Source organism: Carassius gibelio, chromosome B12 (genome assembly GCF_023724105.1).
Source record: "Carassius gibelio isolate Cgi1373 ecotype wild population from Czech Republic chromosome B12, carGib1.2-hapl.c, whole genome shotgun sequence".
NCBI lineage: Eukaryota > Metazoa > Chordata > Actinopteri > Cypriniformes > Cyprinidae > Carassius > Carassius gibelio.
In genome coordinates this window covers 21890825-21962913 of record NC_068407.1, presented here as the reverse complement: position 1 = coordinate 21962913, position 72089 = coordinate 21890825, and the positions used below count along the sequence as shown (strand labels likewise).

Genomic DNA, 72089 nt, shown 5'->3' with positions numbered 1-72089 from the left:
GACTTCAGATACAACGTTCCGTCGGATGATGATGCCACCTTTAATCACGAAGCCAAGGCATTACATTTGCCTTACCGCGCACTTTTAAACCTCACTGAAACGATACAGACATAAGTTCCATGATTAAAAAATAAAAAATAAAAAAATCTCTTGTAAATCTCTGGATAAAAGTGTCTGCTAAATGCTTAATTTAATTTAAAATTTTAATCTCCATGAAAGTTTTCTGGTAGGACCAAATCATTTAGGGACCTATTTCACCATTCACCAGCGTGATCACTCAAAATTCATCTAAAACGCATCTGCCCTCGTGTTTTGACGCAGGATAGCAAGTGTGAGTAAAAATTACTGTTGCCTTTTAAGGACGGTAGAAAAAAATCAAAAAAAAAACTGGCAAGTAAATATCTTTAGAAACCACTTGGAAGCGAATAGCACATAACTGCTATTAACCCATTTGCTTGCAAGCATCGCCTACAGCCCCAGTTTATTATCGTTTCACTTTCACAGCATGTTAAACATCATTATCTTACTTGATCTGGATAAACCATGCATCAGTTGAAAGTCTAAAGACTTTGGCTTTGATATTTGTCCAATATTTCGATAAAACATCATTTCAGTGACAGTTATTTAGTAATTATGTCCGGAAAACAATTCCTATTCCTGAACGGTAAATGTCAAAAGTGTTAGCTCGTGGACAAATGTTGATCATGGATCTAGTCAGAAAGAATCATGCAGAAACATCTTTATTTTGGGTTTGTAATTTCTGTCTCCATGCCAAAAATGGGGGGTGACTGGTAAGGGGTTAACGTTACTGCTATAATCATGTCTTTCGGTACAACGTCTTACAAGACTAAACATGCTTCATCATTTCCAAAAGCCTCTGTTTCCACAGTCCTTACTACAACGTGAAAACAGCGTTCCAAACGTATCCGCTCGGGAGACCGTCTAAAGAGCCCAGAGGCCAAATGAGAGGAAAGATGCTTTTCCAACAGGAACATAATAATGTGGACAAGGCTTGAGGAATTGTCAAATCAGGCAACCAATTGCTAAGCTGGTAACACAGTAGGCTACCCATTCATTTTCAGCTTGCCCCATCAAATGTTACTAATCCTTTTTACTCTTCCCGCAGCCAACATCTACAGCAGCCGAAGCAAGTAGCCTTTCCTGTACCTCCTCACTGCCGCAGCAGTGTCTGCTCCCGCTGGAGCCTTTCCTGTACCCCCCCACTGCCGCAGCAGCTTCTGTTCACACGAAAAAAAAAAAAAAACACACATCACCTCCGCTTGAAGGTATGCCACGCATCCTAGGTTGCGGTGATAGCATCATGTATCGACAATAGCCAAGAAGATATTGGGCCCATTCTCCAATCAACGTTTTTTATTATAATTATTAGGCAGCCTACCATAATTCGGCTATCAAACCGCTCTGTTATCCCATCTCAGCACTGCACTTCACGCTCGCCCGTGCTCTCAAAGGATGATGTGAGCCTGTAGGTGGCAAAGAAGTCTCCATCCACAAATAGACATATATCGTTTGCAGATATAAGGTATTCCATCGTACTTTAACAGGTAATCCGATACGTGCCATATTTTAAAGGAGCTTTCACTAACGGAGTTTAATGCCACAGTTACGTTAGAACGCATCTCATTCTGGTTTCAGGGGCGGCGCGTCGGTTCCATCATGAGGCATGTGGTCCGGAGCGCGTACAACCAAGGCATCATTTCAACTGAACTCACTACAAATATATGAACTTACCGGTTTTTGAATACCTTATATTTAAGGCATTCATTTACGTCCATATTAGGGTTAAATCATTGGACTTAAAATGGAATCTACTATCCTAAAAAAAAATTATAATAATAAATTACAGGACAAACGATATGACAGTAGTGCCGACTACATAAATTAGAAGTTTTAAATATAGTATTTTATAATTAACGCCAGTTTATCAGTACGTCCGAAAGTACATTTTTCGATTATTGGTGATTCCATAGGCTCTTTTCTTGCACCTGCATGGTTAAAATGGCAAATAGTAAGCCCAGACAAGTATAAAGAATTTTTCTCTTACTCCACCCATGCACGATTACATAATCGATATGTACCATCAATCTCACGTGCTGACAATATGATGATTCGACAACGACCACATGGCCGATACATGGCACCAATTTGGGCTACACTGGCACAGGAAATCCAATTTATTTTTGCACGCTTAATTTCTAATACAATGACTGCACCAAGATTTTTCGGACTCATTATCGAAAGCAGCTCATTGGATTTGCTAAACAATTATTCATGTAAGTCTCACAGCGTCTACCCTCGTAGACAAACAAATCATCCTTAGTATCGAACTCCCTGTCAGGCGCTGCAAGAGTGCTCCCGGTTGAGCCAACCTTTGACTTCTCCGTTCAACTATCAGCAAAGCTTACTCGTATGACATCGCGGGTATTAAATTCCTGTCAGATGCTTTCCCGTTTAAGCAATCTTGGACTTTGCATCCGACCACCAGCGAAGCTCACCCGATGAAAAAGCCTGATTAACCCCCCCCCCCCCCCAAAAAAAATCAGTCAGCTACACTTACCTATCGAACACCAACGAGTACATCGCAGCTAAAACATATTTTCCCTCCGATGGCAAGATGTATCCATCCAATACCGCAAGTTCCGCTTTTGCCGAACACCAACGGGTGCTTCACAGATAAAACAATCTCAATTTTCCCTCCGATGGCTGGAGAGACTACCCATCTCAATGCCCTGAGAGGAAGAGATCAATGCACTGAGAGGAAGAGATAATGCCCTGAGAGGAAGATATAATGCTTTGAGAGGAAGAGATCAATGCTCTGAGAGGAAGAGATTAATGCCCTGAGAGGAAGAGATCAATGCTCTGAGAGGAAGAGATTAATGCCCTGAGAAGAAGAGATTAATGCCCTAAGAGGGAGACAGTCTGGGGTAAGTCATGGTCAAATCTGGGCTGGGGAAGATCAAATGAAAGAAGGGAAAATAAAGGAAAAAGAAAAGCAAAATTAACAAAAACAAATAGAAGGGAAAAATCCAAATTTAGACAGAAAGATATCTAAAGTATAAAATCTAGGGATGGGTAGATCGACACCTAGTGTCGACACATGTTTAGAGTTTTTGACACTAGTGTTCCGGAGCATTGCTTGAAATGAGGCTGTCACGTGACCTTTGAATACAGAGCTTCATTACCTCACTGACACGTCACTGTAGGCTCAGATACAAAGCGCATCAATTGCACTGTCCCATACTCGCGATCCTTTTAGTGCAATGTTATGTGGCGTATTGTTGTTAATTATAGAACTACTATTAAAAACAATGTCATGTGAATGTCAGTTGACTGAATGAAAATTAAAACAGCTTGCGGGCTCAACCACTGTTCCCAAAAAGGATAAAAGTCCATCCTTAAAAGAACACTCCGACTTTTTGGGACTTTAGCTGATTCACAGTATCCCCCAAAGTTAGATAAGTCCATACATTCTTTTTTTATTTATGTGCGTTCTGTAAGTGTTATTTGACGCACCCACCGCTAGCCTAGCTTAGCACAAAGACTGGATGTAAATGGATATTGGTAGCATAGTAATCCCAATAAGAGTCAAAATAATGCAAACATTTTCCTATTTACATGTTGGGATCTGTATAGTCACAGCGTGTACACATAACAAGGCTATATGAGACAGAGACTAATTTAATCGTATAAATACTGGGAACTATATTCTCACTAGGCGTAGGAGCACAGCTAACGTTACTTGGGCGGAGTGGCTACTTGGGCGGAGTGAAGTTCTCAAAGTTCTCTATGGTGCAATAAAAATGACGTGAATCTAATTTATTGACGTATTGCTGCACACATATGCCACCTAGCTTTAAAACATATTCTTATTAAATAGACAATTAAACTTTACAATGACATCCCAATGAACAAAACATCTAAATGATACATTTTTTATCGACCACCAGATGTAGGGGTAGAGCACTGTGTCAGAAGCTTCGTTCGGCACATCTCTGATAAAATCTAAAAAGTTCAAGAGTAGAAACAAGACTGATGATTAACTAAATATGACATTACAATAATAAAAAAAAAAAGTCAAAGTGAAAGTGACGTGACATTCAGCCAAGTATGGTGACCCATACTCAGAATTTGTGCTCTGCATTTATCCCATCCGAAGTGCACACACACAGAGCAGTGAACACACACACACTGTGAACACACACCCGGAGCAGTGGGCAGCCATTTATAATGCGGCGCCCGGGGTTGCTCAAGGGCACCTAAGTCGTGGTATTGAAGGTGGAGAGAGAACTGTACATGCACTCCCCCCACCCACAATTCCTGCCGGCCTGAGACTCGAACTCATAACCTTTCGATTGGGAGTCCGACTCTCTAACCAAATCAGATAATCAAGAGCAAAAACTACAGCAAGGATACACGGTAACAGGGCAAGACTGGAATATAGAGCAGCAAGTCAGTAACTGTCTCTATGAGGGCTTTTACAAGACAAACCAGCAACCACACGAGGAAACAGCACAATATATAGGGAGGAAAGTGCACAAGGACCAGGTGAGTACAATTACATAAACAAGGACAAGATAAGGCCTAAACAAGAGAGCTTGAACAAGGGAAACAAGGAAGTGGGACCACAGGAACATGACAGGCATAAACAAAGACAAAGCAATGTGTGAAGACACAAGACAAACAAAGAAACATTAAACAAAGACAACCCAGACAAAGCTGACAGGGCAGAGCCTTGACGAGAAATTGTTCAGTTGTCATGCATTGGTCTAATTAGGAATTTAGGATTTTTTTTCTCAGAAATTTCAATGAGGTCTGAAAAACAAACAACTGATGTCTCAGAACTGATAACCACAAATCTTCTAAACTCTCCCATTCACATTATCACTTTTATTTTGTTGGATGATTTGTAAAACCTTCAAAACATAGGCTTTATTAGTCTGCAGATATTCCTCTGTTTTTAAACTAGAGTGAAAATCCATATACCTATCTTTAAAATAATGTGCATCACATCGACCTAAAAGAAGACTACAATACATCTGCTATATCTCTACTTTCTGTCAAAGACTCAGCCAAATTAATTTCTGATATATATATACATATCTATATAGCAAATCTCTACTGCTTGTTTGTTTTTATCATCATAAAATGACAACTTTATTATCTGTTAAACACTGTAAAATATCATAAGTTGAGAAAAATGTAAAGTTTAAGGCAACCAGCTGCACAAGATTTTTGAATTTTCTCAACATTTTGTTGCATAAACTGAATACAACAAGTTGAGAAAACTGTCTCAGGTTACGTATGTAATAGTGCTGTCAAAATTAGCGCGTTAACGCATATGGATAAGAAAATTGGTCTTATCCAGAAATATGGATAAGACCAAGGAAGGACTTTTAGACGGAAAGTTTCACTATAAAACTCTGCCGGATTACTCTTCAGTCGGCCACAAGAAACATTACTCTTCATTTAGTCTGCCACAAGAAACAGCAACATTAAAATCATGAACTCAAATGTCATTGTTTAAAAAAAAAAAAAAACAATGACTGTAACAGTAAATCAGACCTTTCTGTAACGCTAACGTTAATAAGCTTAAACGAAAATAACGAAATAATTGTGTAGCGGAGTATTTTTTGAACACAGTGCCGCGAACTGTCAATCACTCCTGTGCGCGTGCATCACTGTCCTCCTCAGCTGCAGCAACTTGTGCTCTCTCTCTTCATCAAGCTTTAAAACAAAAAGGGGACAAAAAGATCATATTGTCTTTGTGCATAGGCTATAGATTAATTAGATAAATGAATATCTAAATTTGTGCCTTGCCGTCTACGGTATTTTTTTAGAACTTAGAAAAAAGATGCTGCAGCCAATGAGCAGCCAGCGGGGGCTGCAGGACGACTCAACCTCCGCAGACAGTTTTTAATGTTTATCAGACAATAAATACTCAAGATTTTGCTTTAGTATAACTCACAACGAGTTTCACACACCTTCTCCGGCCACGTTGAGTTGTTGACACTTAACAGTGGGAAAAGCGACACATGCGCTATTCACTTGTGTAACTTAAGGGTGAATGGGTAATGTGATTCTGCTCTGGGTGGGATGAATTAGGAAGCTTGCATTGTGAAGGGCGCTCTGAAAATCGGCAGTGCAGGTAAAAGATTAAAACCTCTATTAAAACAGATGTCCAAATGAGCGTACCGGTACGCTACAAGCATGTTCTGGGCGCACGGAGAGGTGGCGGTTCGCTCAAGAGCTATATTTGGAAGTGGCGGTACTGAGTACCAGTGCGTACCGGCCCACTTAAAGCACTGGCAATGACTATACTTTGGATTTTTTTTGCAGTCCACTTAGAATTCAACATGGAAATCATTTTTGTTTTTTATTGGCATTGATTGTTTTGAAATTCAAATGGTACTTACATGCCTGTGTTTTTATTTCTGTAATAAATATGGCTTTCAAGCCAACAGTTAATTTGGAGGATATTGATGGTTTATTGCAGGTATGTTGTTTACATGAGAAAATCTGTGTTACAAGTCAAATAAAAATTCCAATAAACAATCATATTTTGAATTTAAATAGTTTATTTGTCTTGAGTTTACATTAATTATTTACATTTTACATTTACATATCCAAAAAGTTTCAGTCTTTTAATTGCGATTAATCGCGATTAATTTTAAAAAACTGTGCGATTAATTAGTTAATTTTTTTTAATCGATTGACAGCACTAGTATGTAACCATAGTTCCCTGAGTAGGGAACAAGACACTGCGTCCTCTAGGGGCCGCTTTGGGGAACACCTCATCGTTACCCATGTCTGAAGCATACATTGAAAAAACTCCAACTTGTTGACCGGTGACAGCCTCTGACGTCACTACTGGCGCGACTATAAATAAGCACCGGGAGAGGACGTCACTATCTTCTTCGTTTGAAGCTTGCGTCCGAAGCATGAGAGGGAGCTAGAGGACGCAGTGTCTCGTTCCCTATTCAGGGAACTCTGGTTACATACGTAACCTGAGACAGTTCCCTTTCGAGGGAACTTCGAACTGCGTCCTCTAGGGGCCGCTTTGGGGAACAGTATACCCATGCCGGCATGCTGAAGGGAATGCAGGCCAGAATCATGGCAAGCACTAAGTACCAACTCTACCATTTCCATGGGTGTTGCCTCTGGGACGTTTAGACGGATGTCTGTGACAGTACCCTTTATGGCCAAAGGTCTAAGCTACATACCCAACTTAATTGTTAGGGCCTCTGCCCAGGGTAGAGCTGAAGGCTTGGAATCAGGAAAGATTCCTTTAAAGGGATACGGCTAAGAACCTAGCATTTGTACCAAGTCTTGCCTGTCACACAGGGGCTACCGCTAGCTTACGCATAAGCTTGCTGAAAGAGCTGTCTCGCCAGTTCTCTAGTAGCCCTGTTTAGATAGATAGGAATCCGAGGATACATAGGTGGAGTGGCGCCCAAGATGAACGGGGCTTTTACCAACTCAAGAAAGGGCACGAAGCACCCTCGGGGTGACCTGGCCGAACATCCATGAAATTCCCTGCAGTGCTGTGCCAGTTCTGATGATCAAGGATGCTCCCTCAGAAACCTGTGATCTCAGCCACCTAATACCGGAACATGAAGCCGGATGGCTGCTGCTGGCTAGTGTTTAGTAAACACTGTAACTGAGCACTGCAAAGGAAACTCACAGAGTTTATTAGTAGAAACGTAACCACCAGCAATTAAATATACATAAGTATATACAGAGAGGGTAACATTTACTCACCCACCCTCCCGTGCTGGAGCCCAGCTCAAGGGGTGCCTCCTTTTAGTCTGGACCATCAGTCAGGTGGTTGCTATGAACATAGAACCAGCCAAAAACAATATAGGTCCAGCATAGGAGACTGTTATGCGAGAGGTTTCCACCTAACCTCGATCAGCTGGTGGTTACAGGGGAATTAGGAAGGGGACGATAAAAGCAGAAGTTAACCCTCTGAAGTCGATTAACGCATATACACGTTATGAGGCTATTTTCTCCTGATAACCTCTTAGACTCCAGAGGGTTAAAAATCCCCAAAGGAAACAAGTAGATACCTCGGTATCACTCTGATTCGGACGATTCTGGGCCCGTCTTTGATCCTCAGATCGAGACAGGCAAGGACCCCTATATGTTGTTCATTTAACCCATCCAAAGGTGCACACACACAGAGCAGTGAACACACACACACACTGTGAACACACACCCGGAGCAGTGGGCAGCCATTTATGCTGCGGCGCCCGGGGAGCAGTTGGGGGTTTGATGCCTTGCTCAAGGGCACCTAAGTCGTGGAATTGAGGGTGGAAAGAGCACTGTACATGCACTCCCCCCACCTACAATTCCTGCCGGCCCAACACTCGAACTCACAACCCTTCGATTTCGAGTCCGACTCTCTAACCATTAGGCCACGACTTCCCATGCCTCAACGCGGACAGGTCCTGAACTGTGGGAAGCAGATGGCTGCCTTTTTTCCCCCTTTTTTTCAGAAGAGAGACGAATGAGAGCGGAGCTTTTTCCATTGAATAAACGCTCACGCAGATTGCCTCCTAAAAGACATCACGTGCGTGCTCTTCATCCAAACAAAGATTGCGTGTGTTTAATTCTGTGTCAAATAACGCCCTTACCAGTTCCTTCAGATGCACGCTCCAAACAAAACGGTCAGTGAAGATGAAGAAGATAGTCACGTGCTCTCCCGGTTCTGATTTATAGTTGTTCCGGTAGTGACGTTGGAGGCTGTCGTCGGCCAACAAGTTGGTGTTTTTTCAATGTATGCTTCAGACACGGGTCACGAGGAGGTGTTCCCAAAGCGGCCCCTAGAGGATGCAGTTCGAAGTTCCCTCGAAAGGGAACTCAAAATTATCCTGAAAGCTGGTTACCTTAATCTTTCAAGTTTTCTCAACTTTTGATTTTTTACAGTGATTATGACTCTAATGCATGAAGATATTAAATTATTGTAAATATTACATCATGGTATTCTGTAAAGCTGCTGTGAAACAAAGTAAATTATGTAAAGTGCTATATGAATAAATCTGACTTGACTTTTCTCGAACTGATTACCGTAAAGGCAGTACAGTATATAAAACAGCACCTTAAGCAGTAGGTAGCCAAATATAGGCTGGAAATTCATTAACAAAACATTTTTGATCAGATAACTGACTTAGGGTTCTGTGTTTCAGAGATCTCTGAGCGGACGGAGAGCCTTGTCTGTGATGTCACAGGTTTCTACCCTCCTCACATCTCTGTCAGATGACTGCGTCTGAAAGCCAATGAGATTGAAGAGCGAGAGGACAGCGAAGGGGAAATCACAGACGGAGCCGAGCTCTGAGGCTCTTTGCAAACTCTGCCCAGGACAGAACACACCAAAACAACAGGTTTCTTTTATTTTTTAAGAAGTCTCTTCTACTCACCAAGCCTGCATTAATTTGATCAAAATACAGTAAAAAACTGTGAAAATATTATTACAGCTGTTTTCTGTGTGAATCTCTGTTGAACTGTAATTTATTTCTGTGATGTGCAGCTGTATTTTCAGCATCATTCCTCCAGTCTTCAGTGTCACATGATCTTCAGAAATCATGAAAATATGATGATTTACTGCTCAAGAAACATGTCTTATTGTTATAATTAATAATAATAATAATAATAATAATAATAATAATAATAACAATTCCTTACATTTATATAGAGCTTTTCTAGGCACCCAAAGCGCTTTACATAGTCAGGGGGTATCTCCTCATCCACCACCAGTGTGCAGCATCCACCTGGAGGAAGCTCCAGAACGCCCACCACACACACACACACACACACACACACACACACACACACACACACACACACACACACACACACACACACACACACACACACACAGCTTACTGGTGGAGAGGAGACAGAGTGATGAAGCCAATCAGCAGATATGGGGATTGTTAGGAGGCCAAGAAGGTCAGAGGTCAACGGGTGAATTTAGGGATTTGTAATGATCACAGAGAGTCATATCAGTGTTGAGAACAGCTTTTGCTGCTTTAAATTTGTACAAATATATTAGGACTCTTTGTTGTATAGAAATATGGAATACAAAAGAGCTACATTTATAATATTAGCTAATAATATAGAACATTATAATATTGAAATAGCATTTATTTGAAATAGACAAAACATTTAAAAGAAACATTATAGAAAATTTACATTATACATTATTTACTGTCATTTTTGATCAATTTAATAAATCCTTAATCCTTGCTGAATAAAACTATTCCTTCTTTCAAAAATCCTCCTGACCCCAAACATTAGTACAGTAGTCTATACATATTTCATTACTAGAACAAGCACAATCCATAATTTAACAAATAAACATAAATTCATAGATACATTTGATTTATATCCGGTCAGCATTTTTATTATGACTTGCAAAATTAGCAAGCCAACCCATATCTAGAGACTTGTGGATTTGTGGTCTTCTGATGCAATCTTTCTTGTTGTGTCTCTCAGTCGCTCCCTCCATCCCTCCTTCTCTGTCGGTTCGCTGGAGCAGAGATGGAGTGGGAATATTCTCTGTTCTGAGGAAAACCCTCTCCGGGCTGCTGGTGCCACAACCGTCTCCATGCTTTTGTCAAGAGAGACAGAGAGGGAAGACCGTGAGGACAAAGCCTAGCTCAAGAGCATCTGTGTTCTACAGGAGAGAGCAGGACACGTGTGCAGTACATTTGTCATACGAGACGAGAAGACTGAATAAAAGACAACATCTAATAATGAGAACGACCCTTGGGCTTAATCAGGCCGCTAGTGTGGACTGTAATGGAGAATGTGAAAAGATGAACAAATGCGTGTGTGGAATGAGATCAGTAGGAGACGAACAGCAGATTGAGTGTATGGAGGTAGAAGAGGATCCGTCCTTCATAAACACTGTGAGACTGAGGAAGGAGAAGAGAAAGCGTCTGAGAAATTACCCATCCTCACCTGGACAGGTAAATAATGTGCAGTTAATTATATGTGCATGTGTAAAATTTGTATTTCACTACATAATAATAATAATAATCAAAATCCAATTTCGCATAAATACACTGAAATTTTTTTTTATGTAGAAACAAACTGATAGTAAATTTCACTAATAAAACAGCAAGTAAATCATTGAATTAAACATGAAATTCAGAAACGGAAAGACTCAAATAGTGTTTCCTTGCAAAACATTTCCTTGTGCAATGTGTACAGCCTGTTTCCTTAAAATACAATACTGTTGACTAATATGTTGATAATTATACACTCACTTAGATAAGTGGCCTAGATTAGAAGATGAAGTGTAGCTACTTCTCACTTTTGTGTTTTGCAGAGGATGGCTCACACTTCTTTAGAAATCTAAATCTTCTCTGGACGCCCACAACAGACTTCATACTTTTTATTTATTTATATATATTTTTTTTTTACTAATCATATGATGCATGAAACATAATGTCAACGATGTTAATTAAATAAACTCTTGAAAGCAGTCGTGTGTGTGTTGGAGTCTGTGGTAAAGTCAGACAGCTGGAGCCACAGAGGAACTAAACTCAGATGCATGTCAAACCACAACACTTGTGCGCGTTCAGACGAGCAAATTAAGACTTTTAACTGAGCCATCACTTCAGATGCTCTAGTTTTCTACCATAAACAAACGGTCTCATAACTGGCTAATCTCATAATCTGCTACGTTTGAACATGTCGAAATATCTTGAGGGAGGTTGGAAGCACAGCACAAAACCATGGCTGAGTTTTAAAACCAAGTGAGATTTCTTTTCAGACAGCAGGTTCTCGCGCACAAATATAAAAAAAGCTGTTTTCTCTCATAATGTCCAAAAATGCTGCACGCATAGAAGTGGTGCAGGCGCATAAATAACGACGTGTTTTCAGACTTCACTCGGTTAGACACACAGCCTGTGTAGTTAACAGAAGTGTACTTGGAGATGATGTGGTTGGACATGACAGGCTCGATGACTCTCATGGTTTCCTCACGAGTCTGCGCTGGTGTTAATGCTGCTTCACACAGCGTGTCTTCCTCATTAACACACGAGCACTCAGTGTAAACTCAGCGTAGAGGAAGCAGACGTGCTTGTAATGCTCTGAATGCCGAAGAAACCCGTCTCCACCGAGCTTCAGTCTGTCAGCAGTTCATCACTTTTAATTTAATCGGCTATGGATCCGCCTGAAAACTCGGTGAACCACGTTAATCGCACTATTTGGACCGTTTGGGTGAGTAAATACTGCTCTTTTACAAATTCACTGATGAAGTTGTGATACTAATTAGTCTGTATGTTTAATGCCAGTCATATTGCGTAGCTTGTCTGGTCCCTGGACCACAAATCCATTAATAAAGGTCCATTTAAATCATTTCTCCATTGATATATGGTTTGTTAGGAGGACAATATTTGTCTGAGATACAAAAAAATCTTAATATTGAGAAAATAATATTTAAAGTTGTTCAAATGAAGTTCTTAGCAATGCATATTACTAATCAAAAATGAAGTTATGATATATTTATGGTAGGAAATTTACAAAATATCTTCATGGAACATTATCTTTACTTAATATCCTAATTATTTTTGCCATTAAAGAAAATGTGTTATTTTGACCCATACATTGTGTTGTTGTCTATTTCTGCTTCTGTGCTGCAGGCTCAGATATGAACTCTGTGTCTTGAAAAGGCAGACTCATGTGCTCAATGTTTTGCTCGTACAGGGTTATCTGTCTGGGACTGTTGCCAGATATCTCAGACCGGAAGTCACAGCTGAAGGAAACCAAAGTGTTCATGCCAGAACAGATGAAATTAACTTGAAAAGTGCAGTAAACAAGACTGACCGAGACAGAAAGACAAATAATAGTGACAATGAAAATGACAGAGCGGAGGTCAAGTGTTCCCCTTCTAAAGTCAGACTGGCTGCTTCTGTACAGTGGGAAAACACTGGTGTGGGCAAGAAGGACAGTAAGGATAAAGTCTGTGTTTATACCACAAAAAAACAAACTTACCATTGTGCAGCATGGTCCATCGGGACGGATACAGACAGCGAAGGACACACCGCTGAGAAAGTTTCATCCAATGAGGTTCTGGCTGAAGAAAAACATGCAAACTGTGAAAGTGAGGAGAGAAACACCCCACGAGAGCTGGAGATCACTGGAAAAACTGGACGAAACAATGGTGACAATAAAGAAGCATGTGATGAGAATCGTAAGGTTGAGAAGTGTGCAGAGAAGAGAGAAGATGCAGATAACAACGACGTCATGATTCAGTCTGAGCAAGATGGAGAACAAGACAAACAGATCGGTATGATGGACCATGGAGAGACAGAAGAAAGAGGTTTTAAACATACTGATGAAACAGAGAAAAAAATAATAGTCCAGAAGAATCAGGGGGAAACTGAGAGTGATGGAGATCAGAGGATTGAATCACAAGTGCAGGATTTACCGGAACATTTGACGGATGAAGCAAACGGCATTTCAAAGCCGGAGAAGCTGAAAAAAATTGACAAATATTTTGACGAAATCGATGAATTCTCTAAAAATGGGCTTGAGGAGATGATTCTTGGAACTGAGCAGGATGAAGACACCACAGACATGACTAAAAATGAGCTAACAGAGTCCACAAAAACCCTGCAGAGAGAATCTGATGATGAAACAGAACTGAAAATGACCACAGTAATGGATGAAATCATCGATGCATTAGAAGAAACCCTGCTGTCGGATTCAGAAAATACTCCAGAATCAGGAACTGGCTCATCTGAAGGCATGCTTTCAGGTCTGACTGTTTGTGAGTACCTTGGAGAATCACTAGAGGTTGATTGGGGATGTTTTGAGGAGATCCACACTAAGCTACACCATCCTCAATCTCCTGCAGAAGAGCAAGCAGAAGATGCTGAACATGACACTGAAACTCAAACACACAAACCCGAGCTCTCGCTCAAAGAACATGTTGAATTCAGAGCTGGAACAAAGATCCGTTCAGGAGACGAGGAAGCAGAAGCTGTCATCAGAAATGTTACTTTGCAGCCACACAAGCTTCTTGAGTTCACAGAAGGACAATGCAAATTGTCTCAAGGAACAATGAATACTTTCAGTGAAACGCAGAGAGATTCAAGAACGTCTGAAACCACTGGATCTGCAGAGCACATTTCAGATGTCAAACCAGTATCAACGAGGCCTTTGAGCCCAGCAGAGCTTCTGGAGGAACTGCTAGATCTGCAGGGCGAATCAGAGACAGATGTGGCCAAGACCACTTTAGAGTATTTAGAAGAAATTACAAATCAAGTCTTGAAGCAAATGATAGAAACAGAGTGTAACTTTGAAGCAGAACCTTTGGTAGGACTTTCTTCAGAAGAAACTGGTGATGCAGATCATCAAGCACCTGCACGGTGTGTGTCAGAAGATGCTCCTGTCCTGGAAGAAGAACAGACGTTATTAGCTGAGACAGTGGACAGTAGGGTGGAAATCACAAGCAGTGAAGAACATATTAGTTCACCGGCGTGTGAAAGCACTGAAGCTGATGGACGTCATGAGCGGATGCAGAAGTCCATCGCTGGAGAAACAGTGTTGAGACGACATGAGGACTTGATGGAAGTTAACAGACCTGGGATGAAAAGAGGATTTGATCGAATGAACAAAGACCTTCCAGAGGAGAAGATGGAAAGAAAATCTGATCTAATCCTGCAGGTAATATAGAATATTATTATTAGTAAAATCTCGTCCTACCGTCGAGCTGAACCTAAACCTTAAAGCGCTGTTTATCCTTAGGTTTTTGAGGACTCCTCTTTAGACTTCAGCGCTCAGAAGTCTAGGATTGCTGTGAAGAATCCACTCGTCCGGCCTCCTAAAGACCCCAGAAAGCTTCTCTTCAGAGCCTCGGTCGAACCTTCAGATCTCCGCCAGACGACCCCGCTCTCAGCTCCAAACAAACGCATGATTGGACTTAAACTCCCAGGTATTGACCAGAGTAAGACCTTCATCAAGAGTATGTTCAAATGTGATTAGTACTTTAAATCAGTCCATTATTGGTGTATTTTTGCTGGATTGTTTTCAGGGCTGGACTCATGGCTGTCAGAAGCAGAGAGAACACCACAGACACAGGTGCACAAGCACAGCATTACACGCCAGAAACTATACTATACTATACTATACTATACTATACTATATTACAACAAACGAATAAAAACAGGCAAGATTTCTGCACTCCACAAAATCATGCCATGGATTGGGATGAACTATATATATATATATATATATATATATATATATATATATATATATATATATATATATATATATATATATATATATTCGATTTAAATAATATTTTCAAAATGCATTTGTTCAAATTGCTTAGAATCAACAAAAATCTGTTAATTGCAAAAATACATTTATTAGGTTAATGAATATTGTTGGATGTGGAACAAGCAATATTCAATTTACAGTTCATTTGAGTTAATATGAAGCAGATTGAAAGATTTTGTATTTATTGATGATATACATATAAACCTGCTCTCTGTGTATTTTGTAACACATTCAGCTTATTAGTATGACAGAAACCTTGCCTGCTTCATTCATGGGTCAATTATACAATTCAACAAATATGCATCACAATAAGTTAAATGGCTGGAAATTTTATTTTCAGTTCAAATACATCAATCCTGATTATTTATATATATATATATATATATATATATATATATATATATATATATTATTTTTTTTATTTATTTATTTTTTTTTTTTTTTTTGAGTGTATCAAAATATATGTCAGTTATTTTATCTGTAGATGTTTTGTAAGAGAACTGTGTTTTTCACAGCAAAAGTCAGTTGCAGTAAGGGAGGACTCAGCTAAACCCAAATGGACACCGCCTAGGCATCCTGGGTATGACCTTTAATTCAATATGAATTATTCATTTTATTTTATGTTGTTTCAAAACATATTTTATGTTGTTTTGTGCAGCATGGGGAGCCCCTTCATGATGGCAGAACTCAAAAACAAACTCAAGAAGCCAATCCAGGAATAATATTTCATTACATCATGATTTTCAGATGCCTTTTTTTTGTCTTAATCAAGCACTATGCAGCCTGAAAAATTACTTCTTCTACTGCAACACAGCAATTCGTTTTACTTCCACTATTTTGTTTGCTTGGGACAAAATGAAAATCTAAGCTGCAAACACACATTTCTCATGCGACACTTTAACTGAGCTTATCAGCATTTATACTGTGTCTGTATTTACTTATATGCAAAGAAAAAATATGAGGAAAATTATTACAAACTAAATATTATTAAACATTTTTTGCACTTTTTTGCAGAACTTAAACTTTCTGTGACTGTAGTTCAGCAGTCATAGCCAATATGTATCACTAGGGAGCAGCAGAGAGTCCCTGCTGTTGTTTTGTTTCTGAAGGGCATGAGTCACTGGCTGTCATTTATATCATATTTAATAGTAATTTATTGCAATTTGTTATTTTTATATTGTACATTTTTTTTTGTCATCACTTGCTGTGTGTATACTTATTTGAAAAATATTGTATGTAAACAATCATGGCAATAAATACTTGGGATAGAATGTATGACTAGAGGGCTTATCAGAGTAACCTGCTGTCACATGATCATTCACCGCTAGAGTGCAGTAGTCTACTCGCTGTTATTTTATCACTCCGCCGCTGGAGGGCAGCGTGTAATGGCTGTAATGCGCCGCTAGGGGCGGTGGAGAGGGGCTGTCTTCCAGTGAGTGAGGCGCTTGACACCGGCAGAGGCTGTGGAAGAAAAGCCCTAAAAACGGACTGACGTTATACTCTTTAGATTGCTCTGTTTCCTACAGGACTGTCTGGAGTAATTAAAGCTACGTTTCTCTCGTGTATTTCTTTAGCTGTGCTTTCAGATGGAAGTGTCCTGTTTTTGAGCAGATGCGCTCGTTCCTAAAGGCCTTGCTGTTAATGCTAACATTAGCGCTGCTGGGGCTGGAAATACACCAGCACTTTTATAAGATTTATAAGTGTGTTTGTTAGTGTTGTTTGTCTGGAATTTCTTAGGAAACTTGTGTCAGTCTAAGTTTATTCACTGTTAGTTTGGGAACTTAAGCGAAATGAGCAAAATAATGTAAGTTAGACCCTTGTAAAATGATTAATATGATAGCGTTTTGGACCAGGGAGACTATTAAAAAGGATGAATTTAGCTGTTTTTGTGATAAGAGCTGTCGTAATGCTCAGCTAATGTCGACACAAGATTGAACTGTCATCCGAACTTAAAAATATGTCTAGGGTTCGTTTAAAACTTTTGAACTTTTATTAAATTTGCATTTTGACTAAAATCAGGAGTTATTGAACTTCTTTAAAGGCCAGCACCTCATCACTGGTTTTTGGGCTCTCCTGTTAATATTGTGTTCATAGCATGACGTTGTTAATCATAAAATATTCAGATTTAACTTGTTTCAGAAAGCTTTTGTCTCATTAAAACCTCATTAAAACAACTGTCTAAAATAAACAAACTTCCTGCGTCATGACGTCATGTGACGTCATTTGCGTTGACTGAAGGATTAGTCCAGTTAGGGTTCGGGAACGGTACACCGATGTCACGGGTTCAGTACTTACCTCGGTTCGGGGTCATGGTTTGATTTAGGTACAGCAGGGTAAAAGCAAAAATATAAATTACTATGCTGTTTCTTTTCATTTATTTTGAACAGACACTAGTACATATAAAATTATATGTGCGTGTGTGTGTGTAATCTACAGTAGGCCTGCATATGTACATAAAATAAATAAATTCTTGAACTATATTTGATTTAGTTTACAGATAATCAAGGGGGAAAAACAGTGTGACACAATGTAAACTACATATGCTGAGCTCCAGTTCATTTTGTGTCGGCATTATTTGTTCACAGAGAGGAAACGCAAATGGCAGAAAGTGACATCCTTTTTGTATTCTTTATTTTATAAAGCACAATATTTTATTTTCATTATGAGTGTACACAAATAAAACCAGACCCTTATACAGGGATGCATTATTAAGATGGTAAGTGTTTTTATACGGTCTATGGTTTAAAGTTGCTTCTGCTGGTATAAGGAAACAGTTGAAGTACGCACACACACACACACACACACGACTGTGGGAAGTCGTGGCCTACTGGTTGGAGAGTTTAGGGCTGTGGGTTCGAGTCTTGGGTCGGCAATACCATGACTGAGGTGCCCTTGAATTAAATACTTCTGGAAAGTGGGCAGCAACTGTTGGGTCAGTTTAGCCTCCGTTATCTTTGCATATTAAACTGGAATAAGAGAAGTAGACCATATAGTATAGTAAATGTTGACTGTTTGAAAATGTGTCTTCCCTCTTCTTTGCCTCACACAGGTCTTCCCTCCGTGTCTCGTGTGTGTGTGTGGACAGCAGCTCCATCATGGGGGACACGAGTGATCTGGACAGACAGTTCGATCAGCTGAGGAGGTGTGAGCTCATCAAGGAGAACAAGGTCAAAGCCCTGTGATTTATTAATGTAGTAAACTGAAGCAGAGACTGAACGAGCGTGACACACAGCTCTGATCAGGACACAGTCGCTCGATCGTGAGTGTGAGGGGTAAAGCAGATTCATTTCTGTGCGGTCGACACCGCTCTATTAAAACACAACATATTAAAGCATCTTTAATGTTTCCATATGATTTCTACAACACAAAACCGTGAATCGAGGGGTATTACAGAACACTGTGTGAATGTTATAATAAATGTTGTTATTATAACCTTTAATTTACAGAACAGCAGTAAAATGACTTATTTTATTTTATTACTTGTTTTATTTTAGCTGTTTTCAGCCAAATAATTTGAGTAAAAAAAATCTTCCAGTTAACAATTATTTTAGTGAATTAAAATGAATGAAAAGCTGTTATTGTCATTGTATTTTCTGTATACAACTCAAGTATTAGGTTATTTCTTTATGGTCTTAGGGGTAATTGATTAGAGTTGTGTTTTGTGTTACTCAAGAGCTGCAGACTGAGACTAATATAGTAACAAAGATGAGAATAGATAACGAATAATAGTCCACGATCATTTAACTCTCGTCTGGAAACATTGTGTCAGTCCTGAGAGTGAATCTGATTCAAACCAGCTCAGTGAATCACTCAAGTGTTTTTCTGTCTGTGTCTGATTCAAACCATTGTAACTGAAGATGGTGTTGTTCTAAACACTGATATGAAGAAGACGCAGCCCTGATGTCTCTTGTGTCTGTCTCAGGTGTGGTAATGTGGCAGCAATCCTGGAGCTGGACCAGCACCTGCAGAAAGAGTTCATCATATTCAAAGCTGCTCCACAAGACACCAGAGGCATTCCCTCCAAAAAAAACAATCGCTGACTACTTCCTGTGAGCCAGTCTGGAACAGGAAGTGCTGCCCTATGTGTTCTTCTGTTTTCCTCACAATATTTTTAAAGCAATTTTTATGTTATTTTTAGTTCTATAAGAAGTATCACACTTTTTTCTGCTTTAGTTTTAATTGGTAATAACCCAGTTTGTGAGGTGGAGGGTGGTTCTGTGTTACTGTATTGAGTTGAGCTGCGGTCGTCTCTGCAGGGATGAGGAGGACACCAAGAGAGTGGTGCACAGTGCCAAAGACCAGGGGTGGTAAAAGTACTCAGAAGTTATACTCCAGTAAAAGTAGACAATCTAAATAAAAAATGACTCCAGTAAAAGTAGAAAAGTCCTCCATTCGAACATCACTTGAGTAAAAGTATCCGATTTAAAATATACTTAAGTACCGGAAGTAAAAAGTAAATATTCAAATTAACTGTAAATATCAATAATTAAGCAGATCAGTTGTTTTGGGAGTGATATACAGTGTTTTAATTGAACAAATGATCAGATTAGATACTTAAGAATTTGTTAGATTTACAATCAAAAGAGACAATGAAGAACCTTGTGGCAGTATAGGGATTGAACTTTCAATAGACATGTTCCATAACATCATAGCTGCATCAAACAGAAGATGTGCAAGATACAAGGTAAGACTGTTTCAGAATATCAAAGAGGAAGAACCACCTCTTTAAAGAGTTAGTTCTCCCAAAAAAGAAAATTCTGTCGTTCGCATTTTAGGGGCTAAATATTAAGTTATTGGTATTGTCCCTTCGACCTGCGGACATGAAAAACAACCACAGACTTGGCAACACTGGTTGGCATATACTACACACAGCCATTATTCACTGGCAATATACACGATTTTGTGTTAGTTGACGGTGGACTACGGCTCTGTGTAGTAACTTCTGCTCCACCTGAACCAGTGTTGCCAAGACCGTGGTTGTTTTTCATGTCTGCTGATCGAAGAAAACCCAATCCCAATAGCTTGATATTTAGCGCCTAAAATGTGAATTTTACCAAGGCAACCCTCCCAAAAAACGTATATTTTAACCCCGGGAAGCATTTTTTTATCCTGGAAACGCGTTTGTGCTAGTTTTGGACTAGTTTTGAGAAGCAACTGGTCAGGATTTGTTGTGAAAACCTGGCAACCCTGATCTGAAGGCACTTGCTGGAGATATACTTTTAATTACAGGAGCATCTTTACTGATGAGATGAACATGAAAATCGCATTAGATTTTTTGCACAGCCCTACTGAAATTTAATTCACCCGTGGCAGGCAAAGAAGACATTTCAGCCAATAAGAATCTCCCTTGACTTCAGTGAATTCAAACATATCCTTGAGATATGGCCATGGGTGATCCCTTTCGGCAATCTCAGGATCAATGCGGGCAGCAAGAGCTGCACTATCACCTATTTTAGCGGTCATCTTCCACCTCAAACTAACTGCTGCGTGAGCGTATGTTGGCAAAGGACTTGCGAAGTCGCGCGTTCCTTTTTTCAAGAGAAAACCAAATTTTTCATTGGTTTGTAAAATCATTGTAATAAACACTTGAAGCGGGCATGGGGAAATGTATCGGAGTAAAAAGTTAACTTTGTCTTTAATGAAGTATTGGAGTAAGAGTGAAAGTAGATGCAAATAAAACATACTCAAGTAAAGTACAGATCCCCGAAAAAAATACTTAAGTAAAGTAGTAAAGTATTTTTACTTCGTTACTTACCACCACTGCCAAAGACGAGGTCAGCGCTGAACACACTCCGTCAGATCTCCAGAACACTCCAGAACACACATAGCCACGACTCCAGAACACACACCAGAACACGCTCTTCCACATCTCCAGAACACTCCAGAACACACACCTCCACGACTCCAGAACACACACCAGAACACGCTCCTCCACATCTCCTGAACACTCCAGAACACACACCAGAACATGCTCATCCACATCTCCGGAACACTCCAGAACACACACAAGAACACGCTCTTCCACTTCTCCAGAACACTTCAGAATACACACCAGAACACACTCCTCCCCATCTTCAGAACACACACCAGAACACGCTCCTCGACATCTCCAGAACACTCCAGAACACACACCAGAACACGCTCTTCCACATCTCCAGAACACGCTCCTCGACATCTCCAGAACACTCCAGAACACACACCAGAACACGCTCCTCGACATCTCCAGAACACTCCAGAACACACACCTCCACGACTCCAGAACACACACCAGAACACGCTCTTCCACATCTCCGGAACACTCCAGAATACACACCAGAACACGCTCTTCCACATCTCCGGAACACTCCAGAACACACACCAGAACACGCTCCTCCTCATCTCCAGAACACTCCAGAACACACACCAGAACACGCTCTTCCACATCTCCAGAACACTCCAGAACACACACCAGAACATGCTCATCCACATCTCCGGAACACTCCAGAACACACACCAGAACATGCTCATCCACATCTCCGGAACACTCCAGAACACACACCAGAACATGCTCATCCACATCTCCGGAACACTCCAGAACACACACCAGAACATGCTCATCCACATCTCCGGAACACTCCAGAACACACACCAGAACATGCTCATCCACATCTCCGGAACACTCCAGAACACACACCAGAACATGCTCATCCACATCTCCGGAACACTCCAGAACACACACCAGAACATGCTCATCCACATCTCAGGAACAATCCAGAACACACACCAGAACATGCTCATCCACATCTCCGGAACACTCCAGAACACACACCAGAACACGCTCCTCCACATCTCCGGAACACTCCAGAACACACACCAGAACACGCTCCTCCACATCTCCAGAACACACACCAGAACACGCTCCTCCACATCTCCTGAACACTCCAGAACACACACCAGAACATGCTCATCCACATCTCCGGAACACTCCAGAACACACACCAGAACATGCTCATCCACATCTCCGGAACACTCCAGAACACACACCAGAACACGCTCCTCCTCATCTCCAGAACACTCCAGAACACACACCAGAACACGCTCCTCCACATCTCCTGAACACTCCAGAACACACACCAGAACACGCTCCTCCACATCTCCGGAACACTCCAGAACACACACCAGAACATGCTCATCCACATCTCCGGAACAATCCAGAACACACACCAGAACACGCTCCTCCACATCTCCTGAACACTCCAGAACACACACCAGAACATGCTCATCCACATCTCCGGAACACTCCAGAACACACACCAGAACATGCTCATCCACATCTCCGGAACACTCCAGAACACACACCAGAACACGCTCCTCCTCATCTCCAGAACACTCCAGAACACACACCAGAACACGCTCTTCCACATCTCCAGAACACTCCAGAACACACACCAGAACACGCTCCTCCTCATCTCCGGAACACTCCAGAACACACACCAGAACATGCTCATCCACATCTCCGGAACACTCCAGAACACACACCAGAACATGCTCATCCACATCTCCGGAACACTCCAGAACACACACCAGAACACGCTCCTCCACATCTCCAGAACACACACCAGAACACGCTCCTCCACATCTCCTGAACACTCCAGAACACACACCAGAACATGCTCATCCACATCTCCGGAACACTCCAGAACACACACCAGAACATGCTCATCCACATCTCCGGAACACTCCAGAACACACACCAGAACACGCTCCTCCTCATCTCCAGAACACTCCAGAACACACACCAGAACACGCTCCTCCACATCTCCTGAACACTCCAGAACACACACCAGAACACGCTCCTCCACATCTCCGGAACACTCCAGAACACACACCAGAACATGCTCATCCACATCTCCGGAACAATCCAGAACACACACCAGAACACGCTCCTCCACATCTCCTGAACACTCCAGAACACACACCAGAACATGCTCATCCACATCTCCGGAACACTCCAGAACACACACCAGAACATGCTCATCCACATCTCCGGAACACTCCAGAACACACACCAGAACACGCTCCTCCTCATCTCCAGAACACTCCAGAACACACACCAGAACACGCTCTTCCACATCTCCAGAACACTCCAGAACACACACCAGAACACGCTCCTCCTCATCTCCGGAACACTCCAGAACACACACCAGAACATGCTCATCCACATCTCCGGAACACTCCAGAACACACACCAGAACATGCTCATCCACATCTCCGGAACACTCCAGAACACACACCAGAACACGCTCCTCCTCATCTCCAGAACACACACCAGAACATGCTCATCCACATCTCCGGAACACTCCAGAACACACACCAGAACACGCTCCTCCTCATCTCCAGAACACTCCAGAACACACACCAGAACACGCTCTTCCACATCTCCGGAACACTCCAGAACACACACCAGAACATGCTCATCCACATCCCCGGAACACTCCAGAACACACACCAGAACATGCTCATCCACATCTCCGGAACACTCCAGAACACACACCAGAACATGCTCATCCACATCTCCGGAACAATCCAGAACACACACCAGAACATGCTCATCCACATCTCCGGAACACTCCAGAACACACACCAGAACATGCTCATCCACATCTCCGGAACACTCCAGAACACACACCAGAACATGCTCATCCACATCTCCGGAACACTCCAGAACACACACCAGAACATGCTCATCCACATCTCCGGAACAATCCAGAACACACACCAGAACATGCTCATCCACATCTCCGGAACACTCCAGAACACACACCAGAACACGCTCCTCCACATCTCCGGAACACTCCAGAACACACACCAGAACATGCTCATCCACATCTCCGGAACACTCCAGAACACACACCAGAACATGCTCATCCACATCTCCGGAACACTCCAGAACACACACCAGAACATGCTCATCCACATCTCCGGAACACTCCAGAACACACACCAGAACATGCTCATCCACATCTCCGGAACACTCCAGAACACACACCAGAACATGCTCATCCACATCTCCACAAAAGGTGTAATGTCAGTTGAAGTGATTCATCAAGCAGCTTTATGTTGAATACGGCAGCAGATTTCTTCAGATTCCTGTTTCACCCTCAGAAATCTGCCAAATGATAAATGTGACTTCCACGAAAGCTTCATTCTGTTCTGCCATGAAAAAATAAAATAAATAAAATAAAAAAATCTGACAAAAATGTTTGACAGTCAGACAATTGATAGTTTTTTTTTTCTCCTCTCGAGAGTTATAAACTTAGCTTATCTTTCAATTGTGACTTTCTCAAAAATTCTGAGTTTACATTTCACCATTCTGTGTGATCAAAATTCCTAGGTAATTGTGACGTTTTATCCTGTATTTTGACACACTTTTATCCTGTCCTGGGTTCATTGATCTGTCCGTACACTACCAGTTGAGCAGCAGGTCTTGTGAATGACTGTCTGTATGTGAATATTTTAACCCAGTGGAGTCTGTAAGCATACAGTGACCACTAACCACAATAGTGTTGGAGCCATGCATTCTTTGCAGGGAAATAAATGTATGTACAACATTATTCACAGACAGTACTTCAGGGAACCTTATCAAAATCATATTAATATAGTGCTAGTATAACCAAAGTGAAAGGACCACAGTTGAAGTCAGATTACACAGTGAGACCTGTGTGACGACATGCATCTTTTTCCTGATCATTTTAGAATAACTCAAGAGTGACTGTGGAAACTTAAGTGAAAGGGGGTTTGGAGTTAATTTTTGTTAGTATTGACTATTCAGGACAAAGTCTAGCGCAATCTTTTGTCCAACACATCACTGCACAACAGCAGAATCTGTCTTCTTCCCAAGATCCAAGGTCAGACTGACATCTGCTCTGTTCCCTTGCTTATCCTTTCTGCTGCAGTTCTGCCATTTATTTTTTAATCTATCAATATATATATATATATATAATGCAGTTGTTTATGAAATTGTAATATTAGTGCCTTTTACAATATCAATTAGATATACCGTGAGATTAAAGTGGTTTTTGAGCATATAGTGTATTTCCAAATCCAAATTATTCCAATTTTGGTTTAATATATCATAAATGTCTTTTGCATATGAAAACTGAACACTGATGCTCTGTCATATTTTACAGAGAAGTGGGAGCACAAACTATCTGCCCCTTGTCCTTAATGTCCCAAAGTTCAAACTTCAGTCAGTCATTAACTAACATGCCTAAACGAACCTCCCCTCTCTCTGTCCTGCTCATTTGCTCTCATCCTCTCAGTTTATTTGCACTAGAAACATTGCACAGAACAGTGATTGTGTCAGTCTTGCCAGACATAATTACAGGTAAGGTACTTTTTGTTCTAATTTCTCAACAATTTTAGACTTTTTTTTCTCTCCCCAATTTTTTGGAAGTGGTATATTTGTGGATTTGGACATTAAAGTGAAACTCTTGTTTCTTTTCTACGTTCATCTGCTTACAGGTGTCCCTGATGTCTGGTCTGTAGAGATCTGTGTCGAATCCAAAAGGTGTCAGTCCATATATGTGTGAATGAATGCACACATGAGCTGTGGTGTTTGCTGAATGAGATTTGAAACTGCACGATATTGAAGCGTAGTGCTGCAGTGGCTCACTTCTGCAGCTCTTAAGATAAGCTTTGTGCTGGGATCAATAGTTCACCACTTTAGGTTTTATCAAAACAACTTTTCTTAACATCTTCAGCAAGTGTCTGAGCAGTGGAGATGTGTTCTCTTCTGCGGCCGCCAATGTTCAGTCGTTTTATATCTGTGCGGCTCAAGAGCGTGGCCGCCTCTCAGTCCCTGCCGGCCAAACGTGACCGAAGCCTCTGTAACCCCTCATCGCCTGACTTTCTGACCTTTGAGGATCCTCAAGCATTCAAGGTGAAGAGTTTCTGGGAGCTGATCCGAGCTCTCGGAGTCTTCAGGCTTTGCTCCTTCCCTGTGCTGGTTAATAACTGTAGTAAGGTGAGGCAACAGCTGGAATTTTGTGTGAACTACCAATGAAGCACACTTACTGATTTATAAAGTCACCACAGTTTGACACATTCTGTTAGCTTGAAAAATGTAGAAATGTCATCTGGTGTAGAAGAAATATATAGCTGAGTAACATCTCTGTAGCAGTGTAAACTAATTTCATGTTTTCTATTAATATTTCCAAGAGGCAGCATGTAAAACAAAAACAGGAGAGGTCCTAAGACAGATCCTTGCAGTGCTCCATACTTTTGCCACTGTAAGATTAAATTTTTCCTCATTTACAGAGACAAAATTTAAATAGTCAGACAGACAGGATCTAAACGCCTGTCCCTGAATATCAATGTCAGTGTAGCTTGCTAATTTACTTCAAACTAGTTGTGTATTCTTAGTGAGAGGCTTAATATCCACCAGATTGAAGGTTCTCAAGACGTGACCTACAGATAAGGAGACATATATAACATTGAGAATAGGCTATAGAGAGCAGTTCTCTTGATAGATCAGTGGGTATGGGATCTAGTACACGTGTGATATGGCTAATCTTATCTATAAAATCTCTTATATTTACACCTGTAACATAAGTTCTCCAAGTAACTTTAAGAATATTGCTGTAGATTGTTGGCTACAATTCAGTAGCCGAATGCATTGAAACTTATTCAATTTACAGTAACTTTAGTGCAATAGATCTGATGTTTGAAAATCATTTTTGTTTGACATTTTACAATTATCTGGTTTAATCAGATGTTTTCTTGGTCCTGGTGTTAACATATTTGTATTCACTGTTTGGGGAACAGACACCGTGTAGAATGGACTACATAGCCTATGTTCTAACCACTTGACACTACACGATATCAAAACTATAATTTGTTTGAAATTTTACATTCTGCAGTAACATGGTTGTGTATCGTCCTGAAGATGTTATCTAGCAGAAGCTCCCTTGAAAACATTAAATGACACTAATGTGTCTGATTATCTCATGTCTAATGAAGCTGATGGCCATTACGAGGAAGGTTTTGGGTCAGCGATGTTTCTGCATGGTCGTGCGTCCGTCTGTGTATGCTCAGTTTGTGGCCGGTGAAACAGAAGGTGAGATCGCAGACTCCATGCAGAAGATGAGCTCACTGGGGCTTCACCCCATGCTAGCCGTCCCCATCGAAGAGGACCTGGGAGAGAGCACCGGGTAAGACAACATTTTGTCTTTATGAGGGCACATTATGTAAACATGTAACGTGTCATTGATTTATGACAAACACTTCAATCTAATAAAGCGTGGATGAACAGTAGAGCAGCACCACAGGATTAAATTGAGATTCTTGTGTTGTTTATTTTGACACACATTCGAGTAAAATGGCTTTTTGAATATAAAAAAATATATATATTCTGTTTGGCAGCTGCCAGGAGTACGCACGTACCCTGTAAGCCCAGGGGCTGAGCTGCACCGTGGGACCCAGTATTTTGTTTTGTTTTGTTTTTAGCTTTGAGTTTTCATTAATTTCACAACCCACTGTGCAACTGTTTTCTAGGAATGCTGAATTTGCAGCAGTGCCGTTTCTTTCTTTCTTTTTATAAAACCTGCACGAAACTTGATATTGAATTAATAATATACAATTTGGTTAACTTTGTTCTTTTTGCATCTAAATGTTGCAGAACAGTGTATTTTACTGTCAAATACTGTGACTTTGATCATGACACACTTTATTTCCACAGGGAACGTCGATATGAAGACAACCTGGCGTCCATGCTGGAGTGTGTGCACATGTCTCACAGCAAAGGCTGGAGTAAAAATCCCATGATGCAGCTGAAGATCACAGCTCTCGTCAGCCCTGAGCTGTGTGTGAGTGTTTCATCACTTCATTTGAGTCGAGATGAACAACCATTCAGCTTCTTTGTTTGATATGTACTTTTGAAAGAATGATCCTGTCCTTTCCGTCATTGCTGTCCTTTTCCTTATTTAAAGTACAGATGTTGCTAGCAGTATTAGTAATTATATGAATTCCTGTTCAGGTGAAGCTGACTTCTCTGCTGAAGATGGAGCAGTATGATCTGAACATGCTTGTGAGAGCCATGGAGGGAAAGGTACAGATATTATCATCACAAGCTTCTTGTAATCAGCTTTTATTTAGTATGTATTGCTTTATATGGTGTTCTTTTTAACTGGTAGGAGGTCATGTTTCCTGGTCTGAGCGAGAGTGAAAACACACACTTCCTGCTGGGCCTCCAGAGACTCAACAGAATCGGAGAGGTACCAAACCTTGAACCCAAGTGAACCGAAAGAGCGTTAGCGCTGGGACTGAGTGGACATGCTGTGTGTTCACAGGCGAGTGTTAATAAAGTACGAGTTTTGGTGGACGCGGAGTACACGTACATGAATCCTGCCCTGTCACTCATCACCGCAGCCATGATGAAGAAGTTCAATCAACAGAGCGCCTGGATCTGGAACACGTATCAGTGCTACCTGAAGGTCACAGCCAAGCTTGCTTTGCCATTACAAAGTCTTGACAAACAAAAACAACACCAAGGTGTTTAAAAATAAAAGCCCTCTGCTGTGTAAAATCACATTTTATATCCCTACTGGCGTCTGTTTCTTCAGGAATCAAGGAATCTACTGCTTGATGCCATTCAGACGTCCATCGATCAGTCTTTCTGTTTCGGTGTTAAGCTCGTCAGAGGTGCTTACATGGACAAAGAGAGAAAACTAGCTGAGAAAGAAGGGCGAACGGATCCAATCCATGAATCGTGGGAGCGAACTAATGACAGGTGATGCTTCGACTCCAAAGCCTGCTGCATCTCAGACTTCATACTTTTTTATCAAGTGAAAGGCCTTTTAATACAATTGTACACACATTCACCTTCAGCTTGTGGTTCACGTTAATTTGTGCTCTGAAACCTTTGCTTGCTTTATGCAAAATATTATTATAATTATTATTTTTAAATCATGTTAAAATACGAGTATTTTTGAGGTATGTCATACAAGTATGTTTTGCTGTTATATAAATCTCAGTGAATTTCATCTGACTTTTTGACCAAATAAATAACATCTGCACCAGTTTGAATCTGAAGAAAATTAAGGTGAGTATGAGCTCTTCACATTCTCATTATATTATACCATGGGCCATAAAAGCCTGATATATCTCAACAACAAAAGTCTTGTTTTAGATATTGTGTGAAGGACTTTAATTTAATCCATTAAAACAAACAAATAAATACGATTTTTAGACAGATTTATTCCGTATGTCCTAGGTCAAAAACATTATTTCATAAAACAAACCTTAACAAAAGTAGTTGTGTAGTACAATAACTGGCTTAATTATAGGATTTCCCTGGGAATAAAATTCCTGGATATTTCTATATTTATAAACTCCTATTTACTTTATTTATTTATTTATTGTTGTTTTTGTTGTAGTTTTTTTTCAGCTCTGAAATATTTCATTGGGTATGCACAACTTTGTGGTTGCAATATCTATTCAAATGTGTATAACTGCAGCTTGGTTTATGTATTTATTAAAATCTAATGCTAATCGATTTTGTTTCCTTGAATTGAAATGTGCTGAAAGTTTTTCCATGCCTTCTCTTTGCAGTTATAACGGATGTCTGGAGATCATGCTGAGGCTGGTTTCAGAGACACCGGAGCGCTACATGATAATTGTGGCCACTCACAATGAAGAATCAGTGCGGCGCGCCGTGACACGGTACACCTGCGTGACTGACTGGTGTTCGCCGTCAGTGTGGAGCTCCCTGATGCTGATTGTTCATGTGTTTGTGTTATAGCATGGAGGAGCTGGGGCTTGACAGAGACACAGACGCGGTGTGTTTTGGTCAGCTGTTGGGCATGTGTGACCACGTGTCTCTCACTCTCGGTAAGAAGCTTGATTCTGAATGCACTCATGTGCTTGACTCTCTGGAGCAGCCGTAACATCAGGTGCTCTTCTCCTATCAGCGCAGCATGGTTTCTCTGTGTATAAGTCTGTGCCATACGGCTCGGTGGAGGACACACTGCCGTATCTGGTCCGCCGTGCTCAGGAGAACCGGACCGTGCTCCAGGGAATCCGTAAGGAACGAGACCTGCTCCGACGGGAGCTGCGCCGCAGACTCAAAGAGAAGATCACAGGCACAGCCTAAAGACTCTCACACAGGGCTATCACACAGAGCCCCGCAGACACATACCATGTAGCTTTCAAATAAGCCTGAAGGAGTTGATTAGTTGGATCAGGTGTGTTTCGTTGAGGTTGAATCTAAACTCTGCAGGGCTCTGGTCCTCCAGGGACTGAGTTTCACATCCCTGCTTACATCAGAACTGGGATGATGGCCATGCATTCGAGGCATTAGCCTTTGAAAGATGCGAACAATAGTGTCTTCTAGTAGATGTTAATAATGATTTGGGATTAAAATGAACATTAATTCAAAACTGGCCCTTTTTAATGCATGTTCCTGGTGTTTCTGTGCACAATTCACCAGTGCAAATTATTCCAAAGGAAAAAAAAGTCTGCCTTTGTAACACACATTATTGGGAACAATTAAGATTTATATCATTTATTCTAAGGAGTCTCTTCTGCTCACCAAGACATCATTTATTAGATCAAAAACACAGTATATTGTGAAATATTATTAGTTTAAAACAGATGTTTTCTGTGTGAATCTGTGTTAAAGTGTAATGTATTTCTGTGATGCTCCGCTGTATTTTCAGCATCATTCCTCCAGTCTTCAGTGTCACATGATCTTCAGAAATCAAGCACTATGAACTTTGCCTTGGTCATAAACCAAAGAAAATCAAATAAAATATATTAAAATATTCCCAACAACTTCTCTATCATGTTGTTCTTAAACATGGTTTGTCTCTTAGCGTCAGTGTAGTGCTGTTTACCTGACCTTGTTATAAACCTTCTCTGTCCAACACCAAATAGAAAAGGAGGGAAGAGAAACGAGTGGAGCTGGGAAAATGAAGGAGGGCTTTGAGGTAATCATCACCTGGACTTTAATGGTCTTTCCTCAGTTTCTCACACACACACACACACACACACACACACCACTGTAAATAATAATATTAATTTAAACACAATTAGAAATAAGTAAAATATACATCAATATTCAACTATTACATTAAATATTAGGTCAGGATAAAACATAACTTCAAACCATATCAAGAACTGCAGAGATTTTCTTTTTCTGACATAAGCTCTAAAAAGTATTACATTTTAAACTACAGTATTTTGGTTTATTTTTCCAATGCAGTCATAAAATGCACAGTGCTTCCATCATCTTCAGAGCAAAGTCATTGATTGATGCAGACATCACCATCTCCTCACAAACTTTGTCTTACCTGTTGTTTTCTGGTTATTATCAGAATACTACTCTTGTGCCAAGGTCAATGTAAGACCCTTGAGCATGAGATGCTGGGCGGTCTGTAAACATGCCTGAGGGGTAAATGCAGGGAGTACGAGGATCCTGTCAGAGACGGAGTGAGTAGGGAGGAAACAGAGGAGGAGAGCGAGGAGTCGAGGGAAGGGAGCAAAGCAGTGCGCAGTACCACATCTGGCAGAAAGAATTGAGCTGCTAGAAGCTGCCTATCTCAGAGGGAGCTACGGCGGGGTAAGCATTTGAAGAGGAAGGGCATTGTGGATGGGTCGAGGCTGGATTAAACTGAAACACTCTGCACTGACTCCTGATCTCTGTCACCATGGCAACACCAGAGCTGTCACTCAACACATGGAAACAAAGTAACTGGAGATACTGATTTAAAAGAGTAACTTGGATATTTCCTTTTTAAATTAAAAAGTAATGCACTACTTTACTGAAGTAATTCTTTCACTGTGTGTGTGTTTGCTCTGTCTCTGGTTAGAGCGGCTGGTCGGGATGTTTTGCGATGTCCCAGTGTTTGTTAATCACACAGTGTCCTCTCATCTCTTCTGAGCTCTGGCTTTCATTTATTTCACCTCTCCTGGAGGTCTCTGCTGAAGTTGTGTGCCCCTGTTTTAGTTTGATGTATAATGCTGCTAAGGATGAGTGAAAGCGATTAGTGACTGAGATTCATCAAAATTATATTTAGAGATTACACTGGCAGATAACTGTGCCCAGAACTGTCCGTTCCGAAATCTGCAGGTTTTAATGGTTAATAAGCACTTATTATGATGATTATTATAATTAATAATTTTATTTTACATTTTCTCTGCCAGTCAATTTATCTTAATAAGAACAGAAAAGAAAAACAACACTAATAAACTAATATAAACAGGTAAGAATTGCTAGGAAGAAAATCTGAAGTATGATAAAGTCTTTATCTTTTTTTTTATTATTCCGTATAATTATTCAATGATAATAATTACTATTACAGTATGTCTAAAAACTGCTAATTAAATTTTGAACTATTTCATAATTAACATTTGTAGTATTTGACACCATATAATATCTTATAGAGTATTGGAACACTTAATTTTTCTTTTTCTTTTTAATTTTATTGTTGTTTTATTTTAATATTGTTTTATATATGTTCAATGCCAGTCTATTTATCTTTTAAAAATAAGCAAACAAATGCAATTCATACAATTAAAACAAGAAATAAACCAGTATTGGGCATTTAAACAATTGTTTCTCTTTTAATATGATTCTTATTCAAATAATAAATGTACTTTGAGAGTTAGAAACCATTAGTATGATGTGATTTTCCATGAGTGCATCCTCTGACGTGGCTGGGGTTTTTATCTGTGCAGTTTTTTTCTCAGGAAATCCACATCAGTTTGCTCATAAACAGTCCAAAATCTTTCAGAGCCTCTCAGTCCATCATCCTTCCATCATCCCTCTTAATCTTGCAAAGAACATTTCTCTTAAAAGTGATTTCTGGTCTTCACCATCTGCCCAGCAGCACACAGATTACAGATTTCGGTTTTTATTTTGTCTTTTTTCTGAGAATCAGCAGATTAATGGAGATATTTAGTTAATGTAAGTCTGCAGGATCTGGCATCACTCATAACTGATGTTAATCTGAAGAGATCAGGAGACTGAACCCAGATCAGCGAGACCGAGAGACTTACAGCTGTAGTGAGAGGATCCCGGCAAAACAGATTCGGCAGAAGTTAGTGTGCGATCTGGAGAGTGTCAACGGATTGATACAGCGTGGAGCTTTGTAGCCAATCACAGTCATATCTGTTGATTTCTGGAACACACTGGCCAATCACAGGCTTTTACATTGATCAGATTCAGAGTTTTTGTTTCTCACACTCACGAATCATCTTATTGTAATATGACTAGGACTACCTTGTGCCACAAGGATCCGTCCTAGGTCCCCTTCTATTTTCAATATACATTTTGCCCCTTGGTAATATTATTAGAAAATACGGAATTAGCTTCCACTGTTATGCTGATGATACTCAGCTATATCTCAACGAGACCAGATGAAACTTCCCAATTATCTAAGCTAACAGAGTGTGTTAAAAATGTAAAAGATTGGATGACAAATAATTTTCTCCAATTAAATTCAGATAAGACAGAGATATTAATTATCGGACCAAAAAACAGTACACAGAATCTTGTAGATTACAATCTGCAACTAGACGGATGTACTGTTACTTCCTCTACAGTCAGAAATCTGGGTGTTATATTAGACAGCAATTTGTCTTTTGAAAATCATATTTCCAATGTTACAAAAACTGCATTCTTCCATCTTAGAAACATTGCCAAGCTACGAAACATGTTATCTGTTTCTGATGCAGAAAAGCTAGTTCATGCATTCATGACCTCTAGACTGGACTATTGTAATGCACTTCTAGGTGGTTGTCCTGCTTCGTCAATAAACAAGCTACAGGTCGTCCAAAACACAGCAGCTAGAGTCCTTACCAGGTCAAGAAAATATGATCATATTACCCCAATTTTACAGTCTCTGCACTGGCTACCTATTAAGTTCTGTATCAGTTACAAATTATCATTACTTACCTATAAGGCCCTAAATGGTTTAGCTCCTGCGTACCTAACTAGCCTTCTACCACGCTACAACCCATCACGCTCCCTGAGGTCACAAAACGCTGGACTTTTGGTCGTTCCTAGGATAGCAAAGTCCACTAAAGGAGGTAGAGCTTTCTCACATTTGGCTCCCAAACTCTGGAATAGCCTTCCTGATAATGTTCGGGGTTCAGACACACTCTCTCTGTTTAAATCTAGATTAAAAACACATCTCTTTCACCAAGCATTCGAATAATGTATCTCTTAAATTGTGAGTGTAGTTGCATCTGATCAAATGCGCATTCTTATTCTTTAGCTTGGGTTAAACTAATTTTACTTTGTTGGATCAGCAGCTATGCTAATGATGTCTCTATGTGTTTCTCTGTTTCTGCTGGGATCTTCATCCGTGGTAACTAGGATTTACACAAGCTCCAGTCTGGATCCAGAACACCTGAGAAGAGATGATGCTGACCCTCAGAGGACCTCAGATGATGCTGACCCTGAATCAACAACAGAACTAACAAATATTGCTACAAGTGTGACTGCATCATATAATAATTATTAATTAATAATATTGATAGTTCATCGTCTAGCTGACTACATCTTGTATTATTATTATTATTATTTATTTTTTCTAAAATCCTGTGACACGTGCACAAACTGAGAGTCACCACTTATAAGCTACTACTAAATATTGTAGAAACATAATTTTCTGTAAAATTGCTTTGTTACGATTTGTATTGTAAAAAGCGCTATACAAATAAACTTGAATTGAATTGATTACAATTTATTTCAATTTGGGATTGTGGAATAACTATCTTGAATTGCACAGCAAAAGAAAGGACTAAATAGATGGAAATCACTTTTAATAATTTACAAAAATCCCTCAGAGATTGATTCTGGATGCGGGCCTGTCACTTTCTCACACACACACACACAAACACACACACACACACACACACACACACACACACAAAGAGAGAGAAACAACACTCCTAATTTTGTATTTTATTGAGCAAATATCTATGAAAAATCATGTAAAGACAGACGCGTTGTGATATTAGACTCAGAAATATTGCACATCCATCTCTCAGATCAGTAGCTCTGTATTGCACTGAAAGCTGAGATGTCTGCACAGTTTATGGAGCAGAGATCTTTCTGATATTTAGGGATATGAATGCTGTGTTTATGATCCTGAAGATGAACATCTCAGCAGCTCGACAGCATCCTGACAAACTCTGTAAGAAGAAGAGAAGCAGAAGAGCTGTTGTCACCTGTGTGTGGAGGAACTGTGAGCATCTATACGTGTGTCATCGTTCACCTTCGAAATCGACCGTGCCGTCGCCGTTATCATCCGCCTCTCGGAGCACGGCTTCGATCTCTGTGTGGTTCATGTGTTCTCCCAGTAGTTTAGCCATGGCGCTCCTCAGCTCCTCGGAGGTGATCGAGCCGTCTCCGTCCATGTCAAACTGCAGACCACAGAAGACCAGATGCTCAGAATGCAGTGCTCAGCACCAGACACAGCTGAGGTTTGTCTCTCACCTCTCTGAAAGCGTCTCGCAGCTCCTTCACTCCGATCATGCCGGCCGTTTCAGCCAAAAGCTTCGGGGCCATTAACTCCACAAAGTCTGTGAAGTCCACCCGTCCTCCCACTGAGAGACAGAGACAGAGATCTGAACACTGCACGCGGCTCACAGAGATGCTGAGGATAACACGTACGGTTCATGCTGATGTTCTGGCCCAGCTCGATCAGCTCCATCTCCGTCGGCATGTAACCCATCGTCCTCATCAGGTTCCCCAGGTCCTTACAGCTTATTAGTCCATCTTTATCTTTATCGAATTCATTAAACGCCTCTCTCAGCTCTGAGAACAAGAAACAGGGTTCATACAGTTGTTCTTCTCAGTAATGATAATAATAACAACGACTGCAATGTCCACTAATGTTTGTCCTACAGCTCTTCAAAGCATGTGAGTATATGTCTGTGAAATGGTGTAAGTTTGTTGAAATGGAATGATTTTTATTGGCTCGATGCATACGTCAGTGTAAGCTTTGACATGAGATGATAGGAGGTTATATTCCAGATGACAGGTGTGTTTACCTTCGATCTCATCGTCTGCCAGCTCTCTGTCCTGAAAAACCAAAAGCACAGGTCAAGTGTGTTTCCCGTCGTCTGCACGTCTCTCTGAGATTAATCTAAAGCCTGTTCTGATGAGGCTTTTACAGCAGACGGCTCTCAGCGGCACGTTTCATGTGAACGGAGGTTTTACAGATTAAAACTTCACCTGATCTACTGCGGCTGATTATGATTATGATTATGTGTCCTTCTGCTGAATCAGGACAAACACAGACAGTAATTAATACAAGGCAAATCCATTAATGATGATCTTCTGATTGCACTTCCGTAAACTACTTAAGATCAAACATAAAAACAACTCAAATTAAATACAAATATTGTAAATATATGTTTAAAAATAAAATTAATGAAATAAATAATAAATTATAATAAATTATTTTAAACACATTCTTTGTCTTGACTGTTCATAAAATGGGATGTTATAAATACAGCATAGATCTAGAAATGATGGTTTTGATATATATATATATATATATATATATATATATATATATATATATATATATATATATAATAAATTTTTGTTTCATTATAAAACTAAAGTAATGAAAACATATGAAATATAATTAAAAATAAAAAGGATTTAAAAAAGAAAAACATGTAATTTGTCTCAACTGTTGATTAAAGTGTGATAACGTGAAAAATAAACCACTAATTCACAAACTGAACATTTCCGGGTTTTTTTTCTATTTAGACACTTGTTTAATAATACAACTAAACTAATAAACGCAACCAACCAAACAAATAAATAAATAAAATAAATTTCTACAAACATATAATTGTCAACTGTGTTCATGAACTGGGATGATGTTATAAACTAATACAACATAAATCCATTACTTACATTTTTTTAATAGCACATAATTTCCTTTTTTTTTCTACAGTATATATAGACTTTCGTTTAAAACTAAAATGAAACTAATACAAGTAAACTGCAAAACATAATAAAAATAATTAACAATTCTATTTTCATAAAAATTACAATTTGCTAATAAATAAATAAATAAATAAATGCCATGAACAAACATGTTGTGTTGTCTGTTTAAGCAAATATCTTGTAATGACTATAACGTCAAACTTACGATTTTTGCTCGGCGTAAGAAGATGCACGCAGTCATATCTGAGTCCAGAGCTGCTGTGACCTGACACTGGGATGTGTTCAGTGCAGAAGAACACACAGTTACTGATCTAGGAGATAAACTCTTATCCACATTAAATGCTTTCAAGTTAAAGTAGAGGCATATCGTTTTGGAAGAGGAATGTTAAAGTGTGCTTACCCTCCGGGAGTCTGGAGCAGTGTGTGTGGCTTCAGGAGCGCGTCCCTCTGCAGGACTTTAGTCTGCTGTGTGTGAGGGAGGGTCAGACTGACATCTGGACACTGGACAGACTCTGACTCAGCTCCTGACCACACACTCCTGTACTAACACACTCCTGCTCATTAACACACACACAACACACACACATACACATACGACACACGACACATGACACACACAATATATATATATATTATGAACATTAATAAACTTTGCATAATAAAACACAAATTTAAACTTTGGTATTTTATTATTTTTGCCTTATTTGTATCTTTGGGCACCACACAGAGAGGTTATGGAACATATGCAGCATTTTAATTTAATAATAATTTTTGACTGTAGATTTTGAAAACCATTTTTATTTCTTCTTTCATCTGAATCTAATAACCTTAATAACACGTGAGATGATTAAACCCTTCATTAAGAGGTTTCTCAGAACACTGCAGTCTTCAGAAGATGAGGTTCAGTCCTGAATACAGTCACACTGAATACATCTACAGATCATAGAGTCTAGAGTTCACAATAGAATTGGAATGAACCTTCATGTTTTTTTTGTTTTTTTTTACTTTTTCCCTCCTTGTTGTTACATAAACGCATGGTTACATTCTACAAATCACAGCCACATTTCACAAATCTGTTTGCATAAGGGCTTAGGCCTTGTGATGTGATTATTAAGTATTTATTGTCCTCTGTATGATTTCGGTTCAGGGTTATGTAAGGAGAGATCTGGAGGTTTGAGGAGATGTTAACACATAGAGGATGAGACACACCTTCCTCTAATGCATCCAATGGCACTGTATTTCTCGTTTTAGAAGCCTATAATACAGTGTATAATAAATATATTAAATAGTACTCTCGAACGAATAATTGTGATTAATCGCAATCAAAATAAAAGTTTTTTTTTTTTATGTTTTTTTTTTTTTATTTTATTATGTGTATATAAATACAGACACATGCATGTATATATTTAAGAAAAATGTTATGTTTATATATTATCTATTATCTATATATATTATAAATTATCTGAATATAAATATATAGCTACATGTATATATTTTCCAAATATATACTGTGTATGTATATATATATATATATATATATATATATATATATATATATATATATATATATATATATATATATATACACACACAGTATATGTTTCACACCAATGTTTAAGTTTTTTTCAAGTTTGTAGGTGTCAAGGTACAGAAACCAAATAATTAAATGTAAAATAGCACTGGATAGTCTTCAATGTAAAAATGAAATATACAATCAAACCTACATTTATTCAGACACCTTCAACTTTTCTCACATTATTACAGTTTTGATATATATATCAAAAATTAAACCTGGTGTCTGTATAATTTTTGGTTTGACTTTTAAAACTACAAAGTAATTCAGTCAAAAGCAGTGAGTGATTTTCTATCTTTCATTTTCTTGGATTAACATTACAGCAGCCAGTAGCTAAATTAGGTGCGGTCCCTTTAAGGGACGATGAACGCATCCAATATAATATATTTCCTCAACTGTTTGCTTTCACTTAAGAAATAACTGACAGTTTTTTCGAGCATAATTTCCAAGGTGGATATTTTGACATATTTTGTATGTATTTGTCGCCACAAGAGCAAAAATAAGCAAATTCGATGTTCAAGTGTTTTGAAACGCCTTTCTCTTCGCAGAAGAGATCTCGGTTCAGTGTCGCTGTCCATGATACGCGGCTCTCTCTCGTGCACACCGAACACCAGTAACCAGCTACTCCATTCAGCTTTTCCGCATTATAAGCGGTAAGGCGTAAAAACGTGTGCCTTCGTGACGATGCGCAGCAGTGGCCCGTCAACTGTCCTGAGCATCTTTTTAGGCTGGCCTCAGCCAGTCGGTTATATAAAATATCAAGGTGAAAGTCATCATAGCTTGCTTAGTATAGACCCAGCTCCCAACCAAACTTTGAGAATAGATTAACGGCAATATTTTTTTTATCGCCCGATAAGAGTCTCACGTTAACGCAGCACGTTAACGCCGATAACGGCCCACCACTAATATATAAATATATTAATGCTGCAACGACGCGTCGACGTCATAGATTACGTCGATTACAAAAATATCTCGACGTGCGTGAAATGCATCGGCGCGTCACACTGTTTGTTTCACGAGTTCACCCTTACATCTAATCTGAAGGCAAATAGTAGGCATATTTTGGCGTGCTGTCCTGGGGGAGGGGTCCGGGCCCGGAGCATAGCCCGAACCCAAATGACTCCCCAAAAGAAGCTTAAAGCCATAGGACAGCAGCCAGAGAGATAAAATTTAGTTGCCCCCCAAAATATGCGTGTTGGGAAGAAAATGCAGAGCGACCGGGAGAGCCCGTGCAGTGTTCGACGAGAGCTGCTGCTCGCAACGTCTTACCCGCGAGCCCTCCGTGCCGCTTATGGGAGGAGCACGATGCCGGATATCAAGAAATGAGGGACTCTTGCTGCCTCCGAAGGGAGCTGCGGCTCTGCTGCACCGGAAGGGAGAGTCCCTCTTGCGGCTGAGTACGAGGCGCGGTTTGTTGCATCTGATGGAGGGCTCTCACTGCGACTGAAGGGAGCCAGCGACTGTATCCCATCGGGAGGGAGATCCCTGGCCGCCATAGAGTATGCAACATAACTCGGACGGGGGGTTCACACTGCGACCGAAGGGAGCCGTGGGTCTGCTGCACCAGAAGGGAGAGCCCCGTCAGATGCTGAATAGGCAATGAGATTCGAGCCGCGGTTTGGCGCGTCGGATGAAGGGCTCCTAATGCAACCGAAGGGAGCCAGCGGCTGTACCCCATCGGGAGGGAGATCCCTAGCCATCGTTGAGCATGCAACATAACTCAGATGGGGGGTTCACACTGCGACCGAAGGGAGCTGTGGGTCTGCTGCACCGGAAGAGGAGCCCTAGTCCGATGCTGAGAAGGCAAAGAGACGCGACTGTTGGAGGGACTCCCGCTGCATCCGAAGGGAGCTGCGGCTCTGCTGCACCGGAAGGGGGAGTCCCCCATTGCGGGTTTATGGAGGCACGGTTTTTTGCCTCTGAGGGTTCTCCCAGCCTCCGTAGGGGGTTCGCAACTCTGCAGCAGGAGTGCTGCCCCGGAGGGGAGAGCCCTGATTGACGCTAACTGGAATACGACTGTTGGAGGGACTTTTGCTGCGTCCGAAGGGAGCTGCGGCTCTGCTGCACCGGAAAGGCGAGTCCCCCTTGCGATGCGAGGCATGGCTTGATGCGTCTGATGGAGGGCTCTCACTGCGACCGAAGGGAGCCAGCAGCTCTATTCCCCCGGGAGGGAGAACCCTGTCCGCCCTTGAGCATGCAACATAACTCAGATGGGGGTTCACCCTGCGACCGAAGGGAGCCGTGGGTCTGCTGCACCGGAAGGGAGAGCCCCATCAGATGCAGAATAGGCAAGAAGATTCGATGCACGGTTTGATGCATCGGATGGAGGGCTCCTGCTGCGACCGAAGGGAGCCAGCGGCTGTGTTCCCCCGGGAGGGAGATCCCGGTCCGCCCTTGAGCATGCAACATAACTCAGACGGGGGGTTCACCCTGCGACCGAAGGGAGCCGTGGGTCTGCTGCACCGGTAGGGGAGCCCCGTCCGATACGGAGTAGGCAAGAAAACGCGATTGATGGAGGGACTCTCGCTGCGTCCGAAGGGAGCTGCGGCTCTGCTGCACCGGAAGTGAGAGTCCCCCTTGCGACTGTATAAGAGGCTTAATTTGATGCATCGGATGGAGGGCTGTCACAACGACCGAAGGGGGCCTGTGGCTCTGCTGCACCGGGAGGGATAACCCCATCTGCCGCTGAGCGCACAGCGCAACTCAATGACAGATGAAAGGCTCACACTGCGACCGAAGGGAGCCACTGCCCAGCTGCACCGGAAGGGAGAGCCCTGTCCGATGCTGAAATAGGCAAGGAGATAGTAACGATGGCTGGAGGGCCCTTACTTTGGCCGAAGAAACGATAACTGAGAGGCTTCTATTATTCAAGTACACAACATGATTTAAGGAGGAATATTTTATTTTTTTTAAATGTCTGATGAACAACAACCGAGGGCATCTATCGGATTATGTGAGAGGCCCCTTTTGAGCTGCTTAAGATTAGGGCTGAAACGATTCCTCGAGTAACGCGATTACAAAAAAATGATGTAGACAAATTCCTCTGCTTCGAAGCCTCTTTTAATTTATTCTAAATCTCACGTCAGGTTCTTTCGCAATGATTTTTTTTTTTTTTTTTTTTTTTTTTTTAAATGTGACAACGCATTTTTTTTTTTTACATTTATTTATTTTTTTTTAATTTATTTTTATTTTTTATTTTTTTTGTTGTTGTTGTTGTTGTTGTTGTTGGCGGAAGGAGACAAGTGCTGCGTCCGAAAATCACGTACTGCAAGGAGTCAGCAGTGTTTTGATTTGAGGACATAAAGAGAACGTTGTGGCATGTGTCAATTGCAAGATAGAGCTGGCATACCACAACTAGGGCCCTACAATTTCCGCGATGCAGAAAACGTGGAGGGGATCGCGGAATCCAGTCACAAAAACGGAATTTACAGTTGAACGCGGAATGGCACAGAACTTGCCAATTATTATTAAAAAACTTTTTTTTTTTTTTTTTTTATATATATATATTTTTTTTTTTATATATATATTTTTTTTTTTATATATATATTTTTTTTTTTTTTTTTTATTTAATGAATTAATCAAAATAGGTAATTGCACTTACATCCGATTCACAAATTAATATCTCTAAATATTAAGACGGAACAGTGTTTAAATGTAAATCCTGCATGTTCTGTGTGTCTCTGTTAATGAATGGAGCAGGAGCGCGACTTCCTTTTTCACACACACACTGAAGCGCGCATTACGCTCACGGTAATTTCTGCGTCTGCTGTCTCACTAAATAAGGACTTGAACATATGAACAACATCTCCAGAACTGCTCTGACAGTCAGTTCATGAGCATTTGACTTTAAGTAAAACTAGCATCACATCACATACACAGAACTGAAAAGGTACGTCAACCCGACTAAATAAAAGTCCGGGGTCCTGACATTTTATCCTACCCATCAGATTTGCTGTGCATGCGCACATCAGTATAATTAAGCAAAAACACATTTTGTTACTTGATTAATTTTTTTTTTTTTTTTTTTTTTTTTTATTTATTTTTTAAGAATACTTGATTACTAATATTTTTTTTAAACCAGAGTCGTTGATGAAAGGAGGGTCCATTGTGAATTTAGATTGGGCGTTCCGGAGTTGGACAAAAGCAAGCCTGATGAGGTTGAATTGGAGAATGGACATAATATATATATATATATATATATATATATATTTTTTTTTTTTTTTTTTTTTTTTTTTGAGGCTCTTCCGGCAGCGAGAATTGCGGCAGTAGGGAAGGATGGAAAGGGCTCCTGCGGGAGCAGACACTGCTATGGCAGTGGTGAAATATAGGTAGAGGCTCCTGCGGGAGCAGACACTGCTGCGGCAGTGGTGAAATATAGGTAGAGGCTCCTGCGGGAGCGGAGACTGCTGCGGCAGTGGTGAAATATAGGTAGAGGCTCCTGCGGGAGCGGACACTGCTGCGGCAGTGGTGAAATATAGGTAGAGGCTCCTGCGGGAGCGGAGACTGCTGCGGCAGTGGTGAAATATAGGTAGAGGCTCCTGCGGGAGCGGAGACTGCTGCGGCAGTGAGGAAAAAACAGAAAAGGCTCCTGCGGGAGCGGCCAATGCTGCGGCGGTGGGGAGATACAGAGAAAGCTCCTGCGGAAGGATGGCTGAAGTGAGGATTGACCGTTACAGATAGATTGGGCATGATAGGAGAGTTAGCTATGGTAGATTAGGAGTTTTAGTGAAAGGGGATGAGCTGGCGTTAGAGGGGTTGGCTGAAGAGGGTTCGAGATAGATATATATAAATAAATAAAATAATCGGCCTGACCACTAATAGGTCTTGGTACCCTCTGCCTTCTGGCAAATCTGGAGCTGGAGGCCACTGAACAGAAAAATGGTTAGTAGCATGAGGGAGCGGAAGAGTTGAGGGCGCGTTTACGAATGGAGGCGGCCTCACATTTGCTTCAGCTGCTGTAGCTGTGGGTCATGGGAGGGGGCTGGGGTGTGTGATGTCTTGACGAACCTGTGTAGCCTGCACTGCTAGCAAATGTAACAGGATGGAAATACTGAGATGTGCAGGCCCGTGTTGCAAGTAAAAGTAGCTTCATGCTTGCTTTGGCTGCTGTAGTTGTTGGCTGATTTGACAATTGCTCAAACCTTGTCTGAATTAATACGGTCCTGTTGGAAAAGCATCTTTTCCTCTCGTTTTGGCCTTCGGGCCCTTTTAAACAGCCTCCAGAGCAGATAAATTTGGGATGCTGTTTTCCTGTTGTAGTAAGGACTGTGAAAATAGAGGCTTTGAAACGATGTAGCATGTTTATGTTTAGTTTTATAAACCATTGTACCAATAGACATGTCTATAGCAGTAACGTTAATTGCAGTAATGTGATATTCAAATTCAAGCCGTTTCTAAAGACATTTACTTTGCATGCTTTTCATATAACAGTCCTAAAAAGATGATAGAAAATGTACTCACACTTGTTGTTCTGCAGCCAAACATGAGGCAGTTGCGTTTTTTTTTTTTTTTTTTTTTTAATTCTGAATAATCATGCCAGTAAATGGTGAAATATAATAATTGATCCTGCCGGAATAATTGCATGAAACTTATGTCTGTATCATCTCAGTGAGGTTTAAACATGCACAGTAAAGCAAATGTAATGTCTTTAGACATTTCGGTGTGGATGACAACTCTGCAAGAAGCCTTTGCTTCGTGGTTAAAAAAAGTGGCATCGTCATCGGACAGAGTTCAGTCATAACGCCGTTTAACAAATTTTGGCGTCTTCATAAGCGCATTCTATATATAACGTCTTTTAAATTGTTCAGATGAGCAAATCACGAGGTTGTCTTGCATGATTAGCATTTTAATTGTTTGGTCAGACGGTTCATATATATTCACGTTCATAAATCGGGGATTAAACGTGGAGTTTATCTTTTGTATGCTAAATATGTAAACAAGCATATGTGCACAGTACCTATAACTGCGCTTTACATTTTGCAAGATGGTGCTAAATGGCTAACTGACCCGGTTTACTCTCATCAATTTTGTTAAGATAAGATATATACCAGTTCATTGCGTTTACGAACGACATGTATCCGTTTAATCAACTCGACATGTATACCGGTTTAGTCCTTTCGTTCACGAATGAGAGCTCTCGATCTCTGAGACTCATATGAAACTCGTTCATTGTGGATGACAACTCTGAAAAATTCTTCATGAATGAGTGTAAACGGAGAACGATTCGTTCGCCTAGAAGATTCATTCGAAAAAACGATTCTTTCACGAACGACATGCCACTACAACAACGCACGGTCTTCGCCGCTAGTGGAGGCAGCATCGAACTGCGACACGGCTGAAAAAGCGAGAGAGGTTTACTGCGCTGAGAACTGGAGCACGGCTGCGATCCAGCATTATAAGAGAGCCTGGTCCTGGCGAGAAAATCGTGTTGTCGAGTGAGGCGAGCTGAAGGATTTGCACGAGCCTTTGGCCACAACGTGTGGCTTGGCGAGAAGAGCAGCTGACGCGATGACGCTTGTTGGTGTTCAGCGGATAGATATCTTCGTCGGAAGGAAGATTGGGCCTGTGATAAGATGACGGACAGAGCGAACCGAATGCTGACAGAGCGAACCGAATGCTGACAGAGCGAACCGAATGCTGACAGAGCGAACCGAATGCTGACAGACGGTCTATGCCGAAAAAACTGTCGTGGGACAGGAGGTAGGAAGACTGGATATATATACACGCTTGCGTGCTATTTAAGATGATTAGCTAAACGAGATGCACCTGTGCCAAATTGGATGATTATCTGATTGTGCTTCTCCCGAACTTTGTTAATAAAACCACATTTATATCTTGCGTAATGGCATACTGGGAATGGAGAAAGTTGCATTCTATCACATAAACAGAGACCACTGTTATCAAAAGTATGGGAATACTTTAAACAGAGGACAAATAAAATGGCCCTTTGTTCCCTTTGCAAAACCGATATGGTGTACCACGGCAGCACAACTGCGATGCGCGAGCACCTCAGAGGAAAACATCTTGGCACTCTCCAGTGTTACTGTTTAACTGGTTACCGTGTGATCTGGTGACCAACTTCCTGGTTCAGGTCTGATATTCTTGCGCTTGCGGCATTCTGAAAAGTTGAGACGTTTTTAACTCGATGCGGTGCGGACGTGCCTGGAAGAAATGAGCGTGTCGCTTCCATTATGTGCGCGCTTGTCGCACGCCTACATTGGAAATAACGAACTTGAGTGCGCAAAAGACGTGATATGTGAACGGCTCCTTAAAAGACAGCGAGCAGCGAGACAACAGTCACAAACCACCAGAGATGTATAGTAACGAAGTAGAACTACTTCACTACTGTACTTAAGTACTAAAAGGTGGTATCTGTACTTTACTGGAGTATTATTTTTTTCTCCTACTTCCACTTTTACTTCGGTATATATTTTCGCTGAGTTTAATACTTTTACTCCGATATTTTTTTTATGTGCTGCATCATTACTCGTTACAATTATAATAATGTTACGAATTATTCCATTACAAACCACTGCCAGAACTGTAGATGGCAGATTTGATGAAGCTGGCACATCATTGAGCGAAACAAGCGAGAAGACTGCGCGTGCTGACTGAACTGCTGTGAAGAGAGAAATGAACACCGAGCCGAGCCAGATAATGACTCGTTCATGAGTCAAGAACCGGTTGCATCGGTTCTCGGATGACCAGTAACGTTAGTTCTTTCTGACAGTTCGATTCAATAAACCAGTTGAAGAAAACAGTTCACCGATTCTTTTGCGCTCGATGCAATGGCGTCATTGGCGTTTACTGCACCCGCGCTCATAACATAAACACAGAATCAGTTCAGAATCAATCACCAAAAGAATCAGTTCGTTTCAGATGCTCTGTGTGTCGGTTTGCTTCACGCTAAATCACACATGCGCAGTATCATCAGCTCATCGGTTCCCGAATCAGACGCGTCTGACATAAACGGTCCTTGACTCGTGAACGAGTCGTTATCTGGCTCGGCTCGGTGTTCATCTTCAGTTCTCTCTTCACATCAGTTCAGTCAGTGTACTGTTTGAGTCAATGAATTACTCCGGGATATTGGTTTGTTTTAACTCAGAGGGAGTGTCAGACACATTAATCAAGTTAACAGCTTAATTCATCTGTGGATTAATGCGTATTGGAGACGCGAACTGTTTAAAACGATTCAATTCGATTTGGTGGACTGTTTCAAAAAGATCCGGTGACATCGAATGATTCGTTCGCGAACCAGATATCACAAACTGCTTTGTTTTTAACTGTCTTACAACAGACACGGAAGAGAAGACAATGCTGAATAAAGTCCTAGTTTTTGCTATTTTTGGACCAAAATGTATTTTCGATGCTTCAAAAAATTCTAAATGACCCTCTGATGTCTTACGGGTTTGAAACAACATGAGGGTAAGTTATTAATGACATAATTTTGCAAATTGGGCGAACTAACCCTAGTAACCGTTTTTTGTTTACAAGAAGTTACAGTCAAAGGAATTGTGATTGTCCTTTAGGTTAATCATTTAAAATAGTAAAAACAATATGTTCAAACTTTTGACTACCTTCTTTAATAGCTACATAACACAATGTTTCTACTTTTACTTTCAGTACTTGAGTAGTAAATTTTAAAATAGACTACTTGCAATACTTAAGTACAAAAAATGTTGAATACTTTAGTACTTCTACTTAAGTGTGGTGCTTAAAGAGCACTTCAACTTCTACTCAAGTCACTTTTTTGATAGAGCACTTGTACTTTTACTCAAGTATGGGTATCTAGTACTTTAAACATCTCTGCAAACCACCGAGCCACCCCGAATCAGCTCCAGATCTCTGGAAACCATGCTAAACCATAGCAGAACCCTGACTACATTTTATGGTTTGTGATGCTAAAGAACATTTCATGACGTCTCAGACAACTGTAAATGTATGGCTACTGTGGTTTAATTATAAACGCTCTCATAAGATCATATTTAACATAGTTAAATAATTTTCTTTGCCTCTTTATTATTTTATACTGTAAAAACTTCAACCACATAGGTGTCAGACACAGACGAGGACACAGATGAATTAGTGCAATAGTTTTTAATGTGACGCAGAGGTTTCAGACACAGGTGAATCTTGACATGCAGATGACACAGTGATGATATAACTTCCCTTGGGTGATGGTGACACAGATGGTGACTCAGACGAAGGGCACAGGAACACAGATGATGAAGACAAGGGTTCAGAGGATCAGGTAGGTTAGCCGATAGGCAGTTTGGATAGGGTGAGGAGATCGGTGCAAGACCAGACACTGGGTGATGATGACGGATGGCTTTATATGTGGCACTGGTGATGACGCACAGGTGTTCAGAATTCCGGTGATTGGGGATGAGTGGGTGTGGCGTGAGTGTCTGATTCCAGGAGTGTAGCAGGTGTGGCTGTGACAATAGGTTGAAAATGAATAAAGGTTAAAATATTATATTAGAAGTTGTACTTATATATTTTTTTGTAAAGTTATCCAAAGGATTCATTAGCTAATTAAAAAAAAAGAACATTAGATTAATTATTTATTGTAATAAAAATAATCGTTAGATTAGTCGACTAATCGAAAAAATAATCGTTAGATTAGACGACAGAAAAAAATAATAAATACACACAGTACACACATGTAAATCACAAATAATCGTTTGACAGCACTATCTTTCTCATTTGTAAGTCAGTTTGGATAAAATCTTAAAATTATTAAATGTGTCTGTGTCTTCAGTAACGCAGGTATATTTGTGTAAGTCAGATCAGTGATTCTCAACCTTTCTTCCACAGGCCGCACGCATATTATTTACATATTACATCACCAATACAAACCAACCTGATTTATAATATTATAGCCTAAATATTATGATATCTAATCTATTACATTCATTGAAATAAATAAATGATTCTACTCCCCATAAATAAAACATCTGATGCTGTTGGAGCTAACCAATTTTGTGAGATTCAGTTCGAAAGGAGTAACAGCACAAAGAAGTTGCGATTGTAAAACCTGTGTAATATTTCCGCATGAACGATCCGGTTGTGTACACGGCCAGCGCCGATGCAGACTTCTACCATTTATACTTCCGAAAACATACACTAATGGTCTGCTCTGCAACAAATATGTGAACAAACAATTTCCCAGAATTATTGCACATCTGACTGTCTTTATATTAATTTATTGACGGACTGCACAAGTTCAAGAACTAATGAGCTTCTTCACACTGCCTGCACATGTGCTTTTGAAGCCTACTGACCTGCTCAGAGCCTCGGCACACACTCTCCTACCTAGCGGACCAAAGCGGACTCACGGAGTTACAGAGGCACATTTATTTTTTCTCCCTTAAAAACATTGTCCATTCTGATGCTGAATTTTACCTTAACTAATGGCTGTAGATGACTATTTGAATTGAATTCTGCCGAAGTGTGTGTTTATATGTGTTCGTTAAATGCGTAACGTTATGGAATATCTGCTCATGTCTGCTCATGTCTGAAAATAATATATGAAAAACAAAATATTTTTACATAAAAACATTAGAATATAGCTTATATATATATATATATATATATATATATATATATATATATATATATATATATATATATATATACATACATACACACATTATGTGTATGTTTCCGGTCAGCTCCGGCATCATGAAGTCCTGAACAAAAAGTGAATGAAAGAGGAAAAGAGAGACAGGGATGGAGTTGTGGATGACAGAAAGAGAAGAACTGCACGCCTGACACCGACGGCATGAGCAGAAACGAAGCCGTTTACATTCAGTAATTTTAATCAGAATCTGCACTGTTGGGGATTTTGTTTGATTGTGAAAAATTTCCTCAATTTTATTTTGGAAAACATTAAAGCTGCCGTTTTGACCAACAGAGTGTCCTGGTACAGTCCCTCTGTCAGGCTGCAAAAATGTCCATAAAGTATTTCAATAGACGTTGCAGCTGCTCCTGTTGCAGCACACTCAGATGTTCACTGCTTTGCCACCCTAACTCCTCAACAGCAGCAACAGTCTCAGGTGATGGGGAGTGAATGGAGCGTGCAGTGGTAGAGGCTGGGATGTGCTCGTCTGAGCTGCAATAATCCGCCAGGGCCCCCCCGATTCTCTGCAGCTCTCATGTGTGGGCTGGGGGCCGGAGCCGGTGAGCACTGGTGTCTAGGCGATGGCTGCGGGGCAGCGGCCTCTCTGTGATGGTTCTGACCAGACCGGAGTGGCACAGTCTCGTTACTGAGGCAGAGAGCGTGCCCCAGCTCATCGACACGTGCTCTCCAGAGGGCCAACAAGCCCAAGCAAAAAATGCACTCCTCACTGATGTCGGTGAGTGAGAACTCGTGGCTTGTCTGGCTCATCCCCACCACCACGGACAACAGCTTCTTCCCAGGCATTACTGTCCTTTCACCCATGATGATGAGGAGTTCAGTATTGGTGGGGGTCCAGTCTTCCGGAACAGGACCGGCCGTCCCTGACAACAGTCCTTTTCGTAGAAAGCAAATTTTGGACCCCATATCCACCTGGGAGCTGCAGGGCTGCCGTCAATAACACAGTCCCGGTACAATCCTCTGGCAAGCCTGCAGCGCTCCACAACGGGGTGAGGTCCCCTCACTGCCTCACTCCAAGGTCATTTCCCAGGGATGACATTGCCCAGGGCCAGGGGCTTGGGACAGGCCAGTCCCTGGCGAAGTGCCCCGGTTTTCCACAGTGGAAGCAGCGGTCTAGTCTCGACCTCTGATGGGGGGTCACTGGTTGAGCCCGGCTGACTTCCTCCTCCTCAGACTAGACCCAGTCTACCTCTCATTCTGCTGCTCTCATCAGCTGGCGCTGGAGCGTAGATTTTCCTGTCACCAGCCCAGCCTCACTCAACCTCTCTCAATGCCTCACTCAGATCTCGGGTTGACAACAGGTGGACATGCTGGGGGAGCCGGTCAGGTGTAAGGCCCTGCAGGAAAGCGTGGAGGCTCAGCTCTTCCCTTGCTGTGGCCGAGAAGGTAGGGTAGCCCTTCCAGGCATAGACATGGGTGTCAGCGGCGAATGTGCTCACACTCTATAGTTCGTTCTGCCCATGCCCAAGAGAGCGGTACACTATCCGGGGAAAGCTGGTGCCTGAATGAGCAGATCCGCCCACAGCGCCACCGTGCACTAGAATGACCAACACACAACCAGTGTTTTACAGCGGAATAATTTAAAGGTCTCATAAACTGTCTTTGTTTTTTTTTATTTGTTTTTACTGAGGTCAACATATAATGTTATCAATATTTTTACACAATAGTAAAACTGTTTTTGAATTGTAGACTCTGAAGTTACCCCCCTTTCTGTGATTGGCGAATAGTTGTGTATGTTTGATAGCCTACATCCTTCACAGATGAACGCAGCTGAGATTTAGGTCAAAATGCATAAATACTCCAATCAAACCATCTGTCAGACAAAGCAACACTGATCACATAATGAAAACAGTTACCCTTGTGTTGCGGTATACTGTTAGTTTCAATCTTTTGGAAAATCCTGTGTCGAATTATGCATTGTTGGTAAATGTGAACGAAAGTTCTTACTAATGCGATCTGGATATTAAAAATAAAGTTATTTCACTCTTTCCTAATGTTGGGATCAGAAGGAAAGCAATGCAACACTGTTTTTCCACAGCTTGCACTGCACGTCGGGGCGGGACTAAACGAGCAGCGATGTAGAATCGTGGGCAGGGCTAAACGTGCAATGAAGTAGTAGCAGGGCTGCGTTCAGCCCCGACAAACGTTGCACAACGTTTTTTAAACAGAATCGGTGATGCGTTTAACACACTGTTCTGATGATGCAATAGTTGCACATATAGCAGCTGAGAAGGCCATTCTTTGTGTTCTTTGTGAAGAATTTTCGGAGCCATCTATTTAGCCTCACATACTGACTTTATTTGTAGTTCATACGGTTTTAATACCCTGCATTTTCTTTCTCATTTTTAGGAAAAGCACTGAATTACCATTGTTTATTTCTATACCAAATGTCATACACTTGCAATGAAGCTAAAAATATAAACAACTACATCATTATGTTGATATCCTATATTTTTACAATAAAACTTACGACAAACATGTCTTCTAATATCCTCAGTTGTTGCGTATACCGAGCTGCAATGAACACATTTGTACATTATTTTCCTTGAAGCCATTGTGCGAGTTCACTTTAATACCGCGTGCTTTATATACATGTTGCTGCTGATTGGACTGCAGTTCTGACACACCCACCAAACAAGAGAAAACGCATCTCAAACCCCGTTGCACACCGGTGCACGCCGTTTCCAGGAAACATGACGTTCAATCCGGAAACCGTAGCAAAACGTTGTGCACCAGTTTTGAACTTGAACATGCCCCAGGTGTTGATCTTCCACAGGGGTTTATCCTCAATATTACATCATAGAGTAATTAATCATTAATAAATGACTGTTAATTAAAATAAAAATTTACTGTTAATGTTTAATAAAGAGCAGTCAGTGAAAGTGCATAGTGCAGAGACTGTCAGTCTCTGTGGCGCAATAGGCTAGCGCGTTCGGCTGTTAACCGAAAGGATGTTGGTTCGAGCCCACCCAGGGACGAAGGAAGCTTTTGTGCTCGCTACGGCGGCACATATACTAAAATTGGATCGATACAGAGAAGATTAGCATGGCCCCTGTGAAAGGATGACACGCAAATCCGTGAAGCACTCCATCTTGGGGAAGTTGTGGCCTAATGGTTAGAGCGTCGGACTCCCAATCGAAGGGTTGTGAGTTCGAGTCTCAGGCCGGACGGAATTGTGGGTGGGGGGAGTGCATGAACAGCTCTCTCTCCACCTTCAATACCACGACTTAGGTGCCCTTGAGCAAGGCATCGAACCCCCAACTGCTCCCCGGGCGCCGCAGCATAAATGGCTGCCCACTGCTCCGGGTGTGTGCTCACAGTGTGTGTGTGTGTGTGTTCACTGCTCTGTGTGTGTGCATTTCGGATGGGTTAAATGCAGAGCACAAATTCTGAGTATGGGTCACCATACTTGGCTGAATGTCACTTTCACTTCACTTCACTTCATTTCTTATCTGCAATTTTAACAAAGTATGTTCAGACTTTTCACAAAGATAAACATGCTTTCAGTAGCTTTAGTGTGGAAACATGCATAGCATATGGAGAAATCAGTTTATTTTCTAATTAACTTATAAAACACACAATGAATGAGCAAAAATAGATAATATTTACAGTAAAGCTGTATGAAAAGTTGGCTTTGTCCTTTCAGATGTTTTTTTGTCATGATGCATGACATCTTTCAGACACACATGAACAGTTTCTTTAATATGAAAACTCTTATTAAAGAAAAAGAAAATGAAAGAACACCGTCCAAAAAATGTGAAGAATGGTGTGAAACCTTAATATTGGTGTACAGACAAACACAGCCGACGTGTTTCAGATACAGTAAATGCTCTGTTATCCTGATTATGCCTTCTCTATTACCAAGAGCATCTAGTGTATTCTCAATCATATTTCTACAATAAATATACAGAAGACTGAGTTGAGTATTCCTTTGTGCACTGGAGCATTATATCTAGAATACATTTTTATTGAGTTCATTAATAAATACGAAACTTATCTGAAACTGATCTCACTCTGATTATGCGTTCGCACTCAAAGATCAGTTCTTGTAGTCAGTATTCATAGAAGAATATCCGGGTATTGCTGTACAAGCAACATTCTTAAAAAAAGCTTTAGAGTTTGGGGTTGCCAGGTCTAAAGTAATTGTGCTATTTTTGCTGCATGATCTCAAACCCTCCATAGTGCTATTTTGACGAAGAAAAAAAACAAAAACAGTTTGTTCTAGTTTTGAGCAGCAGTTGGGCTGGTTTTATTTTGTAAACCTGGCAACCCAGTTGTGTCTAAAACAAGAAAGTCAATCATCCAGATCTGGAACAACCTGAGGGTGAATACATATCACATTCTTCACGTTACTGTCCCTTTAATTCCTGTATGACATAAAAACTGGTTTAAAAACTTAACATTTATGTTTCAGTTTTATACTGAATTGTCCAAGCTATCAGAGAACATTCTCTGGACATCAGTTAATGTTTTGTCGAGGTTTTCTCATCGTTATGAACAACGATTCTCCCAGAAACATGAACAAAATGTTCATTCAAAGTTATTTGGTATTTCTCAAAACCCTGACAAAAACATGAAAAGCACAGAAAGAACTTTTGAAAAATGACCAAATTTAACAGTTTCTGTAACACTGAAACATTAAAAAAATTAATAAATAAATAAATAAATAATTAGAACATATTTTGTAAATTGGGGTAATTTACACCAGATTTTTTTTTTTTCATTGTGTTTAATTTTTTTTATTATTATTATTATTTATTTATTTTTTTATCACTTGTTATGTGTTTTTTCTAAGATCTTATTTTAGAAATAAACTAATACAGTAAACTATGTATAATTTAGAGATAAAAAAACATGAAATCCACTCAGAATATAACGTAAAAATATTATGAAAAACAAAGTATATTCATATAATGAAATTAAATTTAGATTTTAAGTGTAAGTGTATGGCCTTCTTCTTCTCTTGGTTAAAAGCAGATTGTTAACAACTTTTAGGTGCATACCGCCATCTACTGTACAACTGTGTATTGACACAGTAAATCATCCCTCCATAGATGTCTGGTTTGTTAGAAAGACAATATTTGTCTGAGATACAACTATTTGAAAATCTTTGATCTGAGGGAGCAAAAAAATCTAAATATTGAAAAAAAAAAATCATCTTTAAAGTTGTTCAAATTAAGTTCTTAGTTTTGATATATTTACGTAGATTTGTATTTGTAATAGATTTGTAATGATATATTGGGTTATAAATGTCTCAGTTATGCCAACAAAATAAAATCAACTAAAAATAAATCGTGCTGATGACCATCTCATACTGAAATAGATCAGCAAATAACTGATATATTGAATAAACAACGTGCTTACCTTTACTTGTTCAACTGATATTTCATTAACTCCGATATATTGGCCAATAATTCACTTTTTTTCAGCATTGCTCAATAATTTACACGAAATAATGAAGAGCACAAAATATGCTATAAAACACTGTAAAACAGTTCAGAAAGCATAATAATATTCAGTGAGACAGAACTGAAGCAGAGGAATACTTCTGTTGTGGCCTTGATTTAATTATTCAATATGATGAAATAAATCATAACTAAACAGAATTTTCTTTTAATCTAACCACTCCCATAATTCATTATGAGGATTTTTGTTACGACCATAAATAAATATTTTAACTTTTTATTGTTGTTGTTGTATTGTTTGGGACAGTTATATCCATTTACAGATGTAAAAAAATAGATATCAGACTTAAATCATTTTAATAGAAAAAGAATAGAGCAAGCTAGTGTTAGATGTCTTTTTTTCCATTTGTTAATTGTATAATAAATACAAAGAAAAAAAATATACAGTATATAAAAAACTGAGGACCTAGCGTATGGTGTTTTTTTTTTTTTTTTTTTTTTTTAATTAACAAGCAGTTAATAAATGAACAGAGAGCAAGTGTAAAAGGGGCAAGTTTTTTTTTTTCTTCTTAAGAATAGAATTATAATAGAGAGTGCTAGAGTTGGGGGTCAAATAAAGATGGAAGAGATCTGTTTTTAGCTGATTCTTGAAGATGTCTAAGGACTCAGCTGCTGGGATTGAGTTATTATTTATTCCATTGACACAATATACTGTATATTTGTTGGTGATGTATTCAGTAATGATTGTGATGAATTATTATGATTGTAGAGTGTGTGTAAGGAGTTGCAACTAAACCCTGCGATCATGGAGATACTACAGAGGTGATTTAAAGAACCTTATTCACTGTAAACCTGTTTAATGCTTCTTCATGTGGTCATGCTCTGGTCTCCTTCCCAAATACACTGAAGATCTAATCCTCGGCCAGAAAAGACAAGAAGATTCGACTGAGGAGCTCATCTTCCAAACGCACTATATATATATATATATATATATATATATATATATATATATATATATATATATATATTAATCACAATTAATCATCTGACAGCACTGAAATAAATACATACAATACGGCTTTACAATTGGTTCATATGATAATAGTTCAAAAATCTTGTTAGGTATATTTAGATAAAGTTAAGAAACTAATTAGAAAATCTTTACCAATCTTTGCCACTATCTTTTTAACAACTAGGTGTTAAACTTTTGTCTGCAGGAAGTTTTTAATCATTTAAAAATATAAGAAAGATCATTTATTAATTTTTTTACTATAAAAACTAGTGAGATTAAATATGTTGTGCCAGTTTTAAAATTAATATTACGCTGAATGACAATGGAACACATTTTAACCCATATTTTCAAACAAATTATCTGAAACATTACATTAGGCACTTGCATTCAATATGCTTTCTATATGTATACAATAATTTTTTTTGTGGAATTTAACCATATGAGTCTAGTCTTTGACACATATATACTTAAAGGGTTAGTTCACCCAATAATCAAAATTATGTCTAATAACTCACCCTCATGTCGTTCCAAACTCGTGAGACCTCCGTTCATCTTCGGAACACAGTTTAAGATATTTTAGATTTAGTCCAAGAGCTCTCAGTCCCTCCATTGAAGCTGTGAGGGACAGTGAGAATATTTTGAAACATCAACAATACATTTTGGTCCAAAAATAGCAAAAACTATGACTTTATTCAGCATTGTTTTCTCTTCTGTGTCTGTTGTGAGAGAGAGTTCAAAACAAAGCAGTTTGTGATATCCAGTTCGCGAACTAATCATTCGATGTAACCAGATCTTCTTGAACCAATTCACCAAATAGAACTGAATTGTTTAAACGGTTCGCGTTTCTAATACGCATTAATCCACAAATGACTTAAGCTGTTACCTTTTTTAATGTGGCTGACACTCCCTCTGAGTTAAAACAAACCAATATCCCGGAGTAATTAATTTACTCAAACAGTACACTGACTGAACTGCTGTGAAGAGAGAACTGAAGATGAACACCGAGCCGAGCCAGATAAGGAACAAAACATTGACTCATTCTCGAGTCAAGAACCGGTTGCATCGGTTTTCGGATCACCAGTAGTTCTTTCTGACAGTTCGATTCAATAAACCGGTTAAAGAAAACGGTTCACCGGTTCTTTTGCGCTCGAGGTAATGGCGTCATTTGTGATGATTGCCCTTGATTCAAGCCTTCGGTTTACCCGCGCTCATAACATTAGCACAGAATCAGTTCAGAATCAATCACCAAAAGAATCAGGTCGGTTCAGACGCTCTGTGTGTCAGTCTGCTTCACGCTGAATCACACATGTGCAGTATCATCAGCTCCTCGGTTCTCGAATCAGATGCGTCTGACAGAAACGGTTCTTGACTCGAGAATTAAAAAAGTTTAACAGCTTAAGTCATTTGTGGATTAATGCGTATTGGAGACGCGAACCATTTCAAACGATTCAGTTGGATTTGATGAACTGGTTCAAAAAGATCCGGTTATGTTCTCGAATGATTCGTTCGCAAACCGGATATCACAAACTGCTCTGTTTTGAACTCTCTCTCACAACAGACACGGAAGAGAAGACAATGCTGAATTAAGTCGTAGTTTTTGGACCAAATGTATTTTCGATGTTTCAAAAAATTCTAACTGACTCTCTGATGTCACATGGACTACTTTGATGATGTTTTTCTTACCTTCCTGGACATGGACAGTATACCGTGCACACAGTTTCAAGAGCTTCCTGTCTTCAGCTCCTGCGTTCCCCTGAGCGCTTCAGCACCACTGAAAGAGCTTTTAAAAGAGTTTGGGTTGTATTTGCATCTTCTTAAAGATGTCATTCCACCCGTGTGTTTCTGGGTGCGGTCGATATATCGCTCCTCGTGATGACCACGATCGCTGTGTCACGTGTCTGGGCTTCCAGTACACTGAGACTGCATTTGTGGATGGCTCATGTTCTCATTGCGGGGACATGACCATCTCAGCGTTAAGATTGAGACCTTGACCTTAACGTTAAGATCGATTACCTTAAAAGGTATAGAGTCCCCTCTGCCACACTCCTTCTAGCACCTCTTCTCGTAAGAGGGCTACTTCGGCTGGTGGCCAGGGTGATCTGAAGGTTACTGTGTGGGGTTCCCCGACGAGCCAGCTTCCTCCGCCACACCTCCCTCACAAATGCCGCAGCCGTTTGAGTTTCCGGATGAGTTTGCTGGACCCTCTCAGGTCATAGCTGTCAACATTGAACATTGAAAATAAGGGAGATTTCCCTGAATCCATCCCCAAAATAAGGGATTTTTTTTTTTTTTTTTACACGATTCTTATCCACAAACTTAAAAAAAGCCCTAATCATTAACAGTCTAAAGAGTTTATAACTACACAATATATATTAAAGAATGACAGATCAATTGATATGTTAAAAGTGATTTATTTATGATCAAGGTAATATTAATAATAATTTAATATTAATAATAATTTTGTGCTATGAAACGTTGTTTTTCCTGTCAACGACAAATTTTGCAGTAGGCATAATTTGGACCTATATGGCTGCTTGTCAGGGAACGTAGTGGAAGGTGGACTCCCATTTATTCAAATATCGGCATAATGTCCTCGGTTTTGTTTGGTGATTAATTCTGTGATTTTGGCATTTGGCGTCCTGATCCATCATTGCACATCACACTCATCTACTCTACTCTCAAAGTTCACTTCCCGCTACTTTTTTAATCTTCCTCCCACCCGCTGGTGCCGCTGCAACTGTCTTCTTCTTCGATGGTAGCCTAAGCTACTGTATACTGCCACCTGCTTTACTGGAGGTCTAGCAACCCAAGTCCAAGCCACTTCACAGACACAGATAGTTGCGTGTTCTGAGTTGACACAGAATGTAAAAATACGGGATATTTTATGGGAAAATACTAAAATGGAAGACAGCGGGAAAAGAGCTAAAACACCTGAGAAACCAGGGAAAAAATGGGAGGTTTGACAGCTATGTCTCAGGTTCCTGACATCTCATTTGGGGCTAGGGAGGAAGACCTTATGTTGATCCCCACATCACAAGGCGGGCTTGAGTCCTTGGGCGATGAGGATTCGGCTGCGTTGCCTCCCTCAGGAGTGCCAGTGTTGCCAGAGGCTGATCCCGAGCTGATGGCCATGCTTTCCTAGGCAGCTGAGAACATCGTGCTTGAGTGAAATCCTCCACCCTGTCCCAAGCGCTCAAGGCTGGACGATTGGTTCCTGGGGCCTGATCGTGCTGATCGCCAGCACCCCTGCTGATTCCTTTCTTCCCGTAGGTGCACCAGGAAGTGACCAGTTCATGGAAGGCACCTTTAACTGCCCGAAACGTTCTGGTGCTTCCGCCACCTTCACTGCCCTCAATTGCATAGCAGCCATGGTGTATGCTGGTATTCCCCCTTGTGGAGCATTCTGTTGCAATGCAATTGTGTCCTTAAATCACCTCCACACGGCCTGGCAGTTAGCCCAGCATTCCCCTCAGGTTTTGGGGTGTTCACGCAGCAATGATGGGCAAGGATGCTCATGCTCACGGAGGTCATGACCCTGCTGGCAAAGGGCACGATAGAGCCAATCCCTCCAGCTGACATGAAGTCTGGCTTTTAAAAACCTACTTCATAGTGCCCAAGAAAACAGGTGGTTACGACCATTCCTGGACTTAAACCAAGCTCTTCAAAGACTTCTGTTCAGGATGTTAATGCCCAAACACGTTTTCAAATGCATTCGCCCATTGAATTGGTTTGCAGCAATCAACTTGAAGGACGCGTACTTTCATGTCTCCATTCTTCCTTGTCACAGACTGTTTATTCGGTTTGCTTTCGAGGGGCAGGCATTTCAGTTCAAGGTTCTCCCATTCAGGTTGGCTCAGTCTCCCTGTATCTTTATGAAAAACGCGGAGGGAGCCCTGGCTCCTCTCAGGGAACAAGGTGTCCATATCCACCGGCTGATTCTAGTGCTCGGTTGTGCAAACACAGGGATCGTCTCTAGGTTACGTATGTAAGCCTAGTTCCTCAAGGGAATGAGATGCTGCGTCGAAAACGCTTTGGGGAACGCGTTTAGCGTGAGCGACTCTGAATATCCTATCCAATCTGTTTTATGGAAGTCGTGGTCTAATGGTTAGAGAGTCGGACTCGCAATCGAAAGGTTGTGAGTTTGAGTCTCGGGCCGGCAGGAATTGTAGGTTGGGGGCAGTGCATTTACAGTGCTCTCTCCACCCTCAATACCATGACTTAGGTGCCCTTGTGCAAGGCATCGAACCCCCAACTGCTCCAGCATAAATGGTTGCCCACTGCTCCGGGTGTGTGTTCACAGTGTGTGTGCACTTTGGATGGGTTAAATGCAGAGCACAAATTCTGAGGATGGGACACCATACTTGGCTGAATGTCACGTCACTTTTTTTCCACTTTTTTATAGAAGAGCGTGATGTCACGGGCGGGGTGACGTAAGCGACCAGGAAGCTGTAAAGGCACGAGCCGTGCAGTTGGCTTCAGCTTCGAGTACCAGAAAGCGCCGGTAGGGGTGCCGGGGGTATGGCCTCGAGATGCAGTGTCTCTTTCCCTCAAGGAACTAGGGTTACATACGCAACCTAGAGATGTTCCTCTTCAGGAACTCGAGGTGCGTCAAAAACGATATGGGGAACGAGTACCAACGCTGCCAGACTACCAAACCCCTGCCTAGTGTGTATCCGAAAAGCACAGCTTAGGACAAGAGGAATAAAGTGCCTGGAGTGACTGGCATGACCGTGCAGCATTGCAGATGTCCAGCATGGACACACCTGCTAGAAAGGTCTTGGAGGCTGCCATACCCTGTGTAGAGTGAGCCTTGGCTCCCGACAGCTGGGGATGACCAGAGGACTCAAAGTGACATTGATAGTCTCAACTATCCAACGACTAATAGTCTGCTTAGAAGCAGGAAACCCCTCTTGGGGGGACCGCAGCATACAAGCAATTGGTCTGTTTTTCTCAGGGCAGCTCTGTGGACGTATGCATACAACGCTCGAGCTGGACACACACAATTTAGCTTCTTTTGGTCAGGCTCCCGAAAAGGAGGAGGACAGAAGGCCTGCAGCACTACAGGTTCTTTGGTGTTATAGGGGCCACCATAGGAACATATCCCGCTTGAGGGTACGTATATAAACACTTTGGTCATGCCAGGTGCAAAATCAAGATAGGTAGGGGCCACTTAGCAGGCTTGTAAATCTCCTACTCTCCTCAGAGAGGTAATGGCCAACAGAAAGGCGGTTTTAAGAGTCAGATGTCTGCGAGATATCTTGAATCGGTTTGAATGGAGATTTGCAGAGAGCCTCTAAGACCACACACAAGTCCCAGGGGGGAACACGGGACCGTACTGGAGGTCTCAGCCTCAGCGCACCGTGGAGGAAACGTGTAACTAAGGGGTGTCTTCCCAAAGACTGGCCATCGAGAAGGGCGTGGTAGGCCGCAATGGTGGCCACGTAAACCTTCAGTGTGGAGTCGGTCAACCCTGCAGGGAGCCTGGCCTGTAGAAACTCCAGAACTGTACCAACTGGGCAGTTTGCTGGGTCTAGCTGGCGGTCTCTGCACCATGAGGTGAAGAGTTTCCACCTCAGGGCGTACAGTTTCCTCGTTGAGGGAGCTCTGGATTGGAGGAGGGTCTCAACAACCTCAGTTGAGAGACCAGCTGCTAATAGTTGTGACCCTTCAGGGGCCACACCCACAACCCTGCACAACTCCGGGCGAGGGTGAATTATCGTGCCCTGCACCTGTGAGAGTAGGTCTTTCCTGATTGGTATCTCCCATGGAGAGCCGTTGAGGAGCGAGACCAAGTCTGCAAACCATACTCGGCCCGGCCAGAATGGGGCTACTAATAACAGACGGACCCCGTCCCGGCGTACTCTCGCCAGAACTCCCGGGAGCAGAGCAATAGGGAGAAAGGCGTACAGACGAAGCCTCGGCCAGGTCTGTACCAAAGTGTCTAGTCCCTGAGGAGCTGGATGAACTAGAGAGAACCAAAGGGGACACTGAAATGTCTTTTGAGTCGCAAAAAGGTCTACTTGAGCCCTGCCAAAAACTCTCCATATCTGCTTCATCACCTCGGGGTGAAGCCTCCATTCCCCGGGCCTCGGCCCTTGTCTTGACAGTATGTCTGCTTCCTTATTTAGTTTCCCAGGAATATATACTGCTCTTAATGAGAGGAGTTTGCTCTGGGACCGCACAGGGATCTGGTGTGCCAGCTTGTACAAGGGGCGCGAATGCAGACCTCCCTGGTGGTTGATGTAAGAGACCACCGATGTGTTGACAGTGTGCACCAACACATGGTGATGCTTTAGGTCTGGGAAGAAGTGCTTCAGTGCACGATAAACTGCAAGCATTTCTAGACAATTGATATGCAATGTCAGATGGCGACCACTCCACAGACCACGGGCAGGGTGGCCAATCATGACTGCACCCCAGCCAGTGAGGAATGCATCCATCGCTAGTCAAGTCAAGTCACCTTTATTCAAATAGCACTTTAAACAAAATACATTACGTCATAGCAACTGAACAACATTCATTAGGAAAACAGTGTGTCAATAATAAAAAAAATAGTTAAAGGCAGTTCATCATTGAATTCAGTGATGTCATCTCTGTTCAGTTAAACAGTGTCTGTGCATTTATTTACAAGCAAGTCAACGATATGTGGAAGTATGCATCTTTGAGAGCTATTGTGACAAACCAGTCCTCGGACCTGATCTGACATACAACATGCGTGATCGTGAGCATTCTCATAACTGAGCGATTTAAGACCCTCAAGTCTGTAATCGGACACAACCCCCCATCCTTCTTTGTAACTATGAAATACCGGCTGTAGAACCCGGACTCCCTGTCTTGAGGAGGGACCACCTCGATGGCCTCCTTCTCTAATAGGGTTTTCACTTCCTGTTCCATAACCAGACCTTGCCTGGGGCCGGCTATAGTCGGAATGACCCCGAACTGAATACGGTAGCCTTTATCTACTGTAGGCAGGACCCATTGAGATACATTTGGCAGTAGTTTCCATGCTGCTAAATAATCTACTAAGGGAATCAGTCTCTCGAAACTGACCTCTGGTGTAAGAGGCCCCGAAGGGGTAGCGAGCATCTCAGCTCCGCTACGCACGAGGGCGGAAAATACTGAGAACATTGCTTGCTGGAGGCCGCTGCACCCTGGAACTCTGTCAGGGTTGGCAGACCGGCCCCTAGAGGGTGCTGAGGTGAAACGGGCACCGTGTAATGTGGTGTACGCCGCTCTACCCCAGTAGGGGCCGCCCTCTGCAGTCGTGACCGAAACGTGTCAGGACTTCTTAATCAAGGGCCTCACAGCCTGAAGTACGGCCCTCAGATCCGCCTTAGGCTGGTAAAACCCTGGTTCAGAGTGTTGCCTTGTTGGTATAATTCATATCTAACTTCTCATAGTCAGATAGATACTGAATTTAATTCCTCAGAATTAATGCAGTTGACCAATCAGACGAGTAAAGACGGTCTGGTTTTCGTAAGATTTGCATTAAAACGGAAAATTATGTAATACACGCGTTGCCTCGGCAACATGCGAGCCGCTTAGTCACACAAACAATATTAATCAATCGGAGATAAGTAGCTGCAGCTGCGAGTTCACAGAGGGGGAAGGAACTGCTGCGCATGCTTCCGAACCTCGAGAATGAACTATAAATCTTGGGAATATGGGTGGAGATAGGTAGAGCCGTCTTCACCCCGTCCTTAGATATGTGAGAAGCACAGTCAGCCCCCTTATTTTCTCCCAAGAGCTGACTGCGTGAGCTGCGCTCCTCATTAATGCTGCTCGCGTTGCCTCGGCAACACACGAGCCGATAAGTCACACAAATAATATTAATCTCCTCGGAGATAAGTAGCTGCAGCTGTGAGTTCACAGAGGGGGAAGGAACCGCTGCACGTGCTTCCGAACCTCGAGAATTAACTCTAAATCTAGGGAATACGGGTGGAGATAGGCAGAGCCGTCTTCGCCCCGTCCTTAGATATGCGAGAAGCACAGTCAGCCCCCTTATTTTTTTCCCCGAGAGCTGACTGCGTGAGCTGCATCATTAATGCTGCTCCTTATACAGTTGGGCATAATATGCTTGTGAAACTGATGCTTGTGTAACTGTTTGTCTGTGCAACTGATGCTTATGCAGCTTATGTTTGTGCAACTGCGAGCTCATCGATGCCCTCCATTTCAATCTCCTCAGAGAAAAAAAGGCAGTGCGTCACGGCCATCACTCGGGGAAAAGGACCGCAACACTCTGGCTTCCGCACCCGGAGATCGGGCAGATCTGGCGGGTGAGGTAGGAGATAGGGACGTGCCCCTCTCCATACCCTCCAGCAGATCTTATCTGAGAACCCAGCGATTGCAGGCGCCGCTCCGCCTCGGCGAAAGCGGGACCAACAATGCAAGGAATGCTGGCGAAGACTCCCCCTCGAGAGAGTTTTGTTGTGTCAACAGATGCCTCTGAAATGGGCTGAGGTGCTATGTGCAATGGGAATGCTGCATCAGGTTCCTGGACAGGACCCCAACTTCAGTGCCATGTCAATTGCCTCAAGTTGCTAGCAGTATAGCTTCATCTGCACCGCTTCAGGGCCCTGCTGAGGGACAAGCATGTTCTGGCCCGTATGGACAACACTGAGACCATAGTGTATATCAATCGTCAGGGCGGTCTATGCTCAAGCCGCATATTGCAACTCACTCACCATCTGCTCTTGTGGAGTCAGAAGCATTAGAGGTCGCTTCATGCCATTCACATGCATTATGATTGCCAATCATGCAGCTGACGAGCTTTCATTTCAGCAGTCTCGCCCCAGGGAATGAAGACTCCACCCCCTGTCGGTTCAGCTGATTTGGGAATGTTTCAGACTAAGGGCACCCTAGGCATAGACGCTCTAGTGTAGGGCTGGCCACTGGGCCTGCGCAAGTTTGTGTTTCCCCCAGTGAGCAGATGTTGTCCTAGATCAGGGAGGACGAGGAGGCAGGTCCTCATGGTTGCGCCTTTTTTGCCCGGCCAGACCTAGTTCCCTGAACTTATACTCCTTGCGACAGCCCCTCCCTGGACCTTCCTTCTCAGAGATGGGGTACCCTTTGGCACCCACGTCCCGATCTTTGGAACCTACATGTGTGGGTTCTCGACAGGTAACGGAAGGTTTAGGTACCTTGCCACCTCAGGTGGTAGCTACCATCACTTCGGCTAGAGCCTTGTAGACATGCCTGTGTTTTGAAGTGGAACATCTTTGTCACTTGGTGTTCTTCCTGTTATGAAGACCCCTGGAGATGCCCGATTGGGTCAGTGCTTTCCTTTCTTATGGAATGAGGGCTGTCTCCTTCCACCCTGAAGGTCTAAATGGCCACCATTTCAGCTCACCATGACCCTGTTGATGTTAAGTCTCTTGGGAAGCATGATCTGGTCATCAGGTTCCTGAGAGTGGCCAGGAGGCTCAATCTGCCTCAACCTCATCAAGTTCCCTCTTGGGACCTCGTAGAGGTTCTATCTGCACTGCAGAGGACTCCCTTCAAACACTTCCTCTCAGTAGAGCTAAAGTTTTTATAATTGAAAACTGCGCTCCTGACAGCTTTGACTTCAGTGAAGAGGGTCGGGGACCTGCAGGCATTTTCAGTTAACGAAGAGTGTCTGGAATTCGGGCCGGTCAACTCTCACATTATCTTGAGACCCCGGCCTGGATACGTGCCCAAAAGTTCCCACAACTCCCATTAGAGATCAGGTGGTGAGCTTGAAAGTGCTGTCCCCGGAGGAGGCAGACCCAGCCATGGTGCTGCTCTGTCCAGTACGTGCGCTTCGCACTTACATAGACAGAACTCAGTGCCTCAGTACCTCAAACCAGCTCTTTGTTTGTTATGGAGGCCAGCAGAAGGGAAGGGCTGTCTCCAAGCAGAGGTCATCCCACTGGATAGTGGATACTATTGTCCTGGCTTATCAGGCTCAAGACTTGCCACGCTCCCTAGGGTTGAGAGCTCACTCAACCAGTAGTGTAGCCTCCTACTGGGCACTAGCGCATGGCGACTCACTAATAGACATCTGTAGAGCTGTGGGCTGGGCAACACCTAACACATTTGCAAGATTTTATAATCTCCAGGTAGAGCCCATGTCCTCCCAGGTACCCGCCCCTTGGGTGAGTTCCTCTGTTCAAAACCCTGGGTTCCTCCAGCACTGTTGATGTCCATCACTTGCGTGCATGCCCCATCTGTCAGCCCTGTGTTGGACAAGGTGCCTCCATATGGCAATCCCACGTGTGTATTTCAACAGTAAGCCTCTTGCTCGGTCATTGAACCCTGCAGGCTGGGTACCTCAGAGTTTCATGTGTATCACCACCACACGGTTGATTCCTGTCTTGGTAAGTCCTCCTACAAGCAGGCGGCCTGCTAGCATACGTTCAGCTGGAATATGCTACCAAGTGCATTCTATGTCAGGTATAGGCCCTCACTCGTGCTGGACTCACGACAGGGTGCTATCACTCACACGGGTCACTGGAAAACAGCCATGTGGCGTTTTGTAAGGGACGTAACATTGAACATGACCGACTGAAAGGGAACGTCTAAGTTACGTATGTAACCTTCGTTTTCCCTGAAGGAGGGAACGAAGACGTTACATCCCTTAGCCACATTGCTGTTCAGCTGTTTGGCCGGGTCACTCAGTGAAGATTTGAATGCGAGTTGCTAGTGTTGCTCCTTATATACCCACACAGTGGGGCGGAGCTTGTGATGCAAATCCCACAGACCAAGGTACACTGTGTACCTTTGGCTCACAGCCACTCGAAGGTGACTGGGCTTTTAGGGAACTCCTTCAGAGAACGAGGGTTACATACATAACATAGATGTTCTTTCAGCTGCCTTCTCAAAATTTAATTTATATGGCAAGAAAAAACACACCTGCTGTCACGAAATTTTGAGAAGGCAGCTGAAATGCATGATTGTATTGTGTTATTGGCTGTTGCTCCAGAATGAATCATGAACTCTGGATCAAACCGAGCGTTTATAGTGACCTGATCTAACCTGGGTTCATAAATGCAAGTGTTGGTACTTTCAAATATTTCTGTTTTGACACAATCTGTATTGTTAAAAGCGCAATATAAATAAAGGTGACCTGACCTGACTGATCAGATTGTGATCCTCAGTAAAAACCAATCCTCACACTCACACTGTGCTCTATCTAGCTGGTTTTGCTGGCTCTCACTCCCCGTGGTTTCTGGCTGGTTTGCGGCTATGAGAGCAGAATTGGTCCTAATGTGCTGGAAGCAGAGGCAGTGCTGGTCTTTTGTTGGAGTCATTTTCTCTGTGTGATGAGGAGAGTGGAACTTAATCATGCATGGGGCTGTGGGATACAAGAAGCCTGATTTTCACAGCAGGCATGAGAGTGTTCAGTTGTCAGTGGTAATGTTCAATTTGTAACAGAGAGAGGGAGAGAGAATATATACTGTTTACTCCATCTCAGAATGCTTGTTTTCAGCTGAAATGAACACTAGTGGCAGTAAAACACCAACCATTTTGAATTTTCACACAAATTATGATTACGGAGCAGATTGTCAATTAATAAAACCTGTTTTTCACACACTCCTTTTTTGTACAATATTATGTTATGACCTTTGTAACTTATTGTTATGACCTTTGTATCATATTTGCCTTTTCTGATGTAGTAAACTTGCTCGGGAGTGCACCCGATACAGCATTCACTTGTCATGAGTTATGATAAAATAGCATTGTAGCTCCAGCAAAGATGTTTTTATCTCACTTTTGTTTTAGTTAACATTGTCAATTAGGTTTAGAGACGGGTTTCATTTCCAAAATGCTACAATATGATCAACAATCAACATGATAAAAGATAAATTATTCACATTTATCGGACAAAACTGAAAGTGCTTTTAATGCCACTCACTTGTCATTTCACTTTGAAAGTTGTTATAAGTGTAAGAAGAATGTCTTATTGTTTGAAGATGAAGTTGTTTTATTCTCAATCTATAATTCCTAAATATTTATTGTCCCTAAAATGACAGTGAAGTTGGGTGATTTCAAGTAAATTTGAAAAAATTTTGTCACGTCAAAAAATCCTGAAGTTGAACCAGTTTACTCTAAACTAGACTCCATGAGTCCTTTAGAGTCCTAAATTCACCCTTTAACAGTACATCTGTCAGTTTTACTAATTGTTGTAGGCTTTAGACTATTTAATTACAATGTGTCATGATGCTCTTGGTGCATTATGAAAGCTATCAAAACAAAATTTTTCATTATGCTAATAGTCATCAGATTTTAATTTTACAGCAGATAGTATGGCACCAGTACTCGCAGCATTGACTCTTGTTGAATCCAGAAAGTAGGTTCAATCCATAATAAAAGTTAATCGTTTAGTGTGACGAGAAATTTTGCTTTAGCTCAAGTATTCAGCGAAGATCAGAATAAATTAGAAGAAACATTATGATGCAAAAACCAACAACAGTCACAGTCACAGACATTTTCACCTAGACATGACTGGATTCTCAGAGTACACCCGCATTATTCAACAAACAATATGTCATTTGCTTTAGCATTTTTGCACAGCTTGTGTGATAAAAAAACGTATGTATTTGATTCCGGTGGGAATCACAAATATACCTGACCCCTTCTGAGAGAAAGTGAGAAAAAAAAGAAAAAAAAAGGAAAGTGACATGACATACAGCCAAGTATGGTGAGCCATACTCAAAATTCATGCTCTGCATTTAACCCATCGAAAGTTCACACACACACACCATGAACATCATTTATGCTGCGGTGCCTGTGAGCAGTTGGGGTTCGGTGCCTTGCTCAAGGGCACCTCAGTCATGGTATTGCCAGCCCAATACTCGAACCCACAACCATAGGGTTAAGAGTCAAACTCTCTAACCACTAGGCCACGACTTCAGAACTAGCTCTGAGTAGAGCTACAGCTGCTGCTGAACAGCGTTTTGTGTGGTTGTATTCAGTTTTACTCAGGCGCATGTGTGTGTGTGTTTCTGTGAGGACGTCTGCAGTAATGCTGAGCCAATCCCTGCAGTGTTTAACCTTTACCATGACTGCTTCTTATCCAGTAAATATGGTCATGTGTTTTTCTATATTAATAATATGTGTGTGATTCATCTTTTTATAACAGTTTTGTTCAGCTGTGCTCTGAAGTATGTACTGATCACTTTTTTAAGATGCATAATTTTACACAAAGCTTGATTTGCATTCTTTCTGAAGCTTGGGGAAGTCGTGGCCTAATGGTTAGAGAGTTGGACTCGCAATCGAAAGGTTGTGAGTTTGAGTCTCGGGCCAGCAGGAATTCTAGGTTGGGGGAGTGCATGAACAGTGCTCTCTCTCCCACCCTCAATACCACGACTTAGGTGCCCTTGAGCAAGGCATTGAACCCCCAACTGCTCCCCGGGTGCCGAAGCATAAATGTCTGCCCACTGCTCCGGGTGTGAGTAATCATCTGTATTTCCATTGGTGCGGATGTGTGTGTGTAGAGTTAGTCTGAAGGGGCAGTACAGTCATTTATTTCCTGGTCTTCTTCTGCTTCTCGAGACTATCAGTGCATTCCCATATAACTTTGTCACCTGCGCTTATGCCAGGCTTTCTGTAATTGCAAAGCCTCAAAAACATCAAAATCAATCTGCAGAAGCTAAGAAACTAAATGTAGAAACTAAACATTTAGAACAAGTGAGTGTGAATTGTGTGAGTTCCTCAGGGTGTTTGAAAACATTAAAGTGATGTGAGAGGTCAAAGGCAGCGATCTTTCTATTTGAGTGATACTTTGATGCAGCCAATGGCCTGGGTTTAGAGGAGGGGCTATGTTTTGACAGAGAGGAGAACATTAATTAGTTTTCAGTTTGACTCAAATGACTTGCTTTACATTTGACTCGAAGCACTAGACCTGATTTACTATTATTCAGAAACGTTACGATGATTATAATGAATGTGTTATGAGTCGATTAGTGATATACTTTTATGTATTTATATATATATATAAAACCCAAATGTCATGTGTCCATTAACCGACATCAGGCAGTCAATATATTATTAAAAATGTACTGACATTATGAATTTTTAAGCATTTTTTGCAATCCATTTGTAATTCAGATAACAAGTAATCAGTTACTAACCAGCACTGATGTGCAATATATATATATATCTTTTTGGGAAGGATGGTCAGGAGACCATTACAATAGTAATATTAGATGGATGGATAGTAATTTGATTATTAACTTGTCAATTATTTATATATATATATATATATATATATATATATATATATATATATATATATTACTTTTAAAATCAATCAATCAATCAATAACCTTTATTTATATAGTGCTTTAAACAAAATACATTGCGTCAAAGCACTGAACAACATTCATTTGGAAAACAGTGTCTCAATAATGCAAAATGATAGTTAAAGGCAGTTCATCATTGAATTCAGCTATGTCATCTCTGTTCAGTTTAAATAGTGTCTGTGCATTTATTTGCAATCAAGTCAGCGATATCGCTGTAGATTAAGTGACCCCAACTAAGCAAGCCAGAGGCGACAGCGGCAAGGAACCGAAACTCCATCGGTGACAGAATGGAGAAAAAAACCTTGGGAGAAACCAGGCTCAGTTGGGGGGTCAGTTCTCCTCTGACCAGACGAAACCAGTAGTTCAATTCCAGACTGCAGCAAAGTCAGATTGTGCAGAAGAATCATCTGTTTCCTGTGGTCCTGTCCTGGTGCTCCTCTGAGACAAGGTCTTTACAGGGGATCTGTATCTGGGGCTCTAGTTGTCCTGGTCTCCGCTGTCTTTCAGGGATGTAGAGGTCCTTTCTAGGTGCTGATCCACCATCTGGTCTGGATACGTACTGGATCCGGGCGACTGCAGTGACCCTCTGATCTGGATACGGACTGGATCTGGTGGCTATGGTGACCTCGGAATAAGACACAAACAGACAAATATTAGCGTAGATGCCATTCTTCTAATGATGTAGAAAGTACGGTGTTATGTGAAGTGTTTCCGGTTCCAGTTTACCTAATTAATGCAGCCTAAAAATCCTTTAACGGATTTGGATATTAAAAGCATATTAGTATGTTATGTGTATGCCAGGTTAAAGAGATGGGTCTTTAATCTAGATTTAAACTGCAAGAGAGTGTCTGCCTCCCGAACAATGTTAGGTAGGTTATTCCAGAGTTTAGGCGCCAAATAGGAAAAGGATCTGCCGCCCGCAGTTGATTTTGATATTCTAGGTATTATCAAATTGCCTGAGTTTTGAGAACGTAGCGGACGTAGAGGAGTATAATGTAAAAGGAGCTCATTCAAATACTGAGGTGCTAAACCATTCAGGGCTTTATAGGTAATAAGCAATATTTTAAAATCTATACGATGTTTGATAGGGAGCCAGTGCAGTGTGGACAGGACCGGGCTAATATGGTCATACTTCCTGGTTCTAGTAAGAACTCTTGCTGCTGCAGTTTGGACTAGCTGTAGTTTGTTTACCAAGCGTGCAGAACAACCACCCAATAAAGCATTACAATAGTCTAACCTTGAAGTCATAAATGCATGGATTAACATTTCTGCATTTGACATTGAGAGCATAGGCCGTAATTTAGATATATTTTTGAGATGGAAAAATGCAGTTTTACAAATGCTAGAAACGTGGCTTTCTAAGGAAAGATTGCGATCAAGTAGCACACCTAGGTTCCTAACTGATGACGAAGAATTGACAGAGCAACCATCAAGTCTTAGACAGTGTTCTAGGTTATTACAAGCAGAGTTTTTAGGCCCTATGATTAACACCTCTGTTTTTTCTGAATTTAGCAGTAAGAAATTACTTGTCATCCAATTTTTTAAATCGACTATGCATTCCATTAGTTTTTCAAATTGGTGTGTTTCACCGGGCTGCGAGGAAATATAGAGCTGAGTATCATCAGCATAACAGTGAAAGCTAACACCATGTTTCCTGATGATATCTCCCAAGGGTAACATATAAAGCGTGAAGAGTAGCGGCCCTAGTAAATAAAATAAATCTTTATAACCTTAAAATAATAATATACCTTTATTCTTACGTATTAAAGTTCAACACATAATAATTATTTGTGCTGCAGACCTCAAATCCATGACTTGTTGTTCGGAAGGGTTAGATTCTGACTGAAAAGATTTATCCGAGAAGTACATGTGAGAAATAAAGATGGACAGCTTGTGTATAAACTGTAATCATCATAATTTCCATTG

At 41.3% G+C, this 72089-nt stretch overlaps 3 protein-coding genes and 2 non-coding genes across 8 annotated transcripts; 4 read left to right on the top strand and 1 right to left on the bottom strand.

The window, feature by feature from the left end:
* Window positions 1–11560: 11560 nt before the first annotated feature.
* Window positions 11561–16593, top strand: LOC127968708 (uncharacterized). Its single transcript, XM_052570049.1, has 6 exons — window positions 11561–12249; window positions 12736–14700; window positions 14782–14968; window positions 15068–15114; window positions 15834–15898; window positions 15977–16593. The coding sequence occupies exons 1-6, from the start codon at window positions 12193–12195 to the stop codon at window positions 16038–16040; spliced, it is 2385 nt and encodes a 794-aa protein (XP_052426009.1). The 5' UTR covers window positions 11561–12192; the 3' UTR covers window positions 16041–16593.
* A 5975-nt stretch (window positions 16594–22568) lies between these two features.
* prodh2 (proline dehydrogenase 2) lies at window positions 22569–31128 on the top strand. Of its 3 annotated transcripts, none has more exons than XM_052570052.1 (11): window positions 25462–25684; window positions 25822–26323; window positions 27319–27509; window positions 28037–28163; window positions 28334–28405; window positions 28491–28571; window positions 28647–28790; window positions 28920–29086; window positions 29908–30018; window positions 30098–30186; window positions 30272–30440. In XM_052570052.1, the coding sequence occupies exons 2-11, from the start codon at window positions 26081–26083 to the stop codon at window positions 30289–30291; spliced, it is 1245 nt and encodes a 414-aa protein (XP_052426012.1). In that variant the 5' UTR covers window positions 25462–25684; window positions 25822–26080; the 3' UTR covers window positions 30292–30440. The 3 variants fall into 3 exon arrangements, 2 of the variants coding, with proteins under 2 accessions (XP_052426012.1, XP_052426011.1); XM_052570051.1 differs by having other exon boundaries at window positions 25474–25684; window positions 30267–31128; XR_008156059.1 differs by lacking the exons at window positions 27319–27509; window positions 28037–28163; window positions 28334–28405; ... (4 more) ...; window positions 30098–30186; window positions 30272–30440 and having other exon boundaries at window positions 22569–25684; window positions 25822–26074.
* Window positions 31129–35251: 4123 nt separating this feature from the next.
* Window positions 35252–37824, bottom strand: LOC127968726 (calcium-binding protein 5). 2 transcript variants are annotated; one of them, XM_052570069.1, is made up of 7 exons: window positions 37671–37824; window positions 37476–37541; window positions 36358–36388; window positions 35978–36121; window positions 35801–35910; window positions 35580–35727; window positions 35252–35496 (listed from the first exon to the last, which is right to left on the bottom strand). In XM_052570069.1, exons 2-7 carry the CDS (start codon window positions 37509–37511, stop codon window positions 35468–35470), a joined length of 498 nt encoding a protein of 165 aa, XP_052426029.1. In that variant the 5' UTR covers window positions 37512–37541; window positions 37671–37824; the 3' UTR covers window positions 35252–35467. The 2 variants fall into 2 exon arrangements, with proteins under 2 accessions (XP_052426029.1, XP_052426030.1); XM_052570070.1 differs by having other exon boundaries at window positions 37476–37581; window positions 37671–37808.
* Window positions 37825–52386: 14562 nt separating this feature from the next.
* Window positions 52387–52460, top strand: trnan-guu (transfer RNA asparagine (anticodon GUU)). The gene has a single exon. It is a non-coding gene; the product is annotated as a tRNA-Asn (tRNA).
* A 12-nt stretch (window positions 52461–52472) lies between these two features.
* LOC127969589 (U6 spliceosomal RNA) lies at window positions 52473–52579 on the top strand. Its single transcript, XR_008156328.1, has one exon. It is a non-coding gene; the product is annotated as a U6 spliceosomal RNA (small nuclear RNA).
* Window positions 52580–72089: the final 19510 nt, after the last annotated feature.

Bases quoted from the DNA above. Each gene is read 5' to 3' on its own strand.
- LOC127968708 (XM_052570049.1), top strand. From the start codon at position 12,193: ATGGATCCGCCTGAAAACTCGGTGAACCACGTTAATCGCACTATTTGG. The intron at 14,969-15,067 runs GTATTGACCAGA...GATTGTTTTCAG, and splicing joins GATTGGACTTAAACTCCCAG to GGCTGGACTCATGGCTGTCA. The intron at 15,899-15,976 runs GTATGACCTTTA...TGTTTTGTGCAG, and splicing joins ACACCGCCTAGGCATCCTGG to CATGGGGAGCCCCTTCATGA.
- prodh2 (XM_052570051.1), top strand. From the start codon at position 26,081: ATGTGTTCTCTTCTGCGGCCGCCAATGTTCAGTCGTTTTATATCTGTG. The intron at 27,510-28,036 runs GTAAGACAACAT...TTATTTCCACAG, and splicing joins GACCTGGGAGAGAGCACCGG to GGAACGTCGATATGAAGACA. The intron at 28,791-28,919 runs GTCACAGCCAAG...CTGTTTCTTCAG, and splicing joins CGTATCAGTGCTACCTGAAG to GAATCAAGGAATCTACTGCT.
- LOC127968726 (XM_052570069.1), bottom strand. From the start codon at position 37,511: ATGACTGCGTGCATCTTCTTACGCCGAGCAAAAATC. The intron at 36,122-36,357 runs GTAAACACACCT...TCTTGTTCTCAG, and splicing joins GGCAGACGATGAGATCGAAG to AGCTGAGAGAGGCGTTTAAT. The intron at 35,911-35,977 runs GTACGTGTTATC...TCTGTCTCTCAG, and splicing joins CCAGAACATCAGCATGAACC to TGGGAGGACGGGTGGACTTC.